At 45.3% G+C, this 72,089-nt stretch overlaps 1 protein-coding gene across 1 annotated transcript; it reads left to right on the top strand.

Moving 5' to 3' along the window:
* The first annotated feature begins 16,428 nt into the window (after nt 1–16,428).
* Nucleotides 16,429–44,570, top strand: LOC142765996 (uncharacterized). Its single transcript, XM_075867806.1, has 8 exons — nt 16,429–16,522; nt 18,700–18,782; nt 21,138–21,402; nt 25,360–25,573; nt 26,599–26,776; nt 40,933–41,106; nt 42,160–42,267; nt 44,451–44,570. Exons 1-8 carry the CDS (start codon nt 16,489–16,491, stop codon nt 44,568–44,570), a joined length of 1,176 nt encoding a protein of 391 aa, XP_075723921.1. The 5' UTR covers nt 16,429–16,488.
* Nucleotides 44,571–72,089: the final 27,519 nt, after the last annotated feature.

The raw sequence follows: 72,089 nt of genomic DNA, 5'->3' as shown, positions 1-72,089 counted from the left end.
AACTTGATGTTTTTTGTTTTTTGTGTTGCGGTTTTCTTAGCGTTTTCCGCGTCAGTGTTTTTTGAACTTTCGCTCCGCCTTTTCTTAATCACGAACTTATATACCAGCCGTAGCAGGGACTCCCGTGTGTTTATCTGTGTTTCTATCGCCATCCTCACTTCTCTCATTCCTCTCTTCTCTACTTCTCTGCCTCCCCTTCCCCAGCGCAGGGTAACCAACCAGATATTTGTTTTCCGGTTAACCTCCCTGCATTTCCGCATCACATCTCTTTCTCTTTCTTTATCCATTGCAGAACACCTAACTTGTCTTGGGCGGTTCTCAGTATATGCGCGCTCTTCGCAAACTATACTTCTCTCACGCTTGTCCCTTAATTTTTACAGCTCTTTTCTGAAGAAAATTATTACCCGAACTTTTAACGCCACGCCAATGTCAGGCGTTTCCATGTTGGGGGTTCCCGTGCGTATTAGAAGAAGAAGAAGAAACCCAACGAACGTTTTTCAACATAAAGCCCACGTTAACAGATATTCAAAAAAAAAATGGGTCAAGAATTGTTTTTCAATTCTGGATAAATCCGTGACATACCAAATTAATCGGGTTTGCGAAACCAGCTGTCTGGTCGGCACCAAAATCAAGTTGTAGCTATTAGTGTCTACTTTGTTGTTGATTCTTTTTTCTCACTATCTAAATCTTTGGTTTCTTTCTTTTTTTTAACATACTGTCTTCACTATACAACTCCCCCAACCCCTCTTTTTTTTTCGTTGTAAACAATAAGGCAGTTATCTTCCATATGAGACTATGGTATATGTTCTCTTGGCCAATCCCCCCGAGTGGGTACGAGCCATGAATTAGAGGATACAAACAAACAAACAAATCGGCGCACGTTCGTTCGAAGCAGCCGGAAAGCAAGCTCTCCCGTTCCATCCTTTCTGGTTTTGAAGAGAATCGATAACAGTAAGTCAGAACCAGTACGCATTCCTTAAGGACGACTCGGAAAACTTAGTGCGCAGTCTGAATCTGTTTGCTATCCTCTTTTACGTGGATGAAGCACTGAAGCAGTGGCACTAGGGTAAAGGCACAGTTTTTTCCCCTGAAGATTACACGCCAATGAACCGGTTATGGGATTTCCTAATACCAAATACTTTATAAATATGCTAGCATTTGAGCACCCACACTTCTCTCTATGAGTTGTCTTGTTTCCAAGCCGTTTAATTTTCTCTTCGATTCATTATCTCGTGCAGTGCTGACCTCATTAGTCTTTGTCTGGCAGGGTAGATTAGAAGGCTCAGGTAGATTTGCAGCTCAGGCTAGCGGCTGTGAAGCTGAAGGGCTTGGGTGTAATTCCCATTCACATGTCACTTTTAGAAGATAACTGTACAGTGGAGCTGACGAGCGCAGCCTTTTTTGCGGGTTGTCGGAGGAATGCCTTATCGAAGAGTTTTATTGCAAATAATTTTCGGAGTTGTCGAAGAATGCCTAATTGTAGAGTGTAGAAAATAGATTGAAGATTGTTACGTCTGTAATGTGAGCGCGAGCCTGGCGTCGAACGCTGGCCAGGAGTGACTCCAACGCCTGGGCTACGCTTTTGAACTTGTTCACGTTTCCTGTCCTTTAATAAATCGTCTACAGTCACAAGCGGCTGTACAGACGTAACAGTTGGCGACGAGGATGGGATCCAACTGTTACGTCTGTACAGCCGCTTGTGACTGTAGACGATTTATTAAAGGACAGGAAACGTGAACAAGTTCAAAAGCGTAGCCCAGGCGTTGGAGTCACTCCTGGCCAGCGTTCGACGCCAGGCTCGCGCTCGTGCCACAGCGCCAGTGCCCCGCGCGCACTTCGTTAATGTCGTCTTCTAAGGCGACATGTCACTCTTCCTCCCTTAGACGAAGTCTCCATAGCGGTCTGGAGGTCGCCTAACCTCTGGTGGTCGCAGTTGCCGAGTGGCCACTGCCTGTGACGTCGACGGTTGCGAGGGAGTGTGATCTTGCATCTCGGGCGATTCAGGCGGTTGAGCAGCTGAGCTCGATGGCGTCTCTTCTGGCGTTGCGTCCAAGAGATCGTCAGCTGCGCTCCAATCTGTCCGCGATTGGGTTGTTTGTCTGGTCTGACTCGTTTTCCTCATGTGATTGAGGTGACGCCGAACCTTTCCTTGGTCGCTTTTTACAAGCCAGGATCGTGGTCCGACGCGGCGCAGTATTTCGCCTTCAATCCAATCTGGCTTTTTCAAAAACTGCCGGATAAGCACTCTATCCCCTATAGCGAAGCGGCGTGATTTTTGCAATGCCTCCTGGCTCTCAGGACTTCGCTTATCCGTCTCCCGCTTAAGAAGATCGAGAGGGCAGAGCAATTCTCGTCCGAACATCGCTCTCGCCGGTGTCATACCTGTGGTAGTGTGTATTGTCGTGTGCTGCCGATACAGAAATCTTGCAAGTCGGCACTGTATGGACTTGTCTGCATCTTTCAACAGCGCTCTTTTCAGCTCCGCCACATAGCGTTCTGCCTGGCCGTTTGTTGCCGGATGATATGCTGGTGAGGTTGCAGCCTGTATGCCGTTCGACGCATAGAACTGCTTGATCTCGTTGGAGATGAATGCTTTTCCGTTGTCGGAGATGACCTTTCGGGGAATGCCGAACGTTGCAAAGAGGCTTCGGAGCACGTCGATTACAGCCGCGGATGTTGCTTGTGTCACGTGCCGGACTTCCACCCACTTTGTGTATGCGTCCACAACAACTAAGTAGGTGCGTCCGAGTAGTGGCCCCGCGAAGTCAACGTGCACCGTGTTCCATGCTGTCTGGGGACGGTCCCACGTAGGAATAGGAGCTTTGGGTGGGCTCTTTTGCGTTGCTTGGCATTCACGGCACTGTCGCACCGTTTCCTCGATCACCTTGTCCATTCCGGGCCACCATACGTAGCTCCTTGCGCACTTCTTCATGGCTACCATGCCTCTGTGACCCGCATGCAGAAGTGCCAGAACACGGGATCGTGCTGAGCTCGGTATGATCACTCGGGATCCAAGTGTGATGCACTCGCGCTGTAGTGCTAGTGCGGTCGCTCGTCGTCGGTAAGGAGCAAACTCATCTCCAGTGAGTTTCTCCACTGTACCATCCTGCACTGCCTTGTACAACCTCTGCATGATGCTGTCTTGTTGTGTCAGGCGTGCTATCTCGGCAGCAGTCAACGGAGGTCTCGATAACGCTTCGAACAATAGTACGTCACCTGGAGGCCAGGGTTCATCGAGACGTTCTTGTAATGGCAAACGGCTCAACGCATCCGCGTTTTGATGGTTCTTGCCACGCCTGTAGATTATGCTGTAGTCATACGCCGATAACTTGATGCACCATCTGGTCATCCGTGGAGAAAGGACTTGAGCCGTTGGCTTTTGTGGACCCAGTATGCCGAGCAGTGGTTGGTGGTCAGTGACGAAAGTCACCTTTCTTCCCGCAATATACTTGTGGAACTTGTGGGCTGCAAACACCACAGCAAGGCCTTCTCTGTCCAATTGAGCATATTTGCGTTCTGCCGGCCCTAGCGTCCGAGATGCAAAAGCGATTGGCGCCTCTCTATTCTGGTCATCACGTTGAGACAGAACAGCTCCTATGCCATATGGTGAAGCATCACAAGAGACAAGAAGCTCCTTCTGTTCGTCGTAGTGTGCCAGTACGGTCTGACTGAGCAGCAATGCCTTAAGCTTGTCAAAGGCTTCTTGATGCTTTGTCTCCCATCTCCACGTGGCATCCTTCTGAAGAAGCTGGTATAGGCAGCTGGCAACTGTTGCCCTGTTCTTCAAGAATCTGTCGTAGAAAGCCAGCATTCCGAGAAATGATTGAAGCGCTTGTTTGCAGTTTGGTGCTGGAGCGTCCGTTATGGCTCGAACTTTCTCTTCGTTTGTGTGGACGCCTGTCTCGTCGATTCGGTGTCCCAGAAAGAAAACTTGTCGCACCGCAAAGCAGCACTTGTTTTTTCCGAGGCGCAGATTGTAGTTTCGTAGCCTCTTCAGCACTTCTTCCAGTCTCTCGGCGTGTTCCGTGGCGTCTTTCCCACTGATGATCACGTCATCTAGGTATGCGCACACGCCTGTGATGCCTGACAGCATTGTCTCCATAAAACGTTGAAAAATGGCTGGGGCTGCAGAAATTCCGAAAGGCAATCTCTTGACCCTGTATAGTCCCTTCAGCGTGTTCAGGGTCAATATCTCTGCTGTCTCTGGCGTCACGTGAAGTTGCTGGTACGCTTGTGCTAAATCCAGGGTGCTGAAGACCTTGCCTCCCCTCAAGTGGCTGAGCACTTCATCAGTTGAGGGAAGTGGGTAGTCTGCCTTCTTTGATACCTGGTTCACTGTGCAACGGTAGTCGCCGCATATTCGCAACGAGCCATTCTTCTTTCGAACCAGTACGAGAGGCGTTGCCCAATCCGAATGCTGTGCTGGCTCGATTATGCCTTGACTTTGCAGTCGATCCAATTCTGCTTCTACAGCTGACCGGAGCGCGAAAGGAACCGGCCGTGCTTTTAGGAACTTTGGTTTCGCTCCTTCCACGAGGTCTAGTTGTACCGCTGGACCGATGTGTCCTGATATGTCCTCGTCGAATACAGATTGGTACTTGTCGAGAAGCTTCGAAACAAGTTCATCGCCGGATACATCATTGATGCCCGTGATCTGTATACCCAGGTGAGGAAACCAGTTTCGTCCAAGGAGGTTACAACCTGCTCCCTTGATGACAACAAGTGGTAGTGTCATGGTTTTGTTTCCGTGCGTAACAATCACCGTTGCACATCCGAGAACTCGAAGAGACTGTCCTGACCATGTGCGTAGGAGCATGTTGTCGGTCTGAAGCCGTGGTCGATCATCTGTCCACGTAGCTTTGAACGTGACCTCACTGATGAGTGTGCAGGCTGCACCCGAGTCGACTTCAAAATCCAAGAACTTGCCATGTACGCGTAGCCGAGTCATGACCTTCTGTGTGCTGAACGCGTTGGTTACGGTGTTGAGCTCGTAAAGGGCCACGTCTGATGAGTCCTGCTGAGTCGACACTGGTGCTGAGGCAGCTGTCGAAGTTCCTTGTTGGGGATATTCGATGCTGTTGCTCGTTTTTGCTTCTTTCCGCTTTTTCAGACAGGCTTTTTCAATGTGTCCGCGTTTCTTGCAGTAGTTGCAGGAGACTGTCTGGAACTTGCAAGTGTCCGGATTATGTAGCGCGTTACAACGCCAACAGCGTTGTTTCTTCTTTTGGGCAGAGGCACTAGAGTGACCTTGGTTGTCTATCTTGCATGTGCTTATGCAGGATTCGTGAAACTCTTTAAATTCGGTTTTCACGCGTTTCTGGTCTTCGATGGCGTTTTCAGCTCGCAGTGCAAGGTCGAAAGCTTTCTTGAACGTCAAGTCCTTTTCTGCGAAGAGCCGTTGCTGGACCTGCTCGTTCCGAAGACCGCAAACGAAACGATCACGCAGCATGACGTCCATAGGCAGCATTGTCGGATTCGCTGCAGTGTCTGCGCTTGTCCCGAAATTGCAATCTGCTGCTAGCTTCTTGAGCGCCGTGACGTAATCACTGACCGTTTCGTCGTGCTTTTGGTCACGTCGCTGGAATCGTGCCCTGCAGAAGACCTCAGACGGTTGTGGATCGAAGTGAGCCTTGAGCATCTTGACTATGTCCTCATAGCTCACTTGGTTGGGCTGCTTGGGTTGAACGAGGGCGCAGACGATGTCATAAGTCTGTTCCCCGCACAGCGTTAGCAGATGAGCACGTTTCTTCGATGCGTCCGTAATCTCGTTAGCCTCGAAGAAGAACTGTAGCCTCCCATACCAGGATCTCCAGGAGCTGGGGCTGCCGCTGAATTCGGGTAGCCGACCGAAGTCGGGCGTCGCCATGTTATTTCCTTGACGTCGGTGGAGTGCCGATGAGTCGATCCAGTCTTCCTCGTCGCCAACTGTTACGTCTGTACAGCCGCTTGTGACTGTAGACGATTTATTAAAGGACAGGAAACGTGAACAAGTTCAAAAGCGTAGCCCAGGCGTTGGAGTCACTCCTGGCCAGCGTTCGACGCCAGGCTCGCGCTCGTGCCACAGCGCCAGTGCCCCGCGCGCACTTCGTTAATGTCGTCTTCTAAGGCGACATGTCAAAGATGAAGCTCGGAGTCGAGGAAGAAGAAGTAGCCAGGGTCACGCTCTGCATATTTTTTTCCTGTTCTGTCAACAATAAACCGAAGACGTATCGGTCCTGCGGTCTCTCTGGTCCTTCTGAAACATGGTGCCGTGACCAGGATATTTTTCTTCGAATTTATCCAAATGTCGATGAATTGTGGCCGCTAGAAGGAAGCTACTTGGTGTAGTTCCGAAAGTAACCATTGTCATCCTCCATGTTTTTATCTTCGGGGTTGGCATATCTTCGCTGGGTATTCTTTCCCACCATATGAATCGCAGTGCGTCTCGGTCATTTTCATGTATCTTGATCTGCAAGAATGCTTTTTCCACGTCGGCTGACATAGCGATATTGTGATGTCGAAAGTTCATCAGCAAGCTTGTGATGTCGGGGTTTAGGTTTGGCCCCTTTTCCAAGTTGTCATTTAAGGACTCACCTGGGTTCTGGCTTGACAATGCGTCAAAGACGATCCGTATTTTTGTCGTTGTTCGGTCCTTCTTAATTACTGCTTGATGCGGCATGTAGTATACAAATTTGTTCTGTATATCGGATCCAGCATCTTCTTCGACGTTTTGTGCTATTTATTGCTCAAAGTACTCTCGAATAGCTTTGTCATAGGCTAGGAGTTCATCTTTATCCTTGCATAATTTTTTGGTCACCTGGATAAGCCTCTTTTCTGCAATGGTGGTGTTGTCGTCTAATGTCTCGTTTTCCTTCCATGGTAGCCGCACTTGGTATCTTCCTGCCTTGAACTCCATTGTTTGTCGGACGTAGTCTAGCACATGTTCATCGCTCAACTTTGTTGCTAATTTCTCCTTGATGCCCATGTTTTCCAAGTCCCAGAATCTCTGCAGTTCGTCCGCAGTCGTGTCCGACTTGGCACTGACCTTGAGTACCATAACCGTCGATGATTTCATCGGCACACAATGAAGTCCTGCAGGACCTTGGACCGTCCATCCCAATATTGTTTCTATTGCCATTACTTTTGGATGAATCTCGCAAATGCGACCAGTGACTACAGCCCAGTAATAATCTGCTCCAATTAATATAGAAGTTTCCATATTTTTTCTTTCTTTGTCCGTCTTCTCGTTGTCATCAGCCAAACGAATTCCCATCGATCTTGCTCTTTCGTTATTGTCAAAGGTGGCGATGGTAGCACGTCACAGGATATAACTTCTATCTCCAGTGCCTCAATCGTGACTGGCTCCGAGATGGGATCCTGCCTCACGCTGACCTCGACGACTTTCATGTCTAGTTCCGTCTGTCCTCCTCCAAATGATCCTACAGTAATTCTTTCGGATCTTTTTACCTTGCACGCTAGTTTTCTTGCCAATCTTTTGAGGATGAATGTCCTCTGGCTCCCGTTGTCCAGCAGAATCCGTGCGTAGCACCCGCTGTCTTCTCCCTCCGTCCACAAAAAGGCTGTCTGCAGTAGTATGCACTTGTGTTCATCAGACTGCTGTGCGTGCATGTTGCAGGACTCGCTGGTGTCTAACCAGTCAGGTTGCGCGCTTTTACGCACTTGCTTAACATCACCGGTTTGCTGCTGTGCTGACTTTCCTGCAGGCGTACGTGGTCGACACATGGATGTTGCGTGCCTTCCCTTGCATGTTTTGCAGCGTACGTTAGCGCGGCATATCTTCGCGGTGTGGTGAGTTCTGGTGCATCTGAAACACCTTCGTTCCCGTTGCAAGGCTTCTTTCTTCTGTTGCATACAAATGCTTCTTCTGCAATCTTCCGTGTAGTGTCCAGTCATCTCACAGAAGATGCATTTTTAGATGCGGAGCATCTAATACTCGAGGCTTGTAGTGCAGCGCCGTCCGCAAGCTTCCTCCTCCTTCTTCCACCATCTGTGCATCCCTTCCTCCTCTACACACCGCGCGCGCTTCTCTCCTCCACCATCTGTGCACCCTTCCTCCTCTACACACCGCGTGCGCTTCTCCTTTTCACGAACATTCGCTAGCTGTATAATGTAGCGCGCATGCGCCGTCACGCTTCGAGAACATCGGCAGTTGACGCGCGCGCATGCGCCGTCGCGCTTCGAGAACATCGGCAGCTGACGCGCGCGCATGCGCCGTTGCGCTTCTCCCCCTTCTCGAACATTCGACAGCTGACAGTGCATGCGCCGTCGCGCTGTATATATACTCAAGGTCGGCGCTCGCTCGCTCAGTTGCCGCTCGTCAGTTGGTTTGTACGGCGCGTCGATGTCCAAGGTTGCGGTGAAATGAATTCCAACGAATCCACAAACACAATGATCGACGTCCCTTCGACCAGCGCTGCCCTTTCGTATACGTGTGTACGTGTTCACTCATTTAACACCCCCTCCTACAACCACGTTAACCAATTTACCATCGACCCAAGTAAGTCGCAATTTAACACCCCATTTCACAACCACGTTAACCAGTTTAGCCATCGCCCCAAGTAAGTCGCACTTTAACACCCCGTTAACCCCGTTATATGCACCCCGTTATATGCCCCGTTATATGCCCCGTTATATGCCCCGTATATGTCTTCGAGTGGCGACGTCGTTTTAGCGTTTGTCAGCTTTAAGAGCAGCACTTTCAAAGGTGGCGAAACAAATTTATGAAACGAAACTTTTGGATAGAAGAAAGTTTCCGTATGTTGACTGGCATCCATACTAGCTTTACACAGTGTGGCCCCTTTATAGCCTACTCATTTCATTGGACTTTGGTGTTGTTTTGAAGTGTCTGATTTTAAGTAATTCTACGGAAGAATATTTGGGAAGAACGACATTAGTGACCTGTCCGACTTCTTCAGGTGTAATGCAAAAACAAAATAAAATACGAAATAACAAATCTACAAGAAATATTATACAGGCAAAGATTATGCGCACATGTAGGACATCAAAAACTCTTTTTAAATGAGGCCTGCCGAACGTGTAGGTAAAGGTCTGTAAAGGCTATGTAGGTTTGTAATTGGTTATCCGACAGGTTACGCTGAAATAATCACCCGAAACGTCAAACTTTTTTCACTTTTACAGTATGCAGTTTTTTCATTGTTATGAATTTCGCAGAGTGTCACAGATCTCGCAATGCGTTATTTAATATTTTTACTGCATTTCACAACCACAACAAAGATGTGATTATATTTTCAACTTTCCTGAATGTTTTTGTCCAAAACCCGCATAAAAATTAGTAATTTTTAATAAAACTAGACCCCAGTGAAGGTGAATATTAAAAGAATTACTCAATGAGGTAATCACAGCTAGATCGCTCATCGAGTCACTCAATCAACTAGAGAAATCGATATCAAGCGAAAAGAGGAGTAGGCAAGATACCCCTCCAAGTGTGTAAGCGCAACAAATAGGTTCGGCTTGCTATCGAAGATAGTTGTCTCATTTCGCCTATAAACGCAGTTGTGGGTTAGTACTTGTGTGTGTTGCCGACTATTTGTCTGTTTGCGATATAGCATGAAGGTATACCACTAGTGTTACGTCACAATAACACTCTTAAAGAAATCAGTATTACCTGCGTCACCACGCGTTTGCCTTTGGGCAGTGTCTCCCTCACGTGTGAAAATTATCACCTCTTTCTAAACTCTGAGTCACAGTAACGTGAATGGCCGTCTTACCGTACATAATGTACGAAGAGCGATCGGTTGTCGTAGCAAAGCGCCGTCATAAACAAGTCCCGCATTCAGCTGTCACTCAAGAAATGTCTGTAATAGATGGCTTACAGACTTATTGCGAGGTATGCCCAAATAATATTAAAGCAATGGAGAAAAAAAGTGTTCTTCCGCCTTCACGGTTTCACTAACTGCTATACAATGGTGAGGAATGCATGGCCGAGGCAGCAAACCATATTGGCTGTGGAGATCATCCCGTGAGTCGCCATACCACTCACTTTTCAACGGTACCTTTGTTGCGCCTTTGGGTGAAGGTCCGAGACAAATCTCAGTCTAGTCTATGTAACCATGTCACGATATCTTGCTCTTTTTTCCAGGAATGGCTGACCAGTCGGAAATGTCCTCCATGTCTTCGGTAGAACCATCTGAGATGTCAGGCATGTCAGGTATGTCGGGCGCACATTGTCTTGTTCTTACAACACTGCCACGTGAGGAATCGAACATAAAATCTCACAATGTCACCGACATCATGGTTTTGGTTTAGGTGATGTTGCAGGAAAATAAAAAATAGCAGAATATGCTGTTTAAAAAAAAAAGACATTTTGTGACCCACGGAGGCTGTGCCCATACTTCAGCCGTAGCTGCAGTAGCAACCTGAAGTGTTTATTGGGCCTACAAGGAAGAATTATTCATCGCACATGGGTAAGTTATGCAGATCACTCAGCTAAAGTTCATGATCAAACGAAAGCGCTGTAAATGTGAAGTAGAAGGTTTACGCCGACTGCAGTACACCAGCTTAGGATACAGTACACCTGTGGTAAAAAAGGTCATCAGGCTAGAACTATTCTTTTAACAGTGGAGCTGCTCTAGCTAGGGCCTGACGACAGATGAGCGTCTGCGTCCGCGTCCCACTACAGCTCCCAGATGCACATACAGGGGGCGTAACTGACTGGGTTGCGTACTAAGCGGTAGACGAGCAGAGGAAAGTGGCAAAAACTGAACTCAAACTTCATCTCGATGCGAACTCAAGCGTGAACAGCCTTTAGTCACAGTTGCCAGGGTGGGTGTGCCAGGTACAGCCGAAATTGCAAGTGAAATACATAAAAAACCACAGCGGCATTGTTTTTGCACCTTTGACGCCGAGTCTTATGGGTTAAGTTGTTTATCAAAATGAAACTGTTTGAGGCTTTAACAATTTACTCTTACAGTCGCAAAATTGCGTATCGTGAAGTACGACAACAAAATAGACATGTTTTTCAACTGGCAGACGTTTTTTTTATTGAATACACAATGTAGAAATGAATTCGAGCTATAAGGAAATACTTTCATTCCTATGGCAATCGTAAGCTGTAGGCTCATGGTTCACGTGTATTCACTGAAATGTTCTACCAATTCAGCTGAGCACTGGTTTGCCCCCCGCCGTGGTGGTCTAGTGGCTAAAGTACTCGGATGGTGACCCGAAGGTGGCGGGATCGAATTCCACCTGCGGCGGCTGCATTTTCTATGGAGGCGAAAATGCTATAGGCCCGTGTGCTCAACTTTGGGTGCACGTTAAAGAAAACCAGGTGGTCGAAATTTTCGTAGTCCTCATCTACGGCGTCTCTCATAGTCATATGGGAGTTCGGGGAGGATAAACCCCACATACCAATAAATCAATCAATCAATCAATCAACTGGGGCGCTTTGATTCGCGTCGCTAAATATGCCGCGCAGTTTGATCACCCTTCAAAGATCACGATAAAACTACGTTGTCGTAGTAATTGAAAACAGAAAACTTAACTTGGTGGCTGGTATGTCAATATGGTTGATTGGGCAAGTTGAAGAATAATTTTTGTTTCACATGCGAGCGTGATATGTAGACAGGGACAAAAATACACGGACTTATCTCACTCATATTTTAAACTGAAATTAGTGGAATATTATCTATTTGAATATTACAGTCAGCCACGTTTGTCAGATATGTGGACGTTTAAGATGCACATTGCATAAAACTAGCGCATCATACGGCTGAAGTCAGATTAAAATGGAGAAATATACAATCGATTAGCTGCAAACGCCGCCATTATACTTCAGTGTGTGGTACTGTTTATGTAATAACAACGCTAATACACAGAATTCACAAACTGGACAAGAAATGACCGTATCCTTGTGCGACAGACATCATACCCCAAGAATGTGCCGAATATACAAAATTCGACACTAAAGTTCTAGAGAAAAAGTTTTATTTGAGTGGGACTGTTCGAAAACATTGCCGGAAATTTTAAATTTCATGATTAGAATAGAAAATGTACATAATTATCTCGTTAATTCAGACTCATTTGTGATGTATTTCTTCATTCAACCGTATTCAAGGACGCGCTCCAATTACATGCGACAAATATCAGCTGAGAGAGAGCATTTCTGAAAAGGTTAAAAAGTGTTTGCAAATTTCCACCTCGAACAACTCATTGGACGTGGTACGGCCTTAATTGAAGCCATTATTCACACATAACTTAAGTCACCCATAATTGATATTGATATCTCCCCCATAAGTCACCCGTAAGTGATATAAATGAAGTATGGGTGACCACAACGCTTTATTGACCATTAGCTCTGTTCGTGGTCTATCCCTTTGAAACAGCACACAGAAACGGCAAAATTAAGTCACACACCTAAAGAAAGGTACTGTGTCGCAAAGGGTTATAGAGATTTGCTATTGTTATTCATTCGTTGTACTCATGGCATTAGGCGACAGTTGCACAATAATAAAAACTGTGCTCAACTTACACGGTATTGTGCTTAAGCAGATATCTTCATTGGGAATAATTGACTTCCCATCCATGTAATAGGGCACACCAAGTTGGCACATTTGGTGAATGTGACATTAAGGTTTTCTGCACTCTACACTGTCGAAGTCGAAACCTGGCGTCAAAAATATCTTGAGTTCTAACCATACACACACTGACAGGATATCACTTATTTATCATCACATGTGAGCCTCACTGTTGATTCAACTGAAACGGCTGTGCTGTGAAAGTCTAATGAAACGAATAGAAATCAAAGCCAAGGAAGCGATCGGGACGTTATTAGTCTTTGAAGTGTATAATGGTAATCTTGAAATAAATGTGAAGAAATAGAAGCGGACGAAAATGCCACCCTCCACTGGTAGGGATCGATCCTGCAATTATTTAGAACTTGATGCTGAGCTCCCACCTTGTAAAAAAGACCGCATGCTACGTAACGCCAACTGACAAAAGAGATTATTCCGCACTAACCTTTACGGCCAAAAAAAGCACTAGCTCGTGATTACATGTACATGATTACTTGTGCTACGTATATTTGCCGCAAGACAGTGGAATACAATAAACGACATTAGATCGACAATTGGTGAAGTAATTGACATGCTTTTAGAGTTTTTCAAAAGTACATAAACAAAATTTAAATGCGAAACGAAAACGATTATCCAAGCAGATGGCAACTGGATCGTATAACATTGTATGCAGCAAAAGGTAGTCGCAGTGAGCAGGTACTAACAACGCTTTTTTTTGTTTTCACAGACACGAGTACGACAGATAAGCAAGGAGGCGGTAGGTTCATACATCTCAAATATCATATGATATCATAGTACCGCATTACGCAATACTTCCCTATCGTAACTGTTGTTGATGTATACATGAACGTAAATATAAATAACTCCGCATCTCTTACCTCGGCTGAAAATCATCATAAAAGCGACCCCAATAAAATGTATTCTAGCCAGTTACATGCTATAGTTTTCCTTGCATTGTTCCGTGTTCCAATCGTCTTTAACAGGTGCTGGCCGAAAAACAGTACAGGCGTCACCTGAGCTTCGATACATTACAAAAGTGGGTTATACCTTCTGCGCTGCCAAACAAGTTGGCGCTCCGTAGTAGATTGGGCTACTGTCACAAGCGCCGACAATGATGAATGCCTCCGAGATAGGTCGCGTTATAGTTTTTTTGTTTAATTCATTAGTACATGGGGAAGTAGGCAATAGGAAAAAGGGAGCACACACGGACAACGCTGTGTGGTTTTTTGCCTTCCGTCTCCAATTTGCCGCTGCGCAGATAATTCGAAGTGAAACAAGATCTGGCTCTCCAAATCGTTATCATCTGGTCGGGCTCTGCATTGCAGGAAATTAACTAGACCACCTATGATAGGAACAGCTTCATTTTCTTCTTCGCGGAGTCTTCTTCGATTGAAGTTCAGAAGTTCGTGGCCACATGGTCAGGCGCAATATCAAGGCGTGGCCAGATAAGCCACTTGACTGCCAGCGAATCGTGACCATCGAAACGCTCATATGGGCAAAGCCAGCTGTCACACCAAAAGAACGCTTGAAGCCCAAATCACCGACTAAGCTAACGCGATCGAGTGCGTGATCAAGGTGCTGCGAAGGTGTTATGAAGAGCGGCAGCGGTTGCAGCTTGGCAACATGACACCCTGACAGCCCAAAATAGTCAGCGAACAGGCAGTGCCTTTGCACACTCCGACAATGCTTGCAGTTGAATAGAACTTTATGAGGGAGCGTCATTTATTTCTCAAATATGGGTTAATTTAGGCCTGCATGAACCATAAATGGACGGCGACGCAGTGAGCAGTGGAAAAGAACATGCTTGGTATAACCTTAAGGGACAAGAAGAGAGCATGCGTATAATGAAACAATGACATGATAGTCGAAATTAAGAAAAAAAAATGTTCATGAGCAGTGCAGGTAGCGTGAAGGCAAGATAACCGCTGGTCATTGAGCATTATAGACTGGATTCCAAGAGAATGCAAGCGTGTGAGGGAGACACAGTTAGGTGGACAGATGAGACTAAGAAGTTTGCGGGTATAAAGTTGTAGCAGCAAGCACAGGACCGAGTGGATTGGTGGAACGCAAGAGAAGCATTTGTTTTGCAGTGGGAGTAGCCTGGCTGATGATGATGATGATGATGATGATGATAATAATGATGATGAATGAGAACGCATTCATGAACCAGACTGGCTGTAATTCTTCCATGTTCAGCCGATTAGCGATGCTATTTCGTTAGTCGTGCCGGCAGTCCGCGTTCGTACTTTAGCCTTGTAGTTTTATGAGACTATAGGTTATTCCCGTAGCTTTTGTTTGTGCTTGGAGTCTCTGAAACCTGTGTTGTCAATTCCAGTCTGCATCAATGGAAGTAAACGAGTTTATGAGGCTACAGAAGTAATTGTGTCTTTCTTGAGAACCTGCCTATACAGTTTGTAGAAAATAAAGAATCAAACAACACTACCTGTGAAATACGCACTGTGGTGAAGAAGCCACTTTTTAAGACTATTAAGTGAAGACGTCCTGCCACACATTCTAGGCATGGTCAAAAAGCGCCACCAATCGGTAGTTGAGGCTCCCGAGAACACGCGAGCCAAATGATATTGCGCAGTATGTGGCCTGGACTTGCGATAAGTTCTCAAAGAAAGCTAAAAAAATGCTTTCTCTTCTCTCGAGAAAAGGCACTACAGGCTTCAAAGTAGCTGCGTCACAAGCCCTTTTCCCGCAATTGGTTGGCTTGTGCACGACACGCACAGGAGTTACTGGGGCCGCTGCGAGAGGTCATGGCCTGTCAGCGCGTACCCGCGTGATCACACTGAAAAGCCGTGAGTTTGAAGATACAAAACAGACAGAAAAAGTGCTCAATGTCAAGAGGCGCGCGAGATACACTATTCCACAGTTCCATCTTTTTCTGATAATCTTCCAGTGCTCTCTTCGGGACGAGAGAGGAGGGAATATAACTGCAGTGTGTGACAAATATTTGTAACTCCGCAGTCCTGGACGAAATCTAAAAAAATTTGGGGCACTCACTCTGGGAGCAATAGGCTCCTTTAATGGATGAATTAAATGGCTACTTAAAAAACTGCTGCAGGGCCCCTTTTCTAAGCGTTTATTGATGTTGGTTTTGAAAACATGTCAGATTCCACGTTTTTGCTTTGTTTGATGCGTGCTACTAGTCGATGTAACATTCCAAAATGTTGATTGACTCCGAAGTTTATAAATTCATCATTTACACACTGCACAAATCTGTGGTTTATTGCTAATATGCTACGGCTTTTACGAACTGTAGGCTGTCCCGAAAAGAGATCACGCCGTTACGATACCCATATTGGTGTTCGGCTGTGTCTATAGATTGTCATTCACTGCAACTTCTACTCTTTTACAGCCCAAAGGTAAGTGTAGCACCCTTCTCTTAATTTTGGTTTTGCGCCATTAAGCAGGTTTTTTTATTTGAAGAACCGGGGAGGGGTATAAAGTTGTTTTCCAATGCTACCACGTGGGAGTGGGGCGATGGTACAGAAGTTGATCAATAAATTTTATAAGAGAAGTGTCAACCTGTGAAATTATCATGATGATGTGCTGGTACAGTACGCACGGATTGAAAAGCGACATCATCTTTGTTTGTATGAGAATTGTTATGAGTAATCACTCGAAATCACCACTTCGGGTCGGTGTAAGTCTTTCTAGTGAACGTAACGTTGATTGCACTGATAGCGCACGAAGTTTGCTTGTACAGTTTCAGCACGAGAGGCATGTATTATTCTGTGGACATGGCTTTAGGTCAATTTTCCTTACACTAATCTAAAAAATGTTCCTCCATTGAAAAATACTGAATTTGGAAGCATGTAGTTATATTATAGACTACATTTCCCCCACTATTACCAAGCACATCGGATTATGCCATTCTATTTCGCACAGAGACCATCGGCGATTTTGGTTCGCCGTTTGCTGTGTTTTGCTTCTCATCCTACTCCTCGGGATGGTGCTTCTGTCCTCTTCCGACAGCTCAACTGGTGAGCAAGCCGTTGTCTTCTTTACGAAGTGGTGCCGATTGTTATTTTCAGGCTCAACACGATGCTCCCGAGACTACTTTTGTTTGACAGATTCGTGAGGAGAGATTTTCTGGCTACATTTGCAGTAGGTCCTGTTTTCAACCTTGCATTTAAAGATTTCCAGCTGTTTCTAGTGGGGGGCACCCTAAGAGACCTTACAAATGTAGCGCTTGATTGTTTGCCACTACGTTTCTAATTGGAAAAATATTATATCGAAACAACAGGCTCATTCCCGCCATCGCTGTAGTGTTTTGTATAAAAATCGGATTGATAACATGGCCTCGCACGTCGTATTTTCTATGCGTGAGTAAAAACACACGACAGGATGGCTGCGAATACTGTTCAAGCAGATATGAAACACGCTGGGAGCTTCTGTGAAGTAATTTGTCCTTGGAAAAAAAACGGCAAAGGGTGGACGGAGAACACGCGCCATTGGCAGACAATGCGCACCATGACCGAGCAGTTATAGTCGGTCGCGTACCTTAAGATACGCGTGGTATACTAATCTTTATAAAGCCATGTTGGGAGATACGATGATAGTAGGGTGTGACTATAGTGCATTTTATAGTTCGGCTGTGTGACGGCGACTGCAGAAGAACCGAACAATGCAGCAGTCGTACCTTGCTTGCATCCTATATCCCACTGCCTGCTGAAGATAGGCAGCAGAGCCGACATGCCGGTCGCGTTTTTTGCACCTGAGTGTCTTCAAGATCTAAGTGGCTGAGTAAATAGGAAAAACAAATAATGGGCTAGGGACTGCGTCTACCGTCTGTGGGGCTTCATTCACGCTGCCCTACAGACGTTTTACACAATGGACGCGCAATGTGGTCTGTTCTATAACTTGTCTTGAGGTCGAACGCATATCGAACAGACTGGCAGGTGCTTAAAGAAAAGTCTCAAGAGCACTATTAGAACGCCCAACAGATCCTTTAGGGTTACATTGCTGTGCTTGTAGTTGCGTTACACGCCTCGAAAGTATGATAGTGCGGAGCCTCTCATCAGACAAGATCACTATAATCGGTTGCAACTTTAGAACAGCACTTCCTCCTCAAAGGCCGATGCACGCAAGTCTGCTCCATTGAGCATCTTCTACAGACTTGCGTCATGGGACGGACGGCTGTTGTTACCACCTGCAGAAAATGTTGCAGAGAGCAAGAGTGGGGCTATTCGCTTAGTCACTGAGGTGGTCGGCTGCCGCACTTCTTTCGTCTCGACTTGCCTGACTTCTTAAGTGGTATAGATTAGGCAAGAAAGCGGTAAACATAGAAAAACAGGAAGAAGCCGCTACCACTGACCGAAAAAGAAAACCAGTTTCTCGATCTGTAGTTAGATAAGTAAGCGTTTGTAATGAATGGATGAAAATAGCAAGAAATTGTTGAAGTTTTTTTATTTTCGTGTATATGCTGTATGCTTCATGAAGTGCGTCAAATAATCAGCTGCTAGCGCTAGAGTGTGTTGCGATTCCGTTTCTGTCTTGCGCCCTTATAAATGCGAGTGCATCTTTAAGTTGGGCTATGCCAGGCATTTGCGGTGTCCGTGCGCCGGAGGGTGTTAGCTCTCCGCTCTCATCGTTTTCCCATAGCAACAACTGCGGACGTGTGCACTTATCTTCGCCCCTAGAAACCGAACACTGTGATGCGAGAGAGTGTGTAAGGGCGTAGGTGCAGTGCTTTGCCGCTCCTTCTCTCGCCGTTCGCTCTCTCACTTGCCTGCGCCCCACTCTCCCATGCGGTCGCGCCTTACTCTATACTGTTCGCTGGCTGGGTGCCTCTCAAGAACATCCGGAAACGCGCGAACACGCCACTCAGAAACACCAACGCCGAGCCGAGAATGCTGGCGCCCAACTTTCCCGCCCACTATTTCCTCTCTCTCGACGGATGGCTGGCTGGGTCTCTCTCAAGACGATGGCAGAAGTCGGTGAAGATAATGACGCTGATGCTACACTCTCTCGGTGCAAGAAATGCATTCGCATTTCCTCACGATTTCCTTCGAACAGGTAGGTTCATTTTTCTTTTCGTTTCAACGTTTTATACTTCGCGTGGGTGAGTCATTTTTCTCTAGATTTTCGTTTCATTGAAGACACTAGGAATTTGTATGGCGACTGTATAACTCCCTTTTCTCTTTTCTCTTTGCTTAAGAAACGACCGACGATAACGGGGGAGGGAACGATGACAAGTCTCACTACGTTGTAGATCCATCTGGCGGCGGAAAAACCCCTCCTGTGAGTAACAGTCACCCTTGCGTTGGTCGCAAGCTTAGCTCGAAAAAAACTAGGGGTGCTAACAATGAAGAAAGCGTATAGCCAAGTGGCGTCATTGTTTATATTTTCTTCTTTTTTGATTTATCTTTGTTTTTTATTTTTTGCTTGTTTATTTGTACTTATTTCTGTTGTATCTATTTTTGTTTTTGTCACTTGGTTTACTTGTCTTTGTTTTTGTTGGCCTTCTGTCTTTCGTGCCCTCTCTGTTTCTACATATTTCTCTCTCCTTTCTCCATCTCGTGTGTCGATTATCTATCTTCCTCTCTTTTATTTATTTCTATTTTTTCTGCTTGTTTTTATGTTGAGCTTTACTCTGTACTCTTCTTCTTTCCCTCTTCATTCCCCTCACATGTAAAGGGTACAGCCACATCAATCCATCCATCAATCGGTTTATAGCGCGCGAGAACAGAACGACAACAAAGAGACAAGAAAGACACGAGTACTCGTGTCCCTCTTGTCTCTTTGTTGTCGTTCTGTTTTCGTGCTATAACTATCGTCAAGTCATAACAACTACCCCAATCTGCCACGCTTCAACTCAGCAACGTTGGCGTGGGAGCGCGAGCTCCCCGCTTGCGCATGTCGCCTCAATAAGCAGACGCTTTTAACCCTGTAATACCCATGATCAATTTTACCTTCAGGAAAATTGCGAGCAAACGCTGAACGTTTTCATTCTTCTTATGCAGTGCATTTTAGAAAAAATATGAGTGGAATTTCGTTTGAGGCATAAATATAATTAGCATAAATTGAAATAGTTGCTACTGTATTATATGTAAGTGACTGTACCTTTTTTCATAACACGTGAAATTTGCAATAGCTGCTTATTGTGACACCTATGGTAGCTTTTAGTAGCTTTATTGAGGTATTTTATTTAATGTATCAAACATGGTACAATTGCCAATACAAGGATTAATAGGTAACGCTCCTTGTTAGCAAGCTTGTTTAAGCTCTTCGCTATTTTTCCCAACGCTGATGATTCTCTAGAAAATTGGTTTCATGATTGCGGTGTCGTCGACATCAATGGCGCGTCTTCTCAGTTTGAAATTATTCCTGTCTAATCACCGTTAGGGTCATCGCGTCGAAATTAACGCAGTAACTGAATGGCAGTTGCATTGTTTTCTGCCAATGATAATGGCATAAAAATGCAACTATCACTCAGCTAATCGTTGTAGTCGAGTGAAATTCTGCCGTTTTTTTAACATTATGGGCAGGAGCAAACAGAACGACTCGAAATGACAGGCAGGCTGCCCCAGGCAGGAGGAAAAAAAGAGAGCCACGGTTGGGGCGTGACAACCAAGCCTCGTTTTTTACTGCATCTACAATGATGTCACCTTGCTCCAATAATGAACACTGCACTCAAAGTGCGCATGTCTGCACCCCCCAAAAAACAAACAAACAAACGAAAAAAACTCGGGGCCCTACGAGCGCGTCAGAATCGGGCGCTGTATAAACATACTGAACAATAGGGCAAGTGCTGATGAAAACATAATGTCACCCAAACAGAAGAGTGCTTTCACACTTCAACTCACTCACATGCCCCCACACTGACTGTGGAAGACGCCGTACGGTCAGACGTCCGTGTCCCATTGATAATGAAGACCTAGGGCTACCTTTCTGGGGCAAGGTAGCACTTGACGAAATCGGCTCTAGCGAGCACATTCTTGCTGGATGGAGGATGCTTACACACAGAACACGACACTGTACAGTTTCATCATCCCGCTAGGATGACGAGTGGAAGCCGGCACAGAATTTCTGATTGTTCTGCGAGGTCGAGTGCGTTCATCGCTCATGTTTCAGCAAACGCTGTCGAGGACACTGATCACAAGAAAAAATCGCCGAAAGGGCACCAGGTAATGAGAAGCACATGCGATCATAAACTGCCAAATAATACAAAGGGAAGCACCATGATAATCGCGATGACGCAGTGTGACATCTTGAAGCAAGGGGAAAATTTCATATACAGATCTCCTTAGACGGCAGCCACAGGAATGTGTGCATAAATTTTGTTTACCGTGGACACACGCCATGCATATGTGCTTACAAGGTTTGGTGCCAGTTGGCACCATGCATTTCCTGTTTCGTTTCAGCTGTAGCTTCCTCGAGCGTCCATGGTGTGCTATAGATGGGCTCTGCACACACGGCGCAAGCGCGTACGAGTAAATGCGTCAGTATGCACCACAAAATACGTCAATCCGCGAGCAGTGTTTGAGGCACTATAGATGAATTTTTGAGTCATCCCTGTCTCTCCGACCGAGCGCGAGATGTGGGGACTTTGGCACATGAAACTATATAGATGACTCGAAGCTTCACGGCGTGCAGAGCCGTGGTGCTTCTACAAAGGTAGATCCATCGAAGACGACTTCTGGAGGAGGCCACAATCCTGGCGAGAAGACGACTTCTGGGGGAGGTCACAAGCCTGGCGGGAAGACGACCTCGGGGCATGCTCCGACCCATGGCGGAAAGGCCATAAGACCCGGACCTATCGTGACAAAGCCAGGCACACCGGAGCCTGGTCACCATACCAGTGTTGCCCCCAGAGGACCGACCCATAAACCTACGACTACTACTCCACCTCCAATCATCGGTTTGTATCTGTCCGGACATTGTACAGCAAGCAGGGTTTTCTGGCGCTGTGGGGAGGAGTATACAAATGAGCATACACGCGTCCTCGAAAAAACAATGATACATCCTTTAGACGGTCTAAAATATATTTAAATAATCTATAGTTTGTCTAAATCAACTTTTGTAAGGAAAGAGGCAAAAAAAAGTGGGGACCCGAGAACTTTTTTATAACAAGCTGTGAAAGGGCGCTTTTTATCTACCTATGTTTTTGCGACTTTCTGTCTTATACCGCCGAAGAAATATCAAAGCATCCTCCTGTAGCATTTGGAGGCGAATGAACTATGTAATCGCTGGTAGATGATGGGCTCTGGTGTTATGCGCATTGTAGTTTCTGTACGCACTTGTTCCCGAGCTTGCTGTTTCTCTCTTGCCTCTCATTCGTAATTCGGGTGTAGTGTAAACAATTGAAGATGTTCTCGTGAGTATTCTCATTTCTCTCGCATTTCATATTCCTCTATTTTGTTTGCACTGTATTTAACTGTTCGCCACGAACAACGTTTAATTTAATCCCGATGGACAAGCCTGCTTTCTATAATGTTCGAGGGCCCTCCACCACCCCGCGTTGAAAGACGAGGAGGTGGTTTTCTCCTTTCTTTCGCTATTGTTCACACAAGCAATGCATCCTCCTCACCCCTTACTTCTTAAAAGCAAGTGAACAATGTCAGCAATATGCACTATAGCCTATCAGGTTTTAAAGCTTCTCGGCTAGGTGCTGTTGACACCGCTTGCGCAGTTTTAAACAAACCAAATGAAGTGTTAATCGATTCATCCATCGCGCGTGATATTCGTGTGAGACAAGGAAGAACGGATGAACGACTGCTTGGCGAAATAGTGTAGGAGACAAAAGACACTTTATATTTCACGTATATGGACCAATCGAGAGCATGTACGCTGTAAACGTCACGGGAGCTGCTGTCTGCGTCACAGAAGTGCACAAGAAGGACAATAAATATCAGGAGATAATATTGCGCTTGCCTATTTTTTGTATTTTGGCAGCCGGGTGAGTGGTCCTTTAACGGAGTCCTCAACACTGCTTCAACTAGCCATATAATAGATTCGCTACAGGCACTCGTGAATTCACCTTGCCTCGTGAATTCACTGCTGTAAAATGTTTCCGAATGTGCTCCCAACAAGCGGAGTTAGATTTATCGCATGCTGCAATTGCATTCTCTCTTCTCTCGCCCCAATGAAAGCGCTGAAAACTAAGCAGGGAGGAATGGCATGGAGAAAGCAGGCGTGTCGCGCGCGCTTCACGACTATGAGCACTTTTTTCTTTTTTTTTGAATACGCGGCTTTTCAGTGCCATGGCAGGCGTGTCTGTGAACAAGTCACGGCCTTCCGCGGCGATCTCTGTAACGACCGAGCGCGCCATGTTTAATTCAGCCAATCGCTCAACCAACGGCTGTGACGCGTGAATAATGAGCATCGGAAGTCATTTGTCAAGAGAAGAGAAAGCAATTCTTTGAATTTGAGAATTCAAAAGGAGTTCCAGGTTGCATGCTCCACTATATTACGCTGATGTGTATTCTGGTAGACTTCACGCCTTCAGGTATTAGAGAAAGATTATTGGTCAGCTGCCAGTTTGTGATACGATTACTTGCTACGTGACGCCCACTGGCTGACAAAGTGTGTTCTACACTCGCCGTCGTGGCTACTAGTGGCACTTGAATTTTTTCAGGATTGAATGGATATATATGGTTCATAATGTGGACGGGGTATGCCTGCCGCTGTAGCTCAGGTGGCAGAGTGTTATAAATTACTTGCCAGTGCACGGAAGTTTTCCTTCTGCTTTTATTTCTGCCGGTTTAGATTACTTTTACTAGATGTAACATTCCGTATACTATATTTAAACCATTGTCTATTAGTTCTTGCTAATATTGAGTCTGACAGACACGACTCCTAAAATTTCCCCTGCTTTCCTTTAACACGAAAAGGTTTACTTCAAACACGGGTCTGTGTGTTCACGGAGGTTGATGTTGCTGAGATATCCCTGCCATGTTGGCAAGTCGCTTTCGCTTGGGATACGTCAAAGTTGGGACCAGCAGACTTTTGCTCTCACGAGATGTTTTATCATGAGACATTTTTGTGGTCCACAGTCCTTCATTGTTGCGCTTAGAGGTGATATGGCCCCCACTTTCAATCACAGGACTATTTTGTTTTGGCGCACATTTGCACATTTCAGCTAATAGAATTTTCCGAATTGTTCTTGTAGAAGTAGTGACACGAATTTTGGTGCATTGTTTTAAATGAGAAGCCGAGTGTCGAGAACTCTAGAAAGAGTATCGTTACACTTAACAATACATACATACATACATACATACATACATACATACATACATACATACATACATACATACATACATACATACATACATACATACATACATACATACATACATACATACATACATACATACATACAAAGAACTTTAATAAAACAATGCATTGGATATACTCTGACTACTGTTAACCTAAACCATCGATTTCAATTTTGGTAAGGATGCGGTGGCTTCGAACTTACATGTTAACAGAAGTCTGACGTCATTAGAATACTGCAACTCACCACACACTAGCAATAGTTGTCATGTTGCTGTCAGTCACAGGTGATTCCCCTAAGCAACGATGAGTTAATTGCCATCCGGAGACCCTGACAGCAATTTAGGCGATTCGGGCGTCATGCAGGGCGCAGACTTCGAAGCCTAGTGAACTGTCCTTACTTGTGATAATGTACGTTGAGATAGGGCATGGTTGCAGATGTTTGCAGGAGAAACCTTTGGAGTAAATGTTTGATACGAGTTGTCCCTCTCAGTTGTGTGGGGGAGAGTGTTGATAGTGTACACAATGGAAATGAAAGTGCCCTTTTTGAGATAGCTCCAAACCATGTTAGTACTTGTTTAATGTGATGTCTGATGGTCCACGCATCGTGTAAATCGGAGGGTATTTCCGTTGAAGTGAGCTAAAGTTGCACGTAGTTGAAGCCTTTGAGCTTCCAAAGACGGGCACGGACATACATGTTCCCCAAAGCCGTCAGTGCACTAGATGGTATCGCCAGAACGTTCTCATGCATGTCAAAGCATGTCAGTACTCTTCTATTGCGATGTCCCATGGTCCGCGCATCTTGTCAACTGTGAGGGCATTTCCGGTGAAGTAAGCTAAAGTTGCATGCTTTTCAAGTCTTTGATCTTCCAAAGATGGGTACTAACATCCATGTTTCCCAACGCCATCAGTACATTAGATGGTATCGGCCATGAAACACTTGCTTGAACATACATGGGCGAATGCTACAAGAAGACACAGATGTAGGGAGGCTAATCAGCCAGGTGTAGGGAGGCCAGTTGTCACAATATTTGAGGTGGTAACCTTATGTGGAATGTACGAATAGAACAGAGGTCAGCGGTATAGACTTTTTTACCAGTGATTTCTGCACTGAATTCAGTTCTTTTGTTGCTGCACGTATTTCTTTCAAAAATGTGGAAGAAGTTTGCTCCAGATATTGTTGATAAGATTTACCGAGCATGGAGTGCCTAAAAAAAACGGCAGGAACGTAGTTAACAGGGCTCATTCATATGAATGGATTGTCGTCACAGCGTGAAAAAGAAACAAAACTACAAACCTGATGAAACACAGCAACTCGAGCAACCACTCACTTTCAATTGAAGCGTTAGTTTCACAAAGAAGCACTTATGAAGAAATACCCGAAATCACGAAGAGCACGTGCAAGAAATTTTTTTACGCTATTCCAAAAAGAATCCCCTGAATTTCTACACATAACTAAGCCTCGCCCTCGCATGTTTGCCAGAAACGCACTTGCCATTCAACGGAAATGGAAGACCAAAATGTGTAATGTGAACGAAATTGCATAAATATACATATTGGTGCCTGCAGAAGTGAGTGACTTCTGTTTTGCCATCTTGTGCAGCGACAAAGATGCCCCTCGTGTGCACAGTGAGCAGCGTGGGCAGCGCACAAATCCTGCTGCCTCAGTTGCATGTGTGCTCTTACGTCTTCTTCACGCACGTCATGTCGAGGAACAAACGCCTGTACGCCTCGGATGGCAGTGGGGCATTTCAGGACTTCGTTCGCGCCATAGAAGCGTCTGGTGGCTACACTGGTGGAATCTCCTTTGACATGCGGTAAGTGAGCATAAGACGTTCGGAAAATACTTTTTAAACCCCCCCCAAAGTACCATCGACAGCATGAAGACAAAGTATTCATGAATAAAAAGAAGCAGGACAGCAGAAAAAGCTATATGGACGTACACTCAGACATATAATAACGCTGTTTGTCTGCGCTTGCTTGTTTCTGTTTGATAGTCCATCGTTTTTTGCACTGTTATATTTTTTGATCATAGAAAACCAACTGGCCTGATTTAACGCAATCGACATGTAGTTCAAAACATAATTTTTCTTTAAAGTGTTTCGGTTCTGACGTAATCGCGCATGGTGATCTATATGACAAGAACACCTGTAGATTATATCGCCAAATGTAGTTCGTCACGTACCATGGCGTCATGCGATAATGTTATTGCTTGACGTGGTTCCTTGGTCAGAAGTAGGCTCATCACGGAGGCAGTGCGAGAAGCTGCCCGGCGAGGTGCAGGTAGCTTGCTGGGCCATCAATTCAAGAGGCAATGCAAAACGCCGATGAGCACCGAAAGCCTTCGGAGGAGAAAGGGGCAGGATAAAATGGTTTTCCCCCTCTAGTATTTTCAGGCGTATGTATGAGGAACATTGAGTCTTCCTTAACATGGCTCTCGTACGACTGTTATATGTCATAATGACACAATATAGGCTACCTTTTTTTATTCGTTATCAAAATCAAAAGTTGGTGCGACGCAAAATGTTCGATAAAGAATAGCGGTGCCTTGAACATTTCATTCAATGCCGGAATCAACCGCACAAGCTTTACAGAGAAGAACACACAGGCACACACCAACGTTTGATGCATGAGAAATGGCTTAGGCCTTCTTTTCCGCAATAGGCGGCCATAAGTACGAAAGTTGGTAAATAGGCGCGGCGTTTTGAGTAGTGCACTTATGCTACAGGAGCACAATGAGCTGCACTCTGTGTGGTGATAAGCCACAGTCAGTCGATTTAGAGTTTGCAAATTTTCATATGCATATAAAGTGGAAATTCAAGCGGAACCTCTTTGTGCCCAGGTACGGCATCAACGAAAAAACTGGGGCAGCCTTACTGCCGACTGCCTTGGAGGAGGCCCGCACTGAACTGCTCGAACTGTACAACAAGAGCAACATCAAACACTACGGCATCCTCAATTGCATCACAATGCCAGGTCTTATGCCCTATCTCGTGGCGGTTCTGCCCAGCACGTTTTCGGTGAGAAGTATGGTAATGCATTTCGACACGCACAAGGACCATCGTTTCTTAATTGTTTCCGCTGTTTTTGCCAGGTTTCTGATATTTATTTTCCTGTGTGTGCAGTGTACCAGATCACTAGGGGTAATTAACAATACTTGTGCCTAATTGGCTATGGTAAAATCTATCTTAATGTAGCAAGTGGAAATATATTATTGTTATTTCATCAAAAGCATATTCTTGGGTTTTCAAAGAAGAAACACCTTAAAGTGTCGTCATTATAATTTTCATAATAATTTTTCGCCTATCCTAGGTCCACTGCAGGCCGAACGCCTTTGCCAATGATCTCTAATTTAATATATGTAGAGCAAACTACATACATTTACACCTACGAATTGGTCAATTCACCTCTCTGAACAGGGTAATGAATGAAAAAAACACACACACTCACTGCCAGAACGAGCATTTATATGCTGTTTTGTCCGAGTGCATCGCGGTGGATTAGCGATTACGGCACTAGGCTGCAGACTAGGCCGTGAGGTCGATCCCAGTCGCAGCGGTCTTGTTTCGATGAAAGCAAAATGCTACAGGCCTGTAGGCAGGTGTTCAGGTGTACATTACATAATCATAGGTAGCCAATACTTCTGGAGCCATTTAATACGGTGTCTTTATTATTCATATCCTTGTTTTGGTATTCAATACTTCAAGACCCATAAAAATTGGCGGCTAAAAACTTGTACAACGGAGCAAGCATAACGAATGACGCCCAGTTTTGAAATATTTCACGGAGTATTATTACAGTTCTAATCCCCGAATTGTGGTACGCTGTTCTTTCAAACTGAACACGGCGTACACTGAAAAGCCTCCGAATTCACTTCGGGTGTCTTTCAGTTGTTGATTACTTGCTCAGCGCGAGTAAATAGGAGCTAAAATTTGTAGTATAGTGGTGCCACCGTAAAAAAAAAAACAACTTCTTTAAAGAATTTACTTTTCAAATAAACGAGACGCGCAACTTGCTCCAGCTCGTATATGAAGCCATTTAAAGTTCTTCAAACGAAAACTGAGAAGCAGGGTAATTGAATGATTAGCGTATCAGCAGCTTTTCTACCACAGTGGATTCTGAAACTCCAATTCAACTCAGAATAAGGCACTTCGTCCATTATGCAACAAAACACCACGAACATTGAGGTGCTGGCATTATGGCAGTGGAATGAAGAAGAAGTAGATCGGTGCAAGGACAGCAACATCGAGTGTGCAGCAGAGGCTAAAGTGCTACTGCACTGTGCCCAGTACTGCGCACTATAGCTCAACAGCTCTAGTGAAATGAATCATTTTATTACAGAAACGCTATATTTACCAAATTTACCAGCCGTAAAAAATAGTGTCGTTAGGATTTCAAGTATGTATACTTGTGCACTGCTGCGTCAGTTCATTTACCATAATCCTCACTGCAACGAACTACAAAAATGAGCTATTTTTATTAGGAAACAAACTAGACAAATCTATAATGCTTCGATTGCTACCTACGGCAAGTTCATTTTTCTTCCTTCGCAATCCTTTCCCAATTACAATTCAACAGTTAAAGCATCCATATACTTTGGCATAAACGTCGTTTGCCCTCTCTTTCTTGTGATTTGGTTGAGTGGCATTGACATTCACAGTTTATGATGTCGCATGACTTATGCTTTCTTCGCATCGTCCAAGCCATAGCTGGACATGGAAATGACTCGTGCGCCGTGCGTCTTTTTTTACATGTGCAGAAAATGAGGTCACTGCAGGGAGGCGACTCGAACGGTGTGATTGTCCTGGCCTTTGGCGCATTCCAAGTCAACGTCTCTTCTGACTGGACCATGCATTTTCGGCGGTACTTCCAGGAACTTGGAAAGTGAGGACAGCACGCTCGTTTGTTTAGAGGTGTTCGATTTGCAGAATTACGTTTCGAAAACGATGTGCTATAGTTTTTCAGTGTACAGTCAAAAGTCCTAATAACAAAATTATCACCCTTCGCAAGTCGTTTTGTTAATGAAATTGGTCAATCCGTAGAATCAAGACGGAAGCATTTTTTGTTCTTCTAATTGCAAAACTTTACTCAACCGTCATTGTTCAAAGCTACGAAGCACCGGACCAGACGAGAACAAACCCATACAGATAACACAACATCCTACCCGCCTGTAGTGATTTATTTACGCTGATATACTTAAGACATCAGGAAGCAGGCGCAGGGAATCCCTAGCAACCGACGCTAGCTTGCTTTATTCATGAGTTTTAATTCTTTTTCGCCGAGTGCTATCGACCAATGCTATTTCTTATTAGCTGAGCGCTTCCACACACGCCTACTGCAGCCGTTCAATTAGTACAAACTTCAATGACCTCCCCTTTTGTCTTGTTACAATTAACACGTACCATATATGCTTATTCAAACACTTGTGGGCATTTAGTATACCAATCCTCTTCATCTGTACATTATCATCATTATCATGGGTTGCTCATGCATCCTCATCGTTGTCACGTAGCATCATCATCTTGGTTCGTTTATCTCGGCTGTCGGCTGGCGGTTCCTCGGGCCTAATAAAGGTCTTCCAAACCAAGACTCCATACGTGGTGGAGCGTGCTGTTGGATCCCCCGCCATCCTCTCGACCACTCTACCCCCTGGAGCTACGTTCAGGTCGCCGCTTGGGCCAGGTGTCCGGAAATATGTCGCACCAAGAAGAGGTCGGTGCTGCAGCCGTTCCCACTCCGCCACCGCGTGCCGCGCCTTTTCACGTCATTAACAGCCTCCAGCGTGAGCCCCATCCCTTCGCTGGTATGCGCGGGGAAGATGTGGAGGAATGGCTGGACGATTTTGAACGGGTCGGCGCTGCTAACCGGTGGGATAACACCTACAAACTCCCTTACGTGTCATTCTACCTCACGGGTGTCGCGAAGACGTGGTTCCTCAACCACTTCATGGACATCCCCGACTGGTCAGCCTTCAAAGATCAGCTTCGCCATGTCTTTGGCACACCGGCTGTCCGTTCAGCTCTCGCAAAGAAAGCTCTTGCGACTCGGAAACAGCACATCGGGGAGTCGTATACATCCTACATCGAGGATGTCCTTTCACTTTGCCGACGGGTTGACACCCCAATGACAGAGTCAGACAAGGTACGCCAGCTTCTTAAGGGCATTGGACCCGTCGCATTCAATGCCCTTGCAATCCAGTATCCGGCTACCGTTGCTGACGTTGCGACAACCTGTCACCGCCTCGAAGAACTTGAGTCGATGCGCCTACAACCGGACAGTGACGCGGCCCGTATTACGACTGATCCAAACCTACGAGAAACGATAAGGGTGATAATACGAGAAGAATTAGAATCAATGGAATTCACACTACCTTCAGTATGTACCATTCAGCCTTCTTCAACGTCATTGCGGGATGTCATCAGGGAGGAGCTTACGTCCATGACACATATGGCCCACCTGCAGCCCACTGTCGATCGTACTCTCCCATCGTTATCGCATGCCGTCGCTGCACCATCAGGCACCGTCAGCTCGACATCGCCACCACGAACGTACGCGTCGGTTGCTGCCGCACCTCCCAGAAGCTTTCCCACGAGCTTTGCATCACCACCGCCTGAGCCATCATCTGTCCCTCTCACTGCCCTCTCTCCCGGTGCATCTAACACAAGATACCACCCTCCTTATCGATCGACTCGCCCTACGTGCTATTATTGCGGCTATCGTGGTCACATTTCACGCTTTTTCCGCAAGCGCCAGCAAGATGAGCGCCGAGGGTACGACATACGCGAACGAGACTATATCGCAGGAGCCTTGTACCAGGGCCGTCGTTATTCGTCACCGCCGCGTCGGTCTCCATCTCCGCCAGCATCCGGTGAACTGCGCAGTAGTCTTCGATCAACCAGACGCCGTTCACCATCGCCCTACCGTCGCTCCTCTTCACCTCTTCAGCCTGGTTCCCTCGCTTCTGATCGGCGTCCGGAAAACTAAGCAATGCAGTTTTTGGAGGACAAACTGCATTCCTACACAGTACTCCAATTCCTCCAGCGCGCCCTTACAATATGATTGCAGTCTCAGTTGAGGGAGTAGACGTTGATGCTTTGGTAGACACTGGGGCTGGGTTTTCTATTATTCGTGCTGATTTGTGTGCCCGTCTTCAAAAGTCACGACGCCTTATGATGGACCAACACTGGTTACAGCCCAGGGAACGATGATTCGCCCTTCCACTCTCTGTACTGCTTGTGTGCTAATCGACGACATTCTTCATCACATACAATTCGCTGTGCTATCCCCGTGCTCCCACAAACTCATTTTAGGCTGGGACTTTCTTTTGTCTGCTTCCGCGGCTATTTGTTGTGCACAACGTGTCGTCCATCTTACTGACACAGACCACTTGCTTAGTGACGAAACCTACAGGCCACTTCGACTCATCGCTGCTGTAGACATCGAGTTACCCCCGAACGAACATCAATTAGTCACAGTTTTGTCCAACGACGTCGACTCTGGTGACATTTTGGTAACTCCATCGCCCCGTTGCCGTAATAAAGGCATAGCTCTCGCATCAGGTGTGGCTCGCTTCAACGATGGATCAGCTGTCCTCGCTGCTACGAACACCACACCAGATAAAATTTTACTGCCGTGGGGCACTACTGTCGCCTGCGTTGCCGATCTGGAGCCTGTGTGCGTCGTGCCTCTTACCCCTGCCTCCTCTAAAGGCCATCCTGGAGATCATGTTGCTTCCTCGGCCTTTACAGCAGCCATCAACAAGGACTTGACAGACTCGCAGAAGCAGCAGCTGCTTGATTTGTTGCAAAAGCATGCAAACTCTTTTGACGTTCATTCATCCAGCCTGGGTCAGACAACTGCTACAGCACATCGTATTCAGACCGACGGAACATCCATTGTGCATCGTCGTCCGTACCGCGTCTCCCTAGCCGAACGAAAAATCATTGAGGAAAACGTAGACGATATGCTGCAACGGGAGATAATCCGACCCTCAACCAGTCCTTGGTCGTCTCCAGTGGTTCTGGTGCGTAAAAAAGACGGTTCCGTACGACTTTGCGTCGATTACCGAGCACTCAATAAGATCACTAGGAAGGACGTATACCTTATGCCACGTATCGACGACGCCCTCGATTCTTTACAAGGTGGTGAATTCTTTTCAAGCCTCGACTTGCGTTCCGGCGATTGGCAAATCCCCATGCACGAAGAGGACAAAGAAAAAACTGCGTTTGCAACCCCGGACGGCCTATACGAATTCAATGTTATGCCGTTTGGTCTATGCAATGCGCCCGCAACTTTTGAGCGCTTGATTGACACCGTACTGCGTGACCTAAAATGAAAGACTTGCCTATGTTACCTCGATCACATTGTTGTATTTTCATCGACGTTTCCTCAACATCTGCAACGCTTGGACGAGGTCCTGACTTGCCTTGCGGGCGCTGGTCTTCAAATTAACACCAAGAAGTGCCATTTCGCCAGCAGATCTATCAAGGTCCTCGGTCATGTTGTGAGCAAGGACGGAATTCGTCCAGACCCTGAGAAAACTGCTGCGGTGCTTCGATTCCCTCGCCCTGACAAGCCGAAAGATTTGCGAAGTTTCCTTGGTCTCGCCTCTTACTTTTGGCGATTCATACAAAACTTTGCCTCCATAGCCGCACCACTACATAAGCTACTTGCTTCTGGTACGCCCTTTCAGTGGTCTCAGGAATGTGAATCGGCTTTCGACAAATTGAAGAGTGCCCTCATGACCTATCCTGTACTTTCTCACTTTCACGATGGTGCACCGACCTTCCTCCATACAGACGCTAGCGGCCACGGTTTAGGAGCCGTGCTCCTCCAGCGCGACAATTCTTCGCGAGAGAGAGTCGTTGCGTACGCCAGCCGCGTCATCTCCGCAGCCGACAGGAACTACACGATCACCGAGAAGGAGTGCCTCGCCATCGTTTGGCCAGTACAGTAATTTCGTCCCTATCTTCATGGCCGCCATTTCACCATCGTGACCGACCAGCATGCTTTATGTTGGCTTTCGACACTGAAGAACTTGTCGGGACGCCTCGGCCGCTGGATTCTACGCCTACAAGAATATGATTTTGACATCGTATACAAGTGTGGCAGAAAGCATAGCGACGCCGATGCTCTCTCTCGCTGCCCACTACCAGCGGCTCCCCTCAGCGTTTCCGCAATCACTTTGCACAACACGCCCTCGGAGACCACGTCTACGGCGGTTTCCTCTCTCGCCTCTATGGACCAGCTGCCTTCGGACGACCCGCACGATTTTTCTTCTCGACAGCTGGCTGACCCATACTGTCGACGTATTATAGGCTACCTCACTGGCAGTTCCCATCCACCTAATGCGAGGCTCCGTCGCCAACTCTCGCAGTTTAAGCTGGACAACTCGGTGCTGTACCGCAAAATTTACCATCCTGATGGTCAGCGCTGGGTTCCCGTTCTACCCCGATCGCTTCGGTCCGAAGTCCTCAGAGCACTTCATGACCATCCGACGGCAGGTCACCTTGGTTATCACAAAACCTACGATCGCCTTCGAAGTCGGTTTTATTGGCCAGGTATTACCACTAGTGTAGCTCGGTACGTTGGGTCCTGCACTACCTGCCAATGTAGAAAACTACCCACATCTGCTCCAGCCGGTACACTACAGCCTCTTCCATGCCCAGCCACACCATTCGAAGTTGTAGGCATCGATCTTTATGGCCCCCTTCCAGTCAGTGCTGCTGGAAACCGATGGATAGTAACAGCCGTTGACCATTTGACGCGCTACGCCGAGACGGCATCCGTCACTACCGGTTCAGCTTCGGAAATTGCCGATTTCATCCTCCGAGCCATTATACTGCGTCATGGTGCTCCACGTGTATTGCTCAGTGACCGTGGAAGGGCCTTCCTTTCGCAACTAGTGAACGAACTTCTTCGCGCTTCTGGCACAACTCACAAGACTGCCTCTAGTTATCATCCCCAAACTAACGGCCTCACTGAGCGATTTCACCGCACTCTTTCTGACATGATCGCCGCCTACATTCAACCAGACCACCAGAACTGGGATGTAGTCTTACCATTCGTCACTTTTGTCCACAATACGGCTATTCAGCGGACAACCGGCTACTCACCATTTTACCTAGTTTATGGACGCTCCCCTACTTCTCTCCTGGACGTCTCTTTCTTTACCTGCCATGTGAATTCATCTCCATCCTCTTCAGAGGAATACATTTTACGGCTCGCAGAGAGCCGCCAACGTGCTCGTATAAACACTGAAGCCCGACAGCAAGACAGAAAGCTGGTTTATGATGAATCCCATCGTGCTGTATCCTTTCAACCTGGAGACGAAGTGCTTCTTTTGACGCCTATTCGCACACCTGGTTTGTGCGGCAAATTCCAGCCACGGTTTATCGGGCCGTACACAGTTCTTGAAGAAACTTCACCAGTGAATTATCGCGTGACGCCACTTGTAGCCCCAGCTGATCGCCGTTATCGAACTACTGAGGTCGTCCATGTCTCCCGTATGAAGCCCTTCATGTGACGTTCTTTGTCCCCTTGACTTGCCGCGGCCAGGCTGGCCGCTTTCACGTGGGGGGAATTAGTGTGGGCATTTAGTATACCAGTCCTCTTCATCTGTACATTATCATCATTACCATGTGTTGCTCATGCATCCTCATCGTTGTCACGTAGCATCATCATCTTGGTTCGTTTATCTCGGCTGTCGGCTGGCGGTTCCTCGGGCCTAATAAAGGTATTCCAAACCTAGACTCCATACACTGCACACTTCTGTGTACCTGCTGCCGTGAAAGTTGTGCAGATTTACCCAAGCAGTCACTTCTTTCTTTTTTTCAGTGACGAATTTTATTGAGGGAACAGGAGTTTGTAGTACACGGAGGGGTGGCTGGCAGGTCACTGAGAGCATGATCACTCAATGTGCCACTACAACGCGGCATGCTTTGGGAAAGCAGATGGGGGGGGGGTGATGAGTAAAATATACCATGGGATGAAAACTTTCAAAGCCCCGGCATTCTTTGCAGGACAGCAGAAAAGTACGCATATAATTGGCCAGTCAGATGTTAGCCATTATTTCAATGCACAGATATGTAGTACAATTGTCGAATGACGCACACAGCTTAAGCATCGGCGTACTCTTCCTAGCCGTCATCCTCGCTACCGTACAAATGGCGCATATACGGCCAGCCTCAGTGGCGTCGAACTACACCTGGTTGCTACCATTGCCTCCGCACTCCTATAGGCTGAAACAAAAACTTAAGAAAAGTGAAATGAATGTGGCGTTTCAAGCCGTCCCTCTCGTTCCGCGCCTACTACGTTTTTTAGGCGAGAGCAGTTCACTTGGTTGATCTCCTCTACTCTCGGCGGCGTAAAAGTGCTCTAGCTCGCTCTGCCACTGTGTGATGGTGGTAGAGCGAGGGTGGTCTGAACGAGTACATATACTCCGATTGGAGCCCCAAAATATGCTTACACGCTCTGGCAAACGCGTTTCTGAGTAATCCTGCCCTCTCAACGAAAATCGCCATACAATTGTAACTTACCGACCTCGAAAAGCGAACGTGGCGTCAGGGCCCATTCCGCAAGCAAGGATCGAAATCGGCCTGCTCCGGATATGCAGGTCAGCTGGATGCAGGTCAGTCACGTAAAGCCCTGACAGTCAGCCGATATGCCAGGATGTGGAGAAATCAAGGGGTGCTTTTGCGAGTAGAACGGTCGAGAAAGTTTCGAACAGACCGTCAGGGTAGAGAGGTCATTGTAGCCTCCAGCATTGTGTGGTGCGCACGAGCGCTATTGATCAGCCGTCCGCTGTTCTCTTCATGTAAACGGCGTGCAGCATGGTAAAAGTAAAAGCATTACAGTGGCCCGGATGCCCAGACGTTTATAATGCGACAACGTTACAGCGTCGACTCGGAGAAAAACCGGTCTATCTTTAAATTATGAAGAATTCACTTTCGAGGCTGGTTCAAGAAAGCACTTCGTTTAGGTGGGTTTGCTGACCACATTTGTTCACTAATGCTTACGGATAAGACCATAAAATCCCACGGATATTTATCGGGGAATGACATTTTCAATCAATCAATCAATCAATCAATGAAGCTTTATTTTCATAAATAGATATATGCAATTACAGGGATTATTTGGACCGATAGCCTAAAGTGGCTAGTGGACGGTCCAATACAATGTGCAACATAAAAAAGTGTACAGGTCAGCTCTGAGGTAACAACATAAAAAAAACAATCATGTGATACAGATAACACAGTAATACATTTTTTCTTGCAGATATGCATACTTATTAGCTTGCAGCTAGTTTCTATACATAGGCACTTATTAAAAAAATACAATGAAAATCGAATCACACACACATGCTTACATGTCTTGACTCCACAGAAAAAATGATTTACATGCCATGCTGAAATTACGTGCCGTTTTAATCTCTAGGGGGACCGTGTTCCATATTTTTGTTCCACTAAACTGTATCAGTCTTTCTCCGTAAACATTAAAACATTTGGGCAGATTGAAATTACCATTCGAAGCATGTCGCGTATTGCGTTTAGGAATTGAAAAAAGATCAGCAGGCAAAGGTGAATTTCTATTAATTATGTTATTTACTGAAACAGCAATTTTGTAGTCACGCAACATCGGAACTGAGAGAATGCGTTGTGATTGGAAAATATTACTTACTGATTCACCTTGGCTTATGATTTTCAGTGTACGCTTTTGAAGTCGCTCAAGAGTTTTTAGATAACTGTTGTACGTCACACCCCACGATTCCAGACAGTAACCTATGTGACAATGACACAATGAAAAGTAGAGTGTGCGGAGAATAGCTTGTGGAAAATATTGGCGAGCTTTTATTAGAGAATAGCAGCCATAGGCTAGCTTTGCGCACACACTTTGTACTTGCTCATGCCAGTGTAAGTGTTCATCAAAAGTGACGCCTAAATATTTAAAACAAGGAACTTGTTGAATAGGAGTGTTGTTTATTGTTAGGTTAAGAGATTCAGCGTCAATATGTTTCCTACGAGAGTGAAACACCATATACTTTGTTTTAGTACAGTTAACAGTCAGCTGATTCCTGGCAAACCATTCCGAAATGTTCGATAAATCGGTCATCGCGTCATTTTGTAAATCTGCTAAGGAGTGTCCTGTGAAAACTAAAACAGTGTCGTCCGCGTACATCAGTGCCCTTGACCTTTGTAGGGATCGCGGGACATCATTAATATAAAGAGAGAACAATATAGGGCCCAAAACTGAACCCTGTGGCACCCCGCATTTAATATAACCGTAGGATGATTTGATGTCACCAATGACTACCTTTCTGCGTTTGATGAAAAACTTTGTAAATTAAGCTTGATTATATCTAGTTCTAGCTTTAAATCCGGTAAGACTTCTCTTTGAAGTTTAGTTGAGCTTGGAAATTCACCCAGGTTTAGAGTCGCAACCATCCTTTTTCCTTTTTTGCCTTCTATGTCTGTACATGGTCGTCCTTTATGAAAGGGAACACGCGAACGCGTGGCCGGCACTCTGCGGAGGCTGCCTGCAGCACCTTCAACCGACAAGTGAAGAAAGAACGTTCGCTTTTGGCGTCCTCTATTGCCAAGCAATGTAACGAGTCATGGCCAGTAGACAAGCGCTGCTAGATTACGTTCCCTTTCTCCGCGCGTGGTGAGTGATATCGGGCGATTACTGCTGCTTGCGCCGTAGCCGTGCACAGCATTTGATATTTGATACGTTGGCAGTGGACTACGCTAGGCGTGAGCAGAGAGCGAGTGCAATCTCGCAGCGCTTGTCTACCCGTCATAACTCGCTATTATTATTTTTAGGGGTGAAACAGGGAAGTTTATTGCAAACAGGTACAACATTTCAGGTGAGTACAACCATCTGGTGTAACAAAATTACTTGAAAAACCTACTTTTGGCGGCACCCGTTCGTCCCTCGTGGCCGCAGTAGTAGTGTGTAACAAGTATAACATTTTGACCTCCGAGGTGGTGCCGGTGAGAGATTTCTTCTCTGCGTTGTTTATCAATAAGAGATAGTGCTCAATGTACATGCCAATGGCTGCTCAGGGGGAATGAGAGACAGGAGAATTCAGCTCTTAGTTAACGCGCACGCTGCGAATTGTTTTATTGTTCAACAACGCATAGAAGACAAGAAAGGTTTGCAACGTTATACTCGCTAGGCGTAGCCTGCTAGGTTTTACAAATGTTTAACGAGCGTCGGGCCGCAGTGCCATGAATACAGTGAACTAGTATATACCATAAACTTGAGGTGGTTAAAGGTGGGAAGTAGACACGAAGCGCAAGCCGTGAGAAAGTGTGCGTGTGCCTCCTCTTGTTGAGTTTTTGGAATGTCCGCTGGATGGCGGTGCTTCTATATGAGGAATATATGATGAAAAGATGCGAAATTGTGGTACTTGGAGGGTTGAATAGGTGGATGAACGGACACAGAGACAGATGCAGGATGGACGCACGGATGTCTGCACGGACGAATGGACGCATGGACGGACGCAGGAGCGGATGCATGGATGAAAGCAGTGATGGACGCACAAATGAACGTGCGGACGCACGAACAGACGCACGCACTGACGGGCGGCTGGACGCACGGGTGGCCACACAGACGCACGCACAGATGGACGGATTCAAGAACGAACATATGGACGGATGCTTCGCCTCACTATCCATCATTCCCTCCGCGGATATGCTGTTAATTTTTTGCCAAGAGATGACGCTGAAAACGAACGGGTTTTCTTTTGCTGTCGGTATATGGTGCCGTAGGCAGCCGCCGCAGAGCGCCGGCCACGCGTTCGCGTGTTCTCTTTCATAAAAAACGACAGTGTACAACTGTTTGTCTTACCAAAAAAAAAAAAAGAAGTAATTAGACAGCCAATTTTTTAAACAGTGTTCTTCAGCAGCGATTTGAATTCAATCAAAGAATAATAAGATATTCGACATGATTCAATTTGAGCTTATTTATTTAAGTTCGCTTTTTTTATGTTAGCAATGAGCTGTTGATTCCCTTGAATTTACTAGTGTTCGCAGGACAGGTGGCGACATCCTACGCCGAGGTTTTTCCACATGTTACATCTGTCATCCGAAAATAGATGTATTGAAGCGCTGTCTGTCCGTAGGGCCCCTTATTCTTTCATTAATTGATCATTATATACGAAACTTCAAGTCAATGCTGTGCCATGCCTTGTTACAGCGCCTGATCTTCTCATTTATTTTAGAGAAAGTAGCAGCAAAAGGCGAAATCACTCGTGGTAGAAAAGCTGTAATTGCTCTGTGACGTTTGACAATGAATTGAGTGCCGCCTAAAGCATAAATACTACTGTACACGCAATTAGAAAACGTGCAAGAAGCAGCAATTCACAGGTGTAGCAGAATAAGTGTACCTTTAAGAAGGCAAATGTGGCGTACTGGTATTTCAACAACATATCTAAAACGTTTTTATTACCCCAGACAAAGAGCCTACAATGAATTTAGGAGCAGTACGCATAGCTGTCAGTGTACCGGTAAACAATCAACTTATTACGGAAAAAGTTTGATTTTGTTTTTTCTTAGGGTACACTAAAATACATCATGCAAAATTTTATAAATTACCTCGGGCAGAAAACCGTCATAAAATTGAGGTGCATTAAGCATAACTCCTCTTAACTAAAACAGCGTTCCAGTAAACACTAAACTTATGAGACCAGAAAGTTTGATTCCGGTTTTGTATTTTTTTTCTTCTCATTTTTGTTACAAAGCTGGAAAGAACGGAATGTGCTTAAATCAGGAGCATGACGAATCGTTATTATTCATTGGTTATTCAGATCTTACTTTTCTGTATTGTAGTTAGAGGATGCTCAGTGTGCTCAGTGCATGTTTTCGATGTGTCAATAGCGGCGTTCTTTGTTGATCTCGTAATCTGTCAAACACGCTCTCTCTCTCTCTCACACACACGCACACGCGCACGCGAACGCGCGCACACACACACACACACACACGCGCGCGCCCGCACGCACGCACGCACACGAACACAAACAAACAAACAAACAAACAAACAAACGAACTCAAGCGTTCCTTCCGATAGCACTTCTAGGTTGACAAATATGCTGTTATTTCTTTCTTCTTTCCTACCATCGCAATGACAAACAGCTACGACGTGGATATCCTGATCGCGGTTACCAGTTAAGAGGGTCAGATAAGAGACAAGGTCTGCTACGCCGCACCGACGAGCGTTTGAACACTACAAACACCAACTTCTCCTCTATCGTGAGTACCCGCCAAATTTGCCTTGCCGCCGATGAATACCAACAAAAAACCCTACGTTTAGCATATAATGTGTTTGAGAGTCGTATTACGCCTGTTTATTCTGTGAATTATCGCCAAGAATAAATAGTACCTACGGCACACGCACTATCCAGCGCACGTTGAAGATCGCACTGTTCACTTTCAGGATGGGGTATTCATGATCTTTTTTTGTTTTTATTTTTTGAGCGAAGACGAGCAAACGCACACTGGTAGGCGAAACTAGACAAGTGGCAATGGTTTCCCCTCAAGCGCACAATGGTCTATGTGATGAAACACGCAATGCCTTAAACGGTAGATCGAAGAGGCCACGTTTTTCGGCCTCTGCCTATGATTGTACACTTTTGTAGCTCTGAATTTTTATAAGTTTTTATGTTGCTAGTTTTATTGAGGGGAAAGTAGGCTGGGCTCACCATGTTTCCATATTGCCACCATTGATGAACGAGCCAATGTGGCTCATACTCGTTTTGGGGCCGCGAAGAAGAAGAGAACATTTTGGTTGCTCTGGTTTAGGTGAACTCCTGGCTGTAGGTCTTGTTTTGCTCGTGACATTACTGATGGAGGTGCTGGGTAGACCTGAATAAGAGCAACCAAAATGTTCTCTTCTTCTTCGTGGCCCCAAAACGAGTATGAGTCACAGGGGCTCGTTCATCAATGGTGGCATTATGTTCTTATACAAAGTTCAGTACAGCGGAAAAAAAATATTTGAGAACAACAATCCTGGCACTCGAATATCTTTTGGTATTCGTGGATAATACGGTTCCCAGGCGATCTCCAATTATTCTTCTTTTGTGCGAGTACCTTCCTTACACACATTCTAACGAGTTCTGCCACCAACGCGGGTTCCAGTTCCAAGGATACTGTCAGCTTGGACATTATCGCCTTCGCAGGAGAGGCATTCCAAGCTGCTCCTCGACTCGCAGCATTACCCGAGAAGCAGTCTGTACGTGGGCCTTTCGTTCGAGATGGGGGTCAATCTGTATCAGCTGACGCATAATGATACTGCAATAGAGGATGCTCCATTTGCTCCGTGTGATCAGTACACGCAAGTCGCATATGAGCAGGTAAGTGTAAAGAGCCTGCTTGACCCGGTCGAGCCACTGATGGCATATGAAAGCGCTGTAATAGTAAAGCGATCCCCACATATGTTATAGTTTGACCAGTTCGCATGACGTATGCTCAGTCATATATCGCTATAATATAAAACGCAGCAGTGTAAACTGGTCCGGTTTAGTGGAGTCCCTTTTCGAGGCTTTCACGTAGCGTGTGAGCAGGAGCAGGCCTGCTTTAGGAGGAGGCACTTTCGTGAAATTGAAAGGGTTGAGCTTTGCCCGTATAGTTTATTGAAGTAGGGAGCAAGTGTACCAATACTATGCCGTTGAAATCTTGCCATACATAAAATGAATATCGGAATTTGCACGTTTCGATACTGTCTGTTATGTTCTCAGTACAGTGAAGCCACTCTGTATAAATGCCAGCGTAGTAGTTGTCGTGCAGTGAAGATTGATAATGGCGCTATCTATCGGCTACGCTGAAATAGCTCAGCGAAATTTCGTAATGCCAAGCATCTTCCACAAAAAAGAACCGCCATCGTGAGCCCGCTCGCATCGAGATGCCACACCGAAAATTAACACCCACTTCTGAAAAAGAAAACTTCTGCCGACAGACAAAAACATTTTTCGACGCCGCACCGTGTTGAATTTCGCACAGGACAAGGTTGTTCTTTTTTTTCAATGCGAAATTCTTTGCGATTTATTTTGAAGTTTAGTGCTGAAATCGAGTAGGCGACGTCCGTTCATTTCACATATTAATGTAGAGTTTGATTGACAAGAAGCAAAACTAATTATTGCCAACAACGTTGACATAAATGTCGAATAAAAGCGCATCACGGGCTCCTCCTTAGACAGAGTAGGCACTTTGTTTCTTGTTATCATGTTTTGACACGCTGGATTTTCCGCCGCCCTATGCGTTTTTTTTTTCGCTTGAACCGATGTTGCACAGAACGCCAAAAAAGTTGCGCGTTTCCGATTGGCGTTAAACGCATCGTCACTGTTTAAATTGGCGTCAGCTAATGCCACCGAGTCGGTGAATAAATATCTCTATACCTGTACACGCAGGTCTGCGATCCACACGTGAGATTGAAAACTCTTAACAACGTCGTTGAATCGGGAGTCATCTCTAACTATGTCTTCTTCTATGACAGCTGGGATACCATAAAAAGGAAGGTGAGTCTGCGAACATATGCAGACGTTTTTGGATCATGCGCTGATGGATCTTTTTTTATGCTGCTTAATTTAGATATTTCAAGATGAAGATTACTAAGTCAGTAATATGGTGACTTTGTTTTTTGAGATATTTTTCGAAAAATGAAATGTATACATGCAGCTAAGAAGATGAAAGAGCAAAAAAATTGGTTATCTGAATGTTCACTAATAATTCCAACTGTTTAAATTAACACCGGAAAATCATTGTGTTGCAAAAAAGATTCTGCTTTTTTAACGCTATGTTCGCATGTAGAAGAGTTTCGAGAATGCCACAAAAGATTGTGATAATTTTTTCGCAACGCAAACCACCTTTTTGCACAGTAGTGGCTCAAATGCAATAGTTACCGGTGACATGGCAGGTGCGGATGCGGCACATAAACTTTGAGAAATTACAGGAAGTGTCACAGTCATCTTAAACATGCTCTCGATAAATTAAATAAATGGGTATAAATATGCTTTCTGACAATAATATCTCATATGGGGAAATTCGCTAACACTGGATCACTGCAACTGCTGGATTTTACTCCACGCATAAAATTCTCTATTTAAAAATTGGACGCTGCTAAACCAGTATACTTGAGTCATCGCTCCAAGGATGAAATGACCAGATCATGTTATGCGTCCGCTTGTGACAAAAGCGGTAATGACCTTTGAAAACACTGCTCTCGAGATTTGGACAAAGGCTGCATTTGCTGAACAGAATATTTACTTCCGAAAAGGCAATTAGGCGACAGAAAAGCAGCCTAAGAACAAGCGCACTTTTTAGTAGTTTGTACACTTTCGTACTAAGGAAGTTTGAAATTAAACTGGTGTCAGTATTGTCATTTATTAGACCAAGCCTGATAGCAGCGAGGGCTTAGATATAGACCATTTTACGAATGTGTTTGTGGGCCGCCATAGTGGCTTGTTAACCTAAGTGTTTTGTATGTTGAACACCTCAACGAACATTGTTAGAATAGGCGCATACGCACAGAAACAGTTGGGTTCGTGCATATGATGTTTCATGGGCTTATTAATTCCCGTCGCGATGTGCAAAAACACGAAAACATGGGCTTAAGAGCCTAATATGGTGGCGCCCATTTGCCTTGCGGAAAATAGTCTACACAGTTACATGCCCAGACACTGCCAGGACTGCGAGCCTGAACAAGGCTCGCAGTCCAGGCAGCGTCTGGGCATGTAACCTATAAGAAAGAATCGTTCATTCATTGATTTTTCATTTCATTTCACTTTATTTCCAATTCCAACATGATAGATCAAAAAACTGTTTGGACCCATAGCCAAATGCTAGAATAGGGTCCAATGATGCGATACAAGATGGCACAGTATCCAAACGATAGCACAAAGCAACAATAGTGGGTACGTCCCAATGAATAAAGGGGAAGAGGACGCACGCTGTCGCCTTGCTTTCAGGGTCCCTGTTATTTACACTCCTTTCGATCCCTACAGTATTTGCGATGAAGGCGAAAATGCTCGAGACCCGGGAACTATGGGGACCTTATATAAAACAGCTGGTGACCGATATTTCCAGGTCCCAGCACTGTACGCAGCCTCTTAGAATAATTTTTGGGTGACATTGACAGCCAGCAATTCCATTACAATATTTATGCTTTTGTTTTGACTCATTGTCAAGGTAGTTCATTTCACGACAGGTGTTCCCTGCAGTAGAGTGTAGTGGTGGTAGAATAATATATGACGGTATTTTACTCCAGTAATATTTCCAGTGATTGCGATCACTCTATATAGTATAGAAAGAGAGCTCTGTTTATATATTTATTCATTCTACTTTCAGCAAGGATATGTTTACTGTTTATTTTATTCAAAGTACGCATTTTTGTATTATGATTGCATTATAGCGAGATGTGTTTACATTTTCGCGTTATCTACTCACCATTATTTCTGACACTGGAATCCGTGTAGAATAATATGTACTGTTGAACTTTCCGCTTATATTGTACACTGATGTGTTCGTTTTGCTTTGCTCCCGATGTGGCTCCACTTTTGTAGTCAGGCAATTACTCAGCCTTACACGGCAATTTCGTATCAAATGTAAGTTTGAATAAACGAAGCGTTACTTACCTAAACCTTACTAACATAAAAATGGTTTATTACATGTTGACTGCTTCTGTTGCGACTTCTTGTTACAGGTTGATGCTGTGTTGAGCCTAAAATTGCCACCAAAGATCGCCTGGCTCTTGTACAACACTCACTTCTCTATGACTCCCGGAACGTGCATTTCGAGCTTCGACAGGGAGCGGAAGCTGTGAGACTACCTGGCCAGCAAATAATAAACATTAACCGCGGAAGTCCCCGTAATGGCACGTATCAATATAAGGTTTACGATGAATGTGCTTTTGGTGCTGTGTAAGTGATGTGTGAGCGCGACGTTCATAGCCCCTAGATATTTCCCCTTTACCTAAGTAAGCACCAACAACGGCATTTTCTCTCAGCCCTCTCTCACACACAGCCAGCCTCTGCCACAATTATTTGTCTAACTATGTCTAAGTACATTAGCGACGCATACTTAAGTAAATGAGATGTGCCTTTCTCCTCCGGTGAGCATACGAATCGATTCACCAGGTGCTGCCAAAGGCTTAAGACGACCATGATTGCCGAAAATGAGCGTTAGGCAATGAGATTCTTCTGAGGTTCCTCGATGGTTGTCGGTACTAAAGAAAGAACAGGGAAAAATGTAGGCACTTTAGTGGCGTCTTATTTCGTGGCAGCTGCTTTTCATGAAACCCCTTTTGGAGGGTGGCATCGATTAATCGCATCTTTCGTCTTCTCTCTGGCGCTCGTCAGAGTTTCAGTCAACTGGCAGGCGCACTTCCAGGCCACCGACCCGCGTCTATAGTCAGCGTCAAGAATCTAAAAGAATTGAATGCTAAAAATAGATAACTTCAGTGGTTTATGTATAGAACTCTTTTTTTCTTTTTGTGTGTTTATTATGTTTATTTAAGGTTCTTCTTTTAGAAATATAACAACTTTAAATTATTTCCTATATTACCTAATTAATCCGACCCTCCCTTTCAACAAGTGAAATAATTTAAAAAGCAAGGCACCGTCCCATTCTTGGCCTATCCCCCTAGGCGGGCTGCGCCAAGGTGTTGAGAAACCAACCAACCAACCAACACCCAAAGTTTGAGCTTCACTCAGCGGCACAGTAATGCGTTTTGGGTTTGCATCGTGTCTATCTTGTGTTCGTTCAAGCTTATCAAGCGATACATTTTACAAAGGTTACGAAATAAAGCATCGATGTTAAATAATGTATTAGGAGCGCTATTATCGATTGCGTGGCTTCTCAGGAAGATATGAAGCGGTATACAACGTTTACCGTTGAGAAAAATAAAGAATGGCGAATCGTCAACAAAGAGCTTTCTCTTTATGAACACACGCGGCCGCCATTGCTCGTCAGAATTGATCCTCGAGACCCCTTCAGATCTTAAGCCTGTTCGGGAGCAGACAGACTCACAAAGTAAAGGAGAATCGTGAGTATCACAGGTCACTGTGCTTCCACAGGTTTACCCCAGTATTCTTAAGCTATGCAGAGAAGCGTTGGTATCAACTGGCACTTCAGATATGTAGAGTTTAGGTAATAAAACCGTTCCAGATGCGGAACTGTTAGCCTCAATATATGGTGGGGCACAACACATCCTTGTCGTACGTCGGTGTTCAAGTATATTTTGAGAAGTGTGAGGTTTGTATATTTTATCACTCTGTGCTAAGCTGGTGGAATCTTGAGCCGAAGGTCACGCCAGCTTATGATCTGAGATACCCTCTACATCTTGGCACCAGGTAATGGCTTGTTTTTTGTAACAGATTGTCGCTGAATATTCTCGGGATGGCATTCGGTTGTCCACCACGTACACACAATCTATAGACCTCCAGAAAATCAAAGCACTACCGCGGAGGTGTTTTAGACTTGGTTATCTCTATTAACTTGAGTAGTAGCTGCGGATGCCACCTTTGTGGTGCAGGTTGTTTCAAGTGGAGTCGTGCCAGTTTCAATGGTATGCGGCAAACTACCATGACGGCTGCCTTACTTGATTCGGCAACCTTGTTGTAGACTGCCTCACTACGTTAGTCAAAGTATTTTCAAAGCTGTCGAGTTCTTAGCTCATCTTCTCGTTAGGTAGTACAATTTGCCAAGGGGTTTCGCATTGTGGCAGATCGTTGCGTCGTTGTTCCCTCGTTGTCGTAGAAATGACCTCCGGCCCAGTTTGTTCAAGAACACTTAAGCAAACTGGGCATACTGAACATACATGAATTAAGACATTGCCGCTTGGTTTTGAGACACATCTCTCACTAATAACACTACCTTTTCACTCACCTTACACGACTAGCAAAAAAGTTTGCTTCATATATTCCAACATGTTAAATACAGAAATAATAGGATAAGGAGAAGGTAGGGTTCACAAACACTCTGTGATCAAATTAACACATTATTGAAACAAGAATATTTGAACAGAAAAAATATTCACAAATTTCAAAATATTGATGACCTCCAAAATTTACTATGGAGCATGTTAGCAATAGCAATAAAAGGATCAAGACAATCTATAGTTGACAAATGCTATACTACCAAATTAAAAAAACTTTCGAACAACAAATGTATAAAAGGAAGAACTGCTAGTCAGTAAAAATGGAGTGATGATAAATTATATACTTTTTTATAGCTATTTGGTGTTGCTGTGAGTATTGCGTTTTGTTTGTGTTCAGGGATTTTTGTTTGCGGCGATGATAATACGTCGGCTATTCTATGTTGATCAAAATTGTACTCGCTCTTTTATTTTAACGCGTTAAACGGGTAGCTATGCAAAAGTTCCGGCATAGGTATCGGTGTGGTTATTTGTGAGTGAAAAAGATACCTTGCGTGACCAAAAAATCAAGAATGATTCAAATAAAATTATTAAAGTGTATGTGGTAGAGGGAGACATGGGTATTTGCGCGGAAAGCGGGTGTTCTACCACACAGCCATGCCTCTGCTTGTGAAAAACCCTACTGCACCTTTAAGGCCACGTAGTTGGTGCAAGCAAGAAAAACTTGTGTGTTCAAACTGTGGCGGCGACCACCCAGCTAGCTACGGCCGATGTCCAGCACGAACAGCTGCGCAGCGAAGAAATAAGACCTTTGTCCTCGGCCCGAAGACTGTGAACGAACCATCACTCACAAAGAAGACGTCCGGCGCGCCACAACATGGCGGTTCGGATAACGAGTACGCAGGAAATTTTCCGCTCCTAAATCCGACAAGAGCTGGTACTGAGTCAACGCAAGTGCTCAACGCTGGTGAGAAATGTATCACGAAAGAGTCCGCCAAGCGCAACTACGCTGATGCACTGAGCCCATCTCAAGTGCCATCTGGAAGCCAACAGCAAGAAAACCTCGAGCACGTTATTCGCGCTCTGTTCACAGCACTACGTTCGCACGTCGCTAAGATGCCTGCGAGTTCAACGAAGGATATGTTGGAAGCAGTCCTGGCTCTAGAGTCAGTGTTACTTTGCTCTGCTTCCACAAACTTACAGTAGAATAATGGCACTGTCTCGCCCACCTGGTCTATTTCGTCCTTCAAAAGTGCCCTTAATAATGCAATGGAACTGCGCCGGTCTTCTAAAATGCCTGTGCAAACTCAACCTTTTCCTGCGCGACATTCCAATACCGATTCTAGCCCTCTCCGAAGCTGGTCTACCGAATGCAAGGACGCTCCCAGGGTACACCCGACACGGCAACCCGAGCATAACGTCGTTTGCAAATGGAAGCGCAATGATATACATAAGGCGGGAAATACCTCACGTCACCTTACCAGTGCAAGACCTCTGTTCCAACTCACTGGAAGTCGCTGCTGTGCAAGTGTGCCTGGGAAACCGAAAACGGAGTGTGGTATCGGTGTACATAAGCCCATGAAAAAAGGTCTCTATGGAGACTTTCCTAAAGGACCTCTGCACTCGATGTCCCGCTCATCGAATAATCTGTGGTAATTTTAGCGCGCACCATCCACTCTGGGGAGATAAGAGTGTGGATTTTCGAGGCAAGGAACTTCTAGCAGCTGCAGATGCTGCCGACTTATGTGTGGCGAACAATGGTAAACCTACATTTTTCAGGCCACCAGATTCATGGAGTGCAATAGACCTTGTACTTCACTCCACGGACCTTCTGGTATCATCGACCACGGCTCCAGACAAGATGGGCAGCGACCATTTTCCCATCTTCACCAATATCCTGGGATTTCGAACTGCTGGTCGACAATTCTGCAATGTAACACGCTGGGACACCTATAGAGAAGTGTTGGACAAATCCACTGGTGAGCTGTTCGCAGATATGTTGCAAAGCAAGCGATCAGCAACTTCATTGCTGAAACTGCCCGACCATTTTCCTGCTCCTGACTTGAAATTGAAGAACCTCTGCGCAGCACGTAGACGAGCGGAGCGGAAAATATTAAGAACAAAAGGAAATCCGTCTGCGAAAACCGAATATAACAGGATAAATGCTGCGATTCGTCGCCATACAAACAAATTAAGACGAAATCAATGGGCCGCTTTCTTTGAGAGTTCATCAACGTTTACGCCCTTGACAAAGATATGGGCAGTAATAAATAGTGTTTCTGGGAAGATCCGAACACACAGACCTACCAAGGGACAGGCCTACCAAGCCATGGGTGTGTCGGGAAATGCTCTTCGGTTCGTACATGAATTTCTCAGAGACCGCTGTGTTCGTGTTAAGCTTGGAAATGTAACGAGCGAAGAGAGACGCATTCCCCTCGGCGTCCCACAAGGAAGGGTTCTATCTCCCTTGCTTTTAACGCTGCCATGGCCAGGCTTCGCGACACTCTGCACTCAGCCATGAAAGCAGTTAAAATATCCATCTACGCCGATGACATCTGCATTTGGATCTCAGGGTACCAGCACAAGCGTTTGGCCCGGATAGCACAGAGCGCTATTTCAATCATTGAGCGTCACTTGTTGACACTTGGCCTATCTTTATCAGCGGAAAAGTCGGCCTTCATGCTCTTCCCGGAAGCGCGACGGAAGTCAACACGTCTGTCGCTGAATATTCGAGGCCACTCAATTTGTTGTGCAACAAGTGTCCGTTTCCTGGGCATTACCATCGACAACAAGCTATTATGGCGACGTGCGGTTGATGGTATAGTCACTGCATCAGTGCAAAGGATCAACGCTCTTCGTCGCATGGCAGGGGTCCGTTGGGGCAACAATCCTATGTCCATGCTTAAATTGAATGATGCGCTTATAACAAGCCGCATTCTTTATCAGCTGCCCCTGATATCACCATCACCAAGCCAGTTTGAACGCCTAGAGGCAGTGCACAGAGAGGGTCTTCGCTTGGCGATGGGAGTCCCTCAGGCGGCTTCAAACACGAAGGTCACCAATGAAGCCGAGTCTCTTCCGCTCCACAGTTTGATGCGCAAAGAGCAGCGATTATCCGCACCTTGCGAAAAGGCTGTCATAGGCACCGGACAGTTGATGACATCATCTTTCCTAAAGGACCCACGGCAACTAGGAGGAACGTGCAACGAACTTTGTTGGTCTTCCTGCGAGACACTGGGCTGTCTGACACGTGGTGACATTTTCTAAATTCAGGAGATGCTCAGGCGAAACAATTGCCGGCCATGCAGGCCAGGCTAACCCCGCCTGCTGCAACACCACCACCACCACCACCACCACCACCACTTGGTGCAAGCAAGTTCGAAAAGGTTTCATACACCAAGTGTTTGAGGTACGCACTAGGGACAGAATATCGCTATCGCTTTCAACTCTTAAAGGGTTTCCCGATTTTTCTGCATGTTTTTTATGTAAGCTTCTGGCCACTTTCAATTTTTTTTGCAAGTGCCTCTCAGTGGGCGGTTGTTGTTACAGGCACAATGACGCACTCAGGTGCCAACGTCTATTGTCCTCTTTCCGAAGTGTGACCTCGCTTATACTTGAATAATATAATTAAGTTGAATTTTATTGCGAACATTGTGGGAGAATGACCGAAGCGAATGAGCTTTTCTGTGCACTCTTTCGTCAGGGATAGCCGATCCTTCTGCCAAAGAAGCATCGCTGCTGCAAGCTTTTCTAAAGCGTTGTTCACACCACGCACTTCTCCTTTTTCATTTGTTGCATTGAGCTGTATACCTAGGACAATGAAGTTTCTTAGGAAAATGTGTAGAGGCGAAACTGGCTTTGTGAGCTCAGCCACGCTGGTGAATGCTAGGATCTGTCGGATTCCAACTTGGCTTGAACTGCCATCGTTCGCGAGGAACCCGAACGCGTATATAATCGAAAGGCATGCCGCGCCCCTATTGGCTGAAAGTGATCACGTGTTCTACGCGTGTTTCCAGTATTCACGTTGTTTTTCAAGCTAGTTGGCGGCGCCTATAAACGCCGCAGTGAGGACGCCCAAAAGTTTGGCTTTTCGAACAAGTGTTGCTCAAACGGGTGGTGTTCTTACGCAACTGTGTAAGAACACCACCCATTTGGGTGGTGTTCTTACACAGTTTTTACACAGACATTTGGGCTGCCGGGCGGCACTTACAACTTCAGATGCTACCTACGTTTTAACTTGAGTAGTTGTTTCATTTCTATAACTCTTGCTGCGGTCTTCTGTTCCAGGCGCAAGGCACCTTAGTCGTCATCTTAGAAGATTATTGTGTCCCAGATTAAGGTGTATCAGATTGTTACTGCTTGACGAAAACAGTTCAAGTGGACTCATTGTATGCGTCCCTGAGTTTGCTTTCCAGTTTCGTCGAGGTGGTCACCTACGAGGGTGGCATGCCTGGAAGTGCGTACATGAGTCAAATGTTAGGGAAGGTGAATGAAATGCTGATGCCATAGCTTCCCTGGCTTGATTATTTGTTGATTTTATTAGGCGTGCAACTAAGCGATATATGAATCCATCAAGTCTGATTGACCTTTATAGGTGCGCCTACGAATTAAGTGTGGAGGAGGCAATCGCTGGTCTGAAGAAGAAAATTGTATTCTGATTACTTCTTTCAAAGTGTGCTACAGCAGTATAGGCATCGCAAACTACCAATTTCAGCATAGGTACCACTGAAAAGAGGCGGCTAATTGCATTGTGAGCGTTGCGTCCACTGTTTTGTTTTAATCGGTGCATCTGTAAAAGTACACAATATAAAATGGTCCTTTCAGTGACAAGTTTTCCACTATCCTCAATGTCATTGCCAGGAATATTAATGTTCAAGATTTTATTACCTTTGTTATTATAAGATATATTTTCAAAAACACCACGCCAGCCAATTTCCCGCATCCCTCACGACAAAGTTACGTTTCGTTTTTTAACCCGAAATGGGGAATTCCTTTCCAGTTGAACTTTTTGGAGTACGTTTAAACAGCAAAAATAATGAGATATGGTACGCCTGTGAGAAACACGCAGCACAGTTACAGCCGAAACTGGAGGAACAACATGTTGAAGTTTGCCGTGAACGCTCATGGGATGGAATACTACAAGTACAGGCAAGCAAGATATCCAATGCCGTAAATAATCATATTTTAGTGAAGTATGGTAGTACCCACTGTGTTATTACTCGTGAGGCTGCGGAGAAGTGAGGCACCTGCTAGACAACTGCAATGTGCTATAGGCGTTTGTTTTTGTTGTTGTTCACCTATGATAGTGGCGCATACCCACAATGAGCGATTGGCCAAAAATCGAGTGGGTTTAAAAATTACTGTTCAGATTGGGAATAATGGAGGTAAAACAGAAAGATTACTGATAACCTAGTAAAGTGTGGTGCGTAATGTAATGCATACAAATATTTACATAAACAAATTTATTCTTAGAATAGAAGAATAACTTGATTTCATACGTATATAATTATGTGGACATGTTAGGATAATAGAACTGGTTAATTAGTCAACCTATTAGTTTTATCAATACAGTCCCGGACGGCCGCGCATACTGTCGCGTTAGAGAAACCAGAAATAGAAGCTCCAAAAGACAAAATGACAGACACAGATAAGTGCATACCAATACCACGTAAAAGTATTTTCGTAATGTGTTAAACCACCTGCAGGTCAAAAAGAAATGGTCTATTTTTTCCAGTTCATCACAGAATGCACACAGTGGCGAAGGTGCCTGAGCAGACCTGTGTTTACAGAAATTCAGATATTGTACGCGGCAACGCAGCCTTTTGATAGCTACTTCTTGTTTACGAGTGCGGCAAAAGTCTTTTCGCCAGGTATATAATAAATGGCTATATTCTGTAGAGCTTGTTAGTGCTGAACCTTTAAAGACTTCCATAAGCGTACGTCTGCGGAACCGAGCAGCAGTCACATAAGCGATGATGGACAGTGCGGTAGATTCGGTTCGCTGACCGACGACTTAGCTATGGAATCGGCTATTTCATTTAGAAATAAACGTTTATGTCCAGGCACTCAAACTAATGCTAATTTTCTCAAATGCGCAAGTACTAGTGCATGGAACGCCTTTGATACTTGATTATCAGCCCCAACAGAAAGTGCCGCTCAGAGAGATAGGGAATCTGTTATTATGACAGCTGATGTGATTGCTGTATCTAACTTGTGTAAGGCAAGCACTACTGCCAGAAATTCAGCCACAGAAACAGCTATGAAATCGGGAAGTCGAAAGGAATATATAAAATCCAAAATCGGCCTGAAAATACCAACCCCTGATTTTTCATCATATTGCGATGCGTCTGTAGCAATAATAACGTTCGTTGTAATACTGCGCAGGTGATCTGGTAGTAAACCATCCAAAATATTATGGGGACAAAATACGGCAATATTAGGAAAAATGCCGTCAAATGGCATTTCTACCGGGGCTGAATTATCAGGACTTGGCATTATGTCGCATATACAACAGTTTAGAGGCTCCAGTAAATGTTGCACAAATATAATTTGTGGGGTGTGAAATCGCGGCGATCTAGCACCAAAAAATAATTCCGGGGTGGAAATAAAGGCTGTTTTTGAATGTCGTAATGGTGATTCATAAATTCTTAAGAATGTCTGACCAGTCAGAAGGCGAATTCTACAAGAAAGTGGAGGGAACATTGATTCCAGATACAACACATTGTTAGCAACTGTTTTGGGAGGGCCAAGGCATAAGCGCAAAGCTTCTTTTTCCAGAATAACTAGAAACCTAAACTTGTTAGCTGGAACTCCAGAAAAAAGTACACAACCAATTTCGAAAATAGGACGAACGTACTTGCAATATATCATTACTAATATATCACTTCTCATACCTATGTGGTAGTTGTTTAACCTACGTAATATGGCAATGGCCCGCACACCTTTTCCGGCGATATATTTGATATGAGGTCACCAGTTAAGCGATGTGGGATAAATTACTCCCAGGTATTTAACAGATTCCACCTGTGGTATATCCTCATGATGGTAAGACAGAGAGATGTTCACAGGGTATTGCAGCGGGAAGACAAGAAGGGCACATTTACTCGGATTAAGTAGAAAGCAGTTGCCATCGATTCAGCTCTCCAATACATTAAGGTAGGTATGAAGCCATTCATATAAGGTCTGAATGTTATCTGCCATTGCAAAAAATGCGATATTGTATGCATAAACATAAGTAGTTATATCCTGTTTACGTGGAATGGTGCTGATTAGTAAATTAAATAGCACCTGGGAAAGCACGAAGCCTTGCGGTACTCCCATCGTTTGGGTATGAGTAGATGATGAAAACCCATCTCCCATCTTTAAAGCAATAAAATTTCCTGTCTGCGAGAAAATTGTGAATCCACGCAACTATGTATGATGGAAACTCAAGGTATTCTAATCGATTTATCACATTACAGTGCTCCATAGTATCATATGCTTGAGCGGTGTCTAAGGTAACTAAAGCTGCATATTTTTTATGTAGCTGAGCTAATTGAAGCCGACTTTCTAAATCAACGTGGGCATCCCAAAAATGAACAACCAGCCCTGAACCCAATTTGACAGGGGCTTAGAATTGACCTCATGGTAAATAGTTCATTAATTCGTACATTGATGATTCTCTCAATCGATTTCACTATGTTTGATGTCAGTGCGATCAGCCTTATGTTAGCCAACATGAATGCTTCATTTTTATTTTTTAGCAACAATAAAACTTTGGCATGCGTTTCTCGACTGTATGTCGAATACCTGAGTGTATACGTGGCTTAGCTCTTTGTAGTGGGTGGGAATTTCAATTTAAAAACATTCACGGGCATCACGTGACATCTGGTGATTATTTTATTCTTCTACAATGATTTATTTATATATATTTACTCCTCTTATCAATGACTAATCCAAATGGTTATTTAGCGGTAATCTCGTCCATGATTTTGTTATTAATGAAATTGTTTGGTTGTGTGTTCTCATGGTGGCACTGTATAATGTGTGATTTTGCCCACCACCTTGAAAATTTGACCTTTTTGTGAATTTAATCGTACATGATTACTGCAAAAATACTACTGTTGATATAGCCTTCCTTTCATATTCTCTGATGGGACAAAAATTGTTGAATTTCAGTTATTATAGCTCCTTGCCATTATCTGTACAAACTCCATTCACGATGTGATCACGCTGTGCAAACTGGACTGTGCCCATAGAATGTGCTAATGCGTTGTAAGCGCTATAGTGTATATACGTATATACTATCCGCATAAAGGAATATACTACATACAGAAAGCATGGCCACTCGAGCCTTTTCGTGGCCGAGCGAGAAAGGGTCAGACAACCTCTAGGTGGCGTACCCATGCTCGCTTTTACTCTTTGCAAATTTGCATATACAAGCCAAACTGGTGGACTGGTCTGCTCGTGTTGTGGCCCCTTGGGCCCCAACCTCGTCCCCATCATACTTGGTTTCCCCCATTTCTCCTCCCCTTTCTGAATAATAAAGTTTATTCCTCCTCCTTGTCAATTCATGTAATAGCCGCCCCAGGAAGATAACGAAAACCCTAGTTTTGCTTTGTCCATGGCGCACGAAACAAATCGGTTGCCCAGCCAATCGAGTGCATAGAAGAGCGACTGTCTCTGCGAGCAGTACTGGGGTCATTCGCACTAAACTTTGGGCAAACATTGAAGTGGTAATGTACAGCTCATCCATTAAAAATAAAGGGGAGAACCATCCACCTGATATTGACAACTTTTTTTCTCAAGCAAGCTAAACAAAAGAATTTTACCAAAGTGAGTATTCGTGTATATGTTTTCACGTTTTATCATCACTCTGCTGGTACAGATTTATTGCCACTGTGCCCGACATTTGGAGCTCATGGGAGACTATTTTATTCAATTTTTCTTCATCAGTTCCCTCTGCTCAAGCCAAGTCTTCAAAAGTGGTTTGAAACCAATGAAAAGCCTTCATTGGCGCAGACTCTTTCTTGGGTGCCTGCTTTCTCCGGTGCGGAATCGCAATATCTCGCGGTCGTAAGAGAATTTGAAATTCATTTATGGCGGTTTACAAAATACGTTCGTCTAAATTATTTTGCCTTGATTTTATTTTGTTTAGGCCTAGAACAAGCCTATTATAAACATAGCTTACTTATAACGTCAGAAAAAAGTAGTTTATTTATTTTGCCGGGTATGAGCAATCATTAAAGTGAAAAGAAAGACGACCAACCAGTCAGCGTGCGTCTGGGCTGCCCTGTTCTATTCTTGCCGGTCTTCGGGAGAACCCAAAGCCCTCAGTAAGTAAGAACAATTAGTGTTTAAGGCTGAATCCTGCGAATTGTGATGTATAGGCAGGGTCTTACTATTGTATTTGTTTATCGTCCATGTGTCCCCCACAGCAGCAAATATGTTCAGACCAATTTAACCCGAGTGCAAGGAGCCTTACAGTCATGGAATTTCTTTAATAGCTCCTGTATTTCAAATTTTCAGTGTATGAATAGCTACAAGTTAGTGTTAAATAGCTTAGTCTCTTGCCGGGCTTGCTTTCCCGTAGATAAATACTATGCCTATTAATTTCATTTTCACCCACCAGTGTAGTCTAGCGCTAATGAGAGCTTACAATAAGGGGGGGGGGGGGGTGCGGCTAAAATAGAGCAAGTTAGCTAAACCATCAGCGATGGCAGCCACGTTAGCCAAAGAGAGAAATTGCAAATTATCTGTGTATTTTTTCTTAGGAGCACAATAGTGACCACTGGGTGCATAAATGACAAAATAAATCCCGACTTTGATAACAAAAGTGTGCTGTTCCAAACGAAACCCGTATATCACTTTTACTTTGCCCCGTAGTCCATGTTCTGATGTATTAAATGTCTTTAACCGAGCAGCGGTCAAGGATACAGTCCGTTTCTCACGTCTTTTTCCAATGGAAAGAAAATCTATGTTGACGTCACAGGCCACGACTACCAACGAATGACTGGGACTATTTCTGTACATAGATAAGTACAGTGGGGACAGGAGGACAGCTTAAAAGTCTCCTTTCTATCACTTTTCTTCAGAGCATGGCGGTTTAATATGTTTAATATTTGAGAACCTACACTCTAAAAAAATATCGAGTAAAAAGGTTGTCTTTTTGTCCCACAACAATAGTCGTCATCAGGCTTGCGTGCGCTTCCTTTCTTGAAAACTCGGCGCTGGCCATTTTCCTATCGAGAACGCAATGTAACCCTGATAATGTAAATGTCGATCGTGACCGGAATGTATCGGGCGCGGGGCGATAGCGCAAGGATGAAACGCCATATAGATGACGATTATTGTTGTGGGACAAAAAGACACCCTTTTTACTCGCTTTTTTTCTTAGAGTGTAGTCTACGCTAAGGTTATATATATATATATATATATATATATATATATATATGTGTGTGTGTGTGTGTGTGTGTGTGTGTGTGTGTGTGTGTGTGGGGGTAACTATGAGGTTCAGGGCGTTTACGCATACCCGCTGTACGTGTACATACGTATAATTTTTTTTGCAATAAAAATGATTGTGAAATAGCTATTCCTGGGAGTGTGCGTGTTCTATGTGCTGTAATGAGTAGGCTTCGCAGTTTATCATAAAATGCTTTTTTCAAATGTAAAGGCCAACAAGACGAAATGAGTGCTAACAGCGCTAATACAGTTACACAGTTTGAGATATTAAACGAGAAAACATGCCCTAAATATGAGTGTTTTAATGGTACTTCAAATGATTCTTGCAACATGGTGATTTGTAGTCACTACAAGAACTTGTCCTTATGTCCTTGCGCTGCGTTGGAACATGCTTATCAGCAAAAAAAAATAAAATAAATATTGCTGCTCTAATTACGGTGGTGTAGAGGATCACTTGGTTCTACTAAAGCACTGTGTGAAACCTCTATCTTCTAGAAAAACAAGACATAAGCATAAATATTCATTGGCGCCAGTTTTTGCCCGTACCACTGCTTTTAAAAATAGTTTTTTCCCTAGGACTATTGCTGACTGGAACTCTTTACCAATAAGTGCTTTTCAGTCCGAAGATATTGAAAAACAGCTTGAAACTTTTTTTTGTTTGTTTAGTTCTGAATGATGTATCCATATGGTGTGTATTCGCAGTGCCCGAGTAATGTAGTTAGTTGACTTCTGCTGCGCATGAGTGTTCTGATCACTGTTTATGTGCCGTAACTCTGTTGTGCAAGTGCACTATAAGTTGTCTAATTAAGTGCTGTGACATTGTACTTTTTTCTTTGTTGTTTTTGCCCCTCCTGCTTGGGCCTAAGTATAGGCCTGCAGAACCTGTAAATAAATAAATAAATAAAAAATAAAATAAATAAAAATACTAAAGCACCTATTTGTTTCCAGGCTAGCGAGACTTAACGACTCCGCTCATTTTTTCGAGCTTATTAGGCAGAGGCTGCGTGCGTAATATAGCCCCTACCTCAGTTGTGCCTCGCCAGCACCCTGTTCTTTGCCATTTTTGTGACATTGCTTAATAAGAACCTCGTAACAGATCTTACACAGAGTTCTAGTGTTTTTGTAACAGTGATCTGACATGTTGCGTTTTTTTTCAGAAATGGCTGAGCAATCAGAAATGTCGGAGTACGTTGTGGAATCGTCTGAGATGTCCGGTATGTAAATACTTACTTGCTTGTATTAACAGAAAAGTAGCATCGTTTGGTGCACCCTAGCCTGGTGCACGTTAAAGAACTTCAGGCGGTTGAAATTTTTGGAGCCCTCCACTACGGCGTCTTTCATAATCACATGATGGTTTTCGGACGTTAAACACCATATATATATATATATATATATATATATATATATATATATATATATATATATATATATATATATTTATATATATATATACTAAAAAGAAAAGTGATGCTTGGTCCGGGAAATATTATTCGTATAGGAAAGAAGACGCACGTACGAAGTTATTTTATTAACGTTTCGGCCGTGGGTCCGGCCTTCATCAGAATCAATGCTTCTGATGAAGGCCGGACCCACGGCCGAAACGTTAATAAAATAACTTCGTACGTGCGTCTTCTTTCCTATACGAATATATATATATTGTCGCGGTACAACGCGAATAAAACACAGATACACCTTGGGACGACGAAAGGCAGCGTGTCCTGAACAGCTCAGTCACAAGATCGTCTTCTTCAGCCTCGAGAGAAGCTAGAGGCCCACTACCTTGTGCCCACTAAATGCCCCATCATCGTTATCGTCCACATGTAGACACGCGTTATTTGCCTCTCTCCCAAAGAGCATCGCCCCGATGTGCAGTCTGTAATGCAGTTTTTTTCTTCTAAATTAAAGTATCATGCAATCACTCGCTGACGTAGGGTTTCATGCGGACTACGTGGACGAGTTCAGGATGGTGCTGGCGACGCCTTGTACTATACGAACAGTCGGGAACAACTTCGTAAGTGACATCGCTCAGTCGTCGCACAACTAGGTACGGTCCAAAGTATCTTCTTAAAAGTTTTTCGGAAAGTCCTCGTTTTTGTATGGGCGTCCAAACCCATACTTTGTCGCCAGTTTGGTAGACGACTGTTCTGCGGTGAGCATTGTAGCGGCCTGCATCGTAGTCTTGCTGCTGGCTAGGCAACGTGCAAGTTGCCTAGCTTTTTCTGCGCGTTCCGTAAACGTGTCGGCGTCCGGGACGATCTCGTCGCCTTCGTGCGGTAACATTGCATTTAACATGGTTCGTACTTCCCGTCCATGAACGAGGCTGAAAGGTGTCATGCGGGTCGTTTTTTGCTTGGCCGTATTGTATGCAAACGTTATGTAAGGCAAGATTGTATCCCAGTTTTTGTGTTCGACGTCAACGTACATCGAAAGCATGTCTTCAATGGTTTTGCTTAGACGCTCTGTCAGCCCGTTTGTTTGTGGGTGGTATGCGGCGGTCTTACGATGCGTTGTTCCACTCAGCATCAAAACATAGTCCAAAAGAGCTGCTGTAAATGCGGTTCCTCTGTCTGTGATTACGATGGTTGGTGCACCATGCCTCAGTACAACATTCTCGATAAAAAATCTTGCCACCTCCGCTGCTGTACCTCTCTGGATAGCCTTTGTCTCGGCATAACGGGTCAAATAATCCGTCGCGACGATAATCCATCGATTGCCTGCAGTAGAAGTAGGGAGTGGGCCCAAAATGTCCATGCCGATCTGGTGGAATGGAGTCATTGGGACCTGTACGGGTTGCAGGAGGCCAGCTGGTTTGGTTGGCGGGGACTTGCGTCGCTGGCAGTCGAGACAGGTACGGACGTGGTGCTTCACGGCTGTGGTTAGTCTTGGCCAGTAATACCTTTGCTGTACCCTGGCCAACGTTCTTGTGTAACCCAAGTGGTCAGAGGTAACCTCGTTGTGGCATGCTTTCAGTACTTCGGTGCGAAGGGCTGCTGGGATGACGAGCAGATAGGCAGATCCCGTCGACGAAAAATTTCTTTTATAGAGTACTCCGCCACGTAAACAAAATGATGACAACGCTCTTGCGAAAACTCTTGGCGCCTTCCGAGACCTGCCATTCAAGTAGGTAATTAAGCCAAGCAACTCAGCGTCGTCTCGTTGTTGCTGCTCAATGGTGGTCGTGTCGAGGACACCGAGAAATGATGTTTCCTCCTCCTCGGGTAGGGTTGCCGACTCAATGGGTGAACGGGACAAACAGTCGGCGTCCATAAGTCGCTTCCCTGACTTATGTACGACTGTCATGTCGAATTCCTGCAGCCTGAGACTCCAACGCGCTAATCGGCCGGTAGGGTCTTTAAGATTAGTTAACCAACACAGTGAGTGGTGGTCGCTAATTACCTTGAAGGGGCGGCCATATAAATACGGACGAAATTTTGTAACCGCCCATACCACGGCGAGACGCTCCTTCTCAGTCGTGCAGTAATTAGCCTCAGCACGTGTTAACGTTCTGCTTGCGTAAGCGATTACCCTTTCTGCGCCATCTTGCTGCTGCACAAGCACAGCTCCCAGACCTGACATTGCTAGCATCGGTGTGAAGCACCGTAGGGGCTCTCTCGTCGAAGAGGGCAAGGACTGGGGGTGTTTGTAGTCGCTGGCGAAGATCGTTAAAAGCAGCTTCCTCTTCGTTATTCCACTCAAAGGTGACGTCTTCTCTTGTTGGGCGAGTTAGTGGTGATGCTATGCGTGCGAAGTCCGCGATAAATCGTCGATAATACGCGCAGAGGCCGAGAAAGCGTCTGACAGCCTTTTTATCGGTCAGCATAGGGAACTGTTCTACGGCTGCGATTTTTTCAGGATTGGGACGAATACCAGCATGACTGACGACATGACCAAGAAATCGCAGCTCTTCGTAGCAAAAGTGACACTTCTCAGGCTTCAACGTCAGGCCCGCGGACTGTATGGCTCGTAAGACCACCTCAAGTCTTTCAAGGTGCTCGTCAAACGTCGCGGAAAACACTATGACGTCGTCCAGATATACTAAGCATGTTTTCCACTTCAACCCAGAAAGAACGGTATCCATGAGTCTTTGAAAGGTAGCAGGGGCTGAGCACAAACCGAATGGTAAGACCTTCAATTCATATAACCCATCTGGTGTCACAAAAGCGGTCTTCTCGCGGTCTCTCGGGTCCACCTCGATTTGCCAATATCCACTCCGCAAGTCCATTGAAGAGAAGTATCGAGCATGTCGAAGTCTGTCGAGAGAGTCGTCTATACGCGGTAGTGGATATACGTCTTTCTTGGTCACCTGATTTAGCTTCCGGTAATCCACACAGAAGCGCAGGCTGCCGTCCTTTTTCTTAACGAGGACTACAGGCGACGCCCAGGGGCTCTGTGAAGGCTGAATGACGTCATCTTCAAGCATTCTGTCTACCTGCTGTTGTATCGCTTCACGTTCTTTTGGAGCCACGCGATAAGGGTTCTGGTGAATAGGTCTCGCCGTTTCCTCGGTAATTATTTGATGCCTGGTTAGAGGCGTGCGGCCAACTCTTGATGTTGTCGAAAAGCAGTCGTGAAATTTGGCCAGTAACTCAAGGAGTCTGCGTCGGTCGTCTTTTGGCAAAGTAATGCTAACGTCCAGAACAGGCGCTGAATCAAGATTTAGCGACTCGTCAACTACCGCCAAGCAGCCTTCGGCATCTATGACATCGTCGAAGTAAGCGACAGCCGTGCCTTTAGGAAGATGCCGGCGTTCAGCACTAAAATTGGTCAGCAGCAAGTCCGTGCGTCCAGCAGCAACTCTGACGATACCTCGTGCGACAGAAATACCGGGGGTGAAGAGCAGCGAGCTTATTCGGTCCGCAACTTCTTCGGCGTCAAACTGAGCAGCGGCGGCCACAGAAACAAGCGTGCATGACCTCGGAGGGAGAACCACATCGTCATCAGTAAGACGCAGTTGGTTTGGTCGCGCCTCTGGGGAATCGGGTAAGCCCGAACTGTTGCAAAACGTAATCAAGCTCTCTGGTATGTTGATGACGGCACCATATTCCCGTAAAAAGTCCATGCCGAGAATTACGTCTCTGCAGCATGCGGCGATAACGACGAACGACGCCGTGAAAGGAGAACCTCCGATGTCAATTCGTGCGGTACATCTTCCGGAGGGCATCAATAACTGGCCTCCTGCTGTTCTTATATGAGGGACCGTCCACAGCGTCTTCACTTTTCTGAGGCTGTCGGCGAGGTCCTGACTGATAATGGAGAAGTCGGCACCAGTGTCGACTAAAGCTGTCACTTTCTGGCCGTCGAGAAGAACACTAAGGTCAGCAGTCACAATTTCATCGCTTTCACGGCTTATCGGCTGTATGGCGTCGTGCTGTGGGGGCTTCTTGTCGTTATCTTTATGGCCTGCAACCTTGCCCCCGGAGGTCGCCGCTCTCAGTTTCCCCGGCGCGGGCTAGGTGACCTTCTTGTATTAAGGTTCGCATAGGTGCGGTGGTGCGACAAACGCGAACGCGCGGGGGACGGAGAGCGGGACTGACGTCTCGGACCAGGAGGCTGAGCAGGCATTGTCTTCTCTGCAGTGGTAGAGCCGTCCTCAAAGTGATAACGGGCTCCATAGAAAGAGGTGTCGTCACGGCGCGGAGTGTATTCGTCGTTGGCACGTCGACCGTCAAACCAAGGTCGTTGAGGACGGAATGAATCACCTCGATGCCAGCAATGACGGGCAATATGTCCTGCACCTCCGCAGTGAAAGCATAGTGGACGCCTGTCCACGGTGCGCCATGCATCTGTTTTCCGGGTCGGTGGACGCGTCGATGCCCATGGGGTGGCTGTGGATGGCTGGTTGTGTGGCTGTAGCGTAGGTGTTTGATGCAGTGTCTGCTCTTGCGGCGGATACGAAGGGGCCATCGGCACCTGGTGGTACAGCGTCGGAATAGCGGGTGGTGGACGTCGAAGAGCGGCAGCGTAGCTCATAGGACGCTGCTGAGCATCAGGACTAGCCGTAGACAACGCTTGGTGGATTTCATCGCGTACGACTTCAGCGATCGATGCGATGGGATTTTCAGCAACAGGATTCCGCAACTTCTGCAGTTCCTCGCGAACTATCTCCCTAATCAAGTCTCGCAAGCAGCTCTGACTCTCAGACGTCATGGCGGTAGCATTGATTGGGACATTGCAGGACATGCGGTCATATTGCCTGCAGCGTTGATGAAGGGCCCGCTCGATAGCCGTAGCCTCCTTAATGAAGTCAACCACGGTAGTCGGAGGGTTGCGCAGTAGCCCGGCAAAAAGCTGCTCCTTGACACCGCGCATGAGGTAACTCAACTTTTTATCTTCCGTCATGTGCGGGTTAGCTCGTTGAAAGAGACGAGTCATGTCCTCGGCAAACATTGCAACGGTTTCGTTGGGTTTTTGAACCCGTAGCTCCAATAACTGCTGCGCGCGGTCCCTTCTATCGATATTGGCGAAGGTATCGACGAACATCTCTCGAAAGTCGGGCCAAGCTGACAGATTGCCTTCTCTATTCTCATACCAAGTGCGAGCACCGTCGTCAAGGTAGAAATAGGCGCGCCAAAGCTTTTCCTGTTCCGACCAATGATTTACCTTGGCAACACGCTCATAGTGGCCAAGCCAGTCGTGAACGTCTTCATGGGCACCGCCACTAAAGCGATCGGGAACGAGGAGTTGAAAGAGGGTCACCTGAGATGGGTGCGTCGGAAAGCTGCCTTGGGGCACCTGTTGCGAGCTTGCGTTGGCCATTGGTTGAGCTGTGCGGTGCCTAGCAGGTTCCGGCGAGTGAGTCAGCTCTGACGCGAGGTCTCGCAACCGTCGACTGGAGCGATGCACCGGAGTTTCTACAGGTGACAGTGCGTTTGGACTCGATGAGCGGCTCCCAGCAGGCGTGTGGAGCATCAGACAGGGTTGCGGCCCAGCACCTCCACCAGTGTCGCGGTACAACGCGAATAAAACACAGATACACCTTGGGACGACGAAAGGCAGCGTGTCCTGAACAGCTCAGTCACAAGATCGTCTTCTTCAGCCTCGAGAGAAGCTAGAGGCCCACTACCTCGTGCCCACTAAATGCCCCATCATCGTTATCGTCCACATGTAGACACGCGTCAATATATATATATATATATATATATATATATATCTTGGTACACCCTAATTGTGGTAAATTAAAATGGCTCTATTACTTCCGTCTGAGCATCTGTCGGAGAATCTTGAATACAAAGGAAGAGGAGGGGTGCATTCGTAAACTAAGGTTCTGTTTGAAACAAAAGATAGTAGGTAGAAAAGTATTGTCATTTATAGATGTTCGCATATTATAGGATGTTCTACAGGTTACCCTATATTGATTGCATCATTTCAGCGCTTTATGGGCTGCTAAATTAGATTTACGCTGCTCCTAATCCTGTATGTAGACTTCTTGTTAGACTATTTTGTTGCTAGACAAGTAACAGTCGGCGAAATATCTAAAACGAAAAATTAATGTTCGATAAAATGCCAAAATAAGGGCGTTTTTATAAGTGATCGCATGATTACAAAGTAGAGAACCCTCCTTCTCTTCCAACCTACCTATGTTGCAACCAGACGGGCTAATTTACGTAAAAGTCACTGCGTCATATCTGAAGGCAAAGCCCACCATCGTTAACACAACGCGATTGAAAACGACTTCAATGTTTGCAATCAGCACGAAGAGCTTCTGAAAAGTGTTTTTAAAAAGGACACGTTGTTCTACTCATGAAAATGAAATAGTGGACAAATAAGCATAACAAACTGTGCAGCCTGTGTGACTAAATCGTGATGTGCTGTAGTCGGAGCTTATCAAGGGGTCCAGGTTTTTTCGGAATTTAAATTAGCCCTGTGGCTACAGCCTCTGTTTTTTTTGGCTCAAAAATGCTATTAGCATTCACTTTCGTGTTTGAGAACTATTTTATCATTTTGAGAATTCTGCAGGCGTTGGACTGTGCTTACATGCTCCGAAGTAATTCCTAAAGTGCTTCAGGTTCCCTTGAAGTGTATTATAAAACATCGCTTTTTTCTTTACAGTTTCGACTGAATCTTCTCAGCAAGCAGGTAAATGAACACTTAAGAAGTGACATACTGATACATTGTATTTATCTCACCAGAACTTCATCTTACCATAACCTTTTTAATCCCAGCGCACCCAATTGTGTACGTAAACATTGAAGGCGCGTCACACGCCACATATTTCTTGAAATGGCCTGAAAAAATTGTGCACATTACTGCAGGCTTCCTGAGTGGCCAACCAGTGGTCAATTTAGATTTTAGTGCTGCTTAATGCTGTAACAGATCACTTTTCTAGAGACACTGCCATGTTGGACAATATTTCATCTCACTGCGTTCTAGGACCACCGAAAAAACAGTTCTTTTCTTTCCGCTGGAATCGAGTACAACCAAAAAACCGTGTGAATGTTTGAGGACCATTACTTGATTATTTTTATGAAAGTACAAAAGCTGACTGGTGGCCGATTAATTACATAAATGGTTATAAGGTCGTCACCATGAATTGCTGAAACTTGCAAAAACAATCCTTCATTGTATGTTTTTAACATAATACTGAGTACCTTATAATTATGCCATGTAAGTTTTATGGCTTTCTGGCAGGGCATCATAATTCGTTACTGTAGGGTATGAAAGAAAATAAGGAAAAAATTAAACGTACTGCTTTATTTTCTGAGCTTTACTTTGCTTGGTGGGAGATGATGCCGTCACCAGAAATTTGTGGCCGAAAACCAGCGGCCAAATTACGTAGTTTTTGGTGTAACTGAAAAACAGAAAAGCATGCAGTTTGCAAGAGTGGCGCATGACCAAAACCGGCAGTGAAGCTAGTGTTCGACCTAGCTCAAGGTTGCCAGTAATGCCATGCGTTGGTAGAGACGTTAATTTGTTTTCTAATTGTGCTAGCTGGTAGTACTAATTATTTAGAGAATTGGCTGCTCTCCCATGTCACTTTGTTGCCCTATAAGTCACGTGTCACGTCTTTTGGTGGCAACGTGTCATGTGATTAGTTACGTTATGTAGCATGATTCTATTCCCATGACTTGCACACACCTGAAGTTACGTGCCTTCAGTGACGTGACTTGCGGTTACGAGATTATTGGCCTGATAATGTCACGTGACCAGTTGTCACGTGATGTTTCGTGATTGTAGTCACGTAACCAATTGCTTCATAAGCCGTCTTTAGTCACGTGCATAAATAATACGTTATTTTACGTGAATTTTTCGTCATGTAATTCGCTCGCCTATCATAACTAATGCATTCCACGCCAAACCAATCGGCACACGTGTGGTAGGAGCGGAGAAAAAGTTGCAGAGGGCGAAGTCTCTTGGTTCACGGTGATCATAATTCATGTTTACTCTACCCGGCTCACTGAACGAGCTATTATATCCATACTTACAATCGGTTCGATGGTCTGAGCTATCGCCCCCGCTATACCACTTCGCAGCAGATGCATGATCGCTGCAACAGGGCACCTTGATGAATGGCCTCGAAAAAAATCACGTGATAAAAATTCCCATGCTCTTGAATAACAGGATGACGCATAATAATGAGTGGCATTACCGTCACTGTTCTTCACTCGACATCATCTGAAGTTTAAATGTTCGAATGTAGTAGGTCACAAAAGCATGGCCGGTGAAGCCGGTTTACAGCTGAAGAAGTGGAAGGCCTTCGCAAAAGGAGTCACTCATGCGGGGGAACGTTGACTGTCCCGGTTTCCAGCCAAGTATAATGTATAGCGAGCGGTTGCGCAGCTTTGACAGAGTAGCGGCTGTTGTGGCGTGACAACGTACACAGAGCAGCTATGAAGAATGGCCTGAGCTTTTCGCGAACTTTAGTTTGCCTCGAGCTCGCACAACGTCGGTCACAACAGGAGAGCAGCGTGGAGCGTGTGAAAGCAGTATTGAGCAAAACAATTAGCGTCCCAAATGCATGTCTAGTAGCAATTGAGGAGGTTTTTGAAGGAAAAACACGTGCGAACGCGTCAGCGCTGCCACTCAGTCAACATTTCAACAGTGCAGCAAGTCACTGTGATTGTCTAACTATCTCTACGAGATGAATCTCACCGCTTACCAGCATGTCCGTGGGCGTTATTATACCTCTAGGTGAGGTCTTTCGTTTCACCCCGAGCATGAAATTTTCCACTCTCGATTACCAAAAGAGTGCATACGCAGCGATTTCGTGCTGCTCCTCTTCATTCTATCGAGTATTACACGCAAATAAATTGACAAGTTACTGTTATTTACAATACACGCCTGAAAATTTTTTCTGGAGAAAAGAATTAGTAGAAGCAATGCCTCAAAAGTCGTTATTCGCCACAAATGTCAATGGGGGTGGCCGCTTCATCACAGCAACGCGGTTGTGAGTGGTACTTCGTGGGCGTGGTGAAATAGATTGCGTTACGTGGTAGCCAAGTGATGAAAGGAATTATAGAGAAGAACTTATACGGAAGAACTTATCCCTGTTTTCTTCGTGCGTGAGTGCATTGCCTGCGCAAACGTCTTACAGCTGAACCATACCGCTCGCTGGCGTAGTGGCATGAGCACAGATCATCTGGAAGCGCCAACGTGGTGGGTGGGCTCAACATTGCGCTGGGCATATGTTAAACTGGTTGACAAGTGAACTCGGGTTCAAAACTGTTGATTCTAGAGTGCTCCCGTTCAACTCATGACTGTCACAAGGCCGGTAAACTATCAAGCGTCTCCAACTCTAAAATTTCAGTGGACAAACACTGTTCGTACGCTTACACACTGTAAGCAAAAACTATGCGAGTTTGGGGTTTTTGCGGCTCATGACCTCTGAAAACTGTCTTGCGTTTAAAATTACTACCTCGTGTAGGAGTAAAAGATAATACATGACATAGTTTTACCACCACCTCTCAGGCAAGTAGTAAAAGGATGTCAAAATCCAGTTTTACCACGTAGGGAGTTTTCTATCACGTGATTTCCAACCTGCGTTTTCGAGTTTATTACCACGTGACTGCAAGGTGCAGCTGCTTCGGCGGCTTTTGCCCCATACCCCCCTTGTGACGCTCTCAGTGAATACTGAAGGTACGCGAAGCCCACAGATGGTTTTTTTTTGTTTTTCTTTTTTGCATCGCCGTGCCTCTCGACTGACCTCGAGTCAGCGCACTTTTACTGGAACTGGGGGCAGCATAAGCACAACAAGCGAGAACAGCATTCTTTGAAGGGCCTCTCAAAAAAGAAAAAAAAGAAAAAAAACCTGCTGTGGAAAGTTGTCCTGCATATTTTAGCAAATTGTTGCGTTTGCTCGGCGGTGGCTTTGGAGAGAGACAGTGCAAGAAGCTCGGTATCTGTTTGTCTGGTTGAGTTGATGGATGTCACGTGTTTCCTACATCGTCAAACGATTGTGCGCTTTCGAGCGCCTCCGAACCTGCACGTCGCGGATATCTCGCTTCCGAGCCGAATCGCGAATATCTGCCAGTGGTAACAAAATCAATCTGGTGTCATCGTCCGTGCTTGCCTACTGGAGAAGCAATAAGCGAAAAGCTTCACTCTGTCGTCGGCACCGAGCCGCGGCCGTCGGTGACCAGTGGGAGTGTGTCGCCGAGGCAGGTGAAAGAAGCATCGCATATATTTTGTGCCACAGTAGGCGATATCTGCGTGAGTAATGTGCTGCCCGAATTGCCCACCTCATGCACCAACTGTTCTCAAACATGTAGCGCAAAGCCGATACGAGGCAGACGGAACCAGCAAGCGGCTCCCGGTGAGCACGAAGAAAACCCGGACGGTAGTCTTTCGTTGGATGTATGCATACACCGCCGCGTCCCCGTAAGATAGCGGTCACGTGTTCATTTGTGTCTGAAATGACGACGAAATTCGCACAGGATATGTGTTCTGTGATCGCCAGCTGTTTTTCATCGGATAGCCGTGCTCCTTGAAAAGGCCTAGCACGTCGTCGGTAAGCAGCTTGTATGCAGGCGTGGACCGCTCTCCTACGCCCGTTGTGATGAATACATGCTGCTACTGTGTTTGTGCATCGTCACTCAATGAAAATCATTGAGATGCCGTGGTTTGTACGTACTTATGTATATTTTATGGACTTGTGGATCAGCAGTGCTAACACCCGTGGGGCCATGATCCCGGTGTGCAAAGTAATTATTGGATACTCAAAAAGATGAGATTGGGTAGATTTATAATAAAAGGTCGGTGTGACATTTAGTTCCCTGCAGCCCACCTTAAGTTTACGCTTGCAGCTTCAACCGTTGTTGTTAATCAATACAAAAAAAGAGCTCTCCTACCGGTCCTACAGAGCCGGTCAAAAAGTCATGCCTATATATACCGGATGGTCAAAGTTTAGTTGAGCAACGCGTGCAGTCTGTTCGAGTGGTGTATTATTCTGCATTTGTTGTGTGTGTGCGTGTTTGTCTGTATGTAAATCTATGTGTCACCAATTCTGCCGTTTAATAAATTCATTCCATTCTGCTATTTAATAAATAAGTCGACTCTGCGCGAATGCACCTGTCAATTTTTATTTTTTACGACCAGAAATAACTCCCAGAAATCACCTCAAAAACCTTGTGAAGGCAGTAAAAATTTACTCTCTCTATACTCGCTCAAAACCTCACTGGGGTAAATAATTACTACTCTCCCTACGTTCAAAAACTCAGTTAGCACGAGAGTGAATTTTTACCTCGGTAGTAGGTAGTAAAAAAATCCAGGAGAGGTAGTGCGCTAGAGGACAAATGGTTTACCCAGTTTTTGAGGTTATTTCAGGTCAATTTTGTTTAGTGTGCAGGTGCCGAGATTGGCCAAGGTGTCACCATAGTTCTTATCTCTACAAAATATATTCAGGCATGCACTGTCAACTTGAACACTGCAAATGAACTGAGGTAACATGATCGTAACAGTTAGGTGTCTTATTGCTTTGTGGTAAATTGTGCATATTTTCATTTATTTGGAAACTCCCCCTCCTTTTCAAGTGCGTTAGCACTGCCTGGTAGATATGAGTATTTTTGGGAGCCCCTTGTTAATTCATGTTTATATAAACTCTAGTTTAAGAGTCTAAGACAACGTTTTATGAGTTAACTGATGTGAGCAGCTAGTCAGCGTGATTTCTGGAGATTTTCGTTTACTCTGGCATTTGTGTGCAAATAGTTCATGTGAAGAACGATTCTGCGGATCATTTCTCATAAATGTAGTAATTAAAACAGGATGTCACTTGTTCGAGAGAAACTCGCACTTTGTTCCAAATAAAATACCAGCCATGGCCGGTGCCCACTAATCGTGTCACTAATTGCACCGTCAACCGTTTTGCAGAAAGCACGTAAGTCATGAAATGTTGTTGATCTACTTCTTCATCTTCATCAATTGTGCTGCCCTTGAAACGGAGAAAGCGGGATTGGTAGAGAACTAAATATATAAGCGGCCTGCAACTTTAGGCTCGTGTGCTCATATGATGCGCGTGAAAGAGCAGATTAACAGTACTGTTTTCTTTCCAACCCTGTCCTATAATATAGCTCCCCAGCACTCATTTGCGTTATTCTCAGCTTTTAATATTGATGTTCTAACACGCTATATGAAACTTCTGCACTCACTTCAGCAATGCACTATGTCCGTCTTCATAGATAGGTTTGTGGCTGTATGTTATGTATCTATTGAAGTGCTTCTACGACGATCGAAGTCGAAAGATTATCTAAAGAAGAACCTACGCTTGCGTACTTCGAGAGATTATCTGAAGAAGCATTTACGCTGGTCTTTCCACACGAAGGCTTTTATATAAGCAGTCAATAGAAAGAAAAAAATAAAGAACAGGCATTCTGAGTTTCTTAACAGAAACAACAAAAAGTAGCACTAAATAGAGCTTTGCGTAGCTTTTCTGAAAATACCACAGCAATCGGTGATTGCAATTCCTGATTGGCTACGTCATTGCATGCCAGGGTCCACCATGGCTCCACTGACGTATTGCCGTCATGAATATGACGTTGTAAAATATATGCTGACTGATTGCAAAGAAAAAAATGTGGCTGATTCTTGTATCTAATATTCGGTAAAACACGAAAGTGAAGCATCTTTTTACGGACGCAATTTATACTTATTCGTACAAATACTTCACAGGTCCCTACGTTTGGAACATTGTATGAGGGAGGAAAAAGACAGTAATAATCAAGAACTAGAAAATGGTACAAAATTTGACGAATTCAATATTAAAATACAAAAAATGCATGGTTAACAAAAACATTGATAGGCATGGAATGAAAACAAAGGAAAACACGCGTTTTTTGTGCAGTGCACCGTTTATGGTGCATTGTTTCGCCACAAGGCCGAATGCTACCACAACAAACTGCAATGTCATGCAAAGAACGGCAAGCATCAGCAGCTCAAAATTTACAGAGCGCACCTCAAGCGGAAACCACGCATGAAATGAGCATACACAGGACGAGCGTGGACTGACAACTGTCAGCACAGCTCGACCCTCAAAGCGCGCTCTGCAAACAAAAAGAAAGGCGCACGAAATGAACGCTCATCTATGCACAAGACAAGCGCAAACACTTCTTTGTGTGCGACCAGCAAGTTCCTTTTGTAAATACGGCCGCAACAGCGAGCGAAGTGACCTTCGAGCTCACTCGTAACAGGAGCCTGATAAACGTGCGCGCAGGAGAGACCTCGCTCCTTGGAGGCGGCGCCCTCCAGAGAGGCGACGACTTTCAGAACGGGCCAAACGCGCGCTCACCACGCCAACTCACGACTGATGACGAAAACGCAGCGAATCTGTGGAGCTCTGAGGACCGCCAAATAACACATGGTGTATATGTATAAATGGCTTACTGTTAGCTCTCTTGCCTGCATGCGCACTGCGCGGCGTGGTGGCTATAGCGCCGCGCGCTGCTGTTATAGAATTCACTGGTTCGACGCCCTGGGGTAGAGCTGCTGCATACCGATTTTTTCTTTGCGATCTGTTCTATAGATTGTACAATGTCATATCCGCGACGGAAAAACGTGAGGGGAGCTGCGGTAGAACCCGCATACATCACATTCGTGTTA

The sequence above is a fragment of the Rhipicephalus microplus genome, chromosome 6 (assembly GCF_043290135.1).
Source record: "Rhipicephalus microplus isolate Deutch F79 chromosome 6, USDA_Rmic, whole genome shotgun sequence".
NCBI classification, from domain to species: Eukaryota; Metazoa; Arthropoda; class Arachnida; order Ixodida; family Ixodidae; genus Rhipicephalus; species Rhipicephalus microplus.
This window is presented reverse-complemented; position numbering and strand designations above follow the sequence as displayed.

Coding starts and splice junctions, on each gene's coding strand:
- LOC142765996 (XM_075867806.1), top strand. CDS start 16,489: ATGGTGCTTCTGTCCTCTTCCGACAGCTCAACTG. Junction 16,523..18,699: donor CTCTTCCGACAGCTCAACTG/GTGAGCAAGCCG, acceptor TCTTTGCTTAAG/AAACGACCGACGATAACGGG. Junction 25,574..26,598: donor GGAATCTCCTTTGACATGCG/GTAAGTGAGCAT, acceptor CTTTGTGCCCAG/GTACGGCATCAACGAAAAAA.